The following is a 72,089-nucleotide window of genomic DNA, read 5'->3' on the forward strand; positions in this document are numbered from 1 at the left end:
AAAGTTAGGTTTTATCTGTTTTATTAATTAACTAACCAGTATCTCTTCTACCACAAACTCTCATAGAATTCCATGTAGTTTTTCAGATAATTCAGTCAACTTCTAGATAACTCTACAGAAAATTTTCCCAAGAGATATGATTGTTGTCATCAGTTGATGACAGTCACATGCACATCTACAAAGAGGTACATCTGTGTATCTGTGTGAAAAATGATCCAGGTGTCTCACATTTGCTGTTAAATGAGTTGGTATTTTCTTTCATGCTGTTTCCTTTCCTTTGGACTGTATATTAGTCCATAGGGAAAAGCTGCCAAGGCACCCCAAACCTCCTTTTTTACATTCTTCTGTTTTCCATATGGTGGCCTGCTCGTATTCCCTAATAGGATCTTGATGTTTTATTCGACTTGACATTTTGATTTGCCTGTCAGAATAGTGTAGAGGTTAGAAGAAATGACTGGCAAGACTGAGAGGAGTTTATGCTGGCTAATAACCTGCCCACTGAGCAGATATTGAGAAATTCAAGCAAAAGTTGTCAGGCCAGATCACACTTCTGACAAAAGGACCCACAAAGTGCCTTCAGGACTGCAACCCTGCTGAGCTTCATGTCATCCATTCAGGCAAGGAAAGGCACAAAGAAAAAGCTTAATGCCAGTACTTTGTATAGCACAGTCCCACAGTCCTCAAGGAAATGTGATCTGCTGTGATAACTGAGAGCAGATCAGGCACTGGCCTTGTGAGTCACCGGGTTGTTCCTGCTGGCATTACAAGTCCCCTCTGTTCAGAGAGTGCCACGCAAGGGCAGCTGTGGGGTCACCAGGGAATGGTGCTCAGCTCAGACTGTGTCTGTGCAAGGAATGGTGCTCAGCTCAGACTGTGCCTGCACAGGGTGCCCAATGGTCTGACCCGGGAATGATGCCCAGCTCAGGCTGTGCCTGTGCAAGGAATGATGCCCAGTTCAGGCTGGGTGCTGCCCCGGGTGCCCAACCTCCCGCTGGCATTCCCAGCAGGAGGAGCAGTGTGAGTGACACAAACCACAGAACACCTTTGCCTTTAGATGTGCATCACTCTGTCCTTGTACTGACTGGCCATGGGGTGGCAATGTCAATCTTCTAGAAAATACTTTCTTGCGCTTGCTTCCTGCTCCTCCCCCTTTGTTTTTTTCCCTTGTTCTCTTTTAATAGTGAAGGAAGCTGTACTTAAATTTTCATTTCCTTGCAGAAGCTGAATTCTGCTTTTTCTTCTAGCAATAGTTCATCACAAAGACTTTCTGATCCCACTAGGCTGGACATTCTCTTCTGCTCCTTCTTCATTCAGTTCCTTGCAGGTGCTCAAGTATATTTCTTAAGTTAATTTTATGTTAAATGCCAACTTTCCACATAATTTCCCTCTCATTCTTAAGGTGGCAAATGCCAGAGACTCTATCCTTTGGCTAAACCTTCTTTGAGCATTTCATTTAGTACTTTTCAAAAGGTACCAGCATTTCTCGACAGCAAAGTATGGCAAGAAAATCAGCAGCACTTAAACTTATGTAGAAGAGTGCAGCCACCACTGCTGCCCACACGTGTTCTAGTCCCGTGGTAGGTTGTTTCAGGAGTAAATTCCCTGTATTTGTTGCTGTGGTAGTTCCAGCACTTTGCTCCCTCTCCAAGAAGGAGGCAGAGGCAGGGAAGGGGCAGAATGCCACGGCACAAGTTCTGCCTCATGGGAAGATGCCTGCCCTTGCAGTCAGCTGGGAGCCAGGGGAGAAGAGATTTCTTCCAAGAGCTCTCAGCTTTATGTGTGTCTCATTTTGTGCAGTTTCTTCATTCATACAAAAGTGGCCCCAGAAACAGACAGAGAGGAAGTGACATTTTGAGCTGCTCTTAAAGCTTCTGGTTTCGCCTCCCATTCACCTCTTTTCCCACAGCTCAGTACAAAGTGTGCTTTGTATGACACGTTCCTCCTTTCGAGCATGAAACAGAACTGTCCCTCAGCCCCTGTGCTGTACACTGCCTACTCTTGTTGGAGTAGGAAGGAATAATTACAGGGATTATGAACGTGGTACTGAATGTCAAGGCATGTTAAAACTGTTCAGTATCTCAAGAGCAAATCAAGATTCCAAGGGGCTGCTTTTCTGCCTGAAATTGAATTACAGCATCGAGTACCTTATAAGTAGATCTACCTAGTAACTAATTTTGTTGGTGTATTTAAGAAGTTACTCATCTCACCATTACCAGAGTGCATCAAAACCCTTTGTGCTCCCCAACATCACCATTTCTCATCTAGTATGATTCCTCAGGTACACTAACACCCTGTCACTCATGGGGAATGGAGCACACATGTTGTGCTGCAGTCTGTATCACACGTGCCAGGCTTTATGAAAAAGGTGGCTCATGCAGCCTGGATCTTGGAGAAATCCATTGCTCAGCAATTCCTTATTCGTCCATAAGCACTTTTTATTTTGTGCAATGATGCCAAAGCAGGGAACTAGCAGGAATTGTTCAGTGTTTTTGTAGCATGATTTCCTATGCTGGCAGCAGGAAAAAGCAACTTCTCACAGATAACCAAGGAAGCTTAAAGATATGAATTTGATACACTGTGCAAGACAGTCAAGGAACTCTTTCCCAACTGAAAGAGTTTAGAATGAAGATTTGTCAGAGGACTCAGCTAGAGCTGAACATGTATCATCCACTTACAAGGAAGCTTTAACAGCCTTGCTGCTATTCCACCTTAAAATTCAAAAGCTGGTAAAGGTATTGCATACTTCTAAGTGAGATCATAAAGCAATAGCTTTATGAGAAATGAGAATGAAATAAAGAAATGAGAATGATAGAGATTTGTGCTCTATTTCTTTCCTCCTTCACTACTTTAGACATTTGAAAATGGTAGAAAATGCAACTGCTTCATGATTAGTCATATAATCTGAACAGATGCAGTTTGAATCTTAAATCCCAGCACCTGTCCACATTATTTCAAGCTGATCTTTACAGTGTGGCCAGAGAACCACCAAAGCAGATCTATTCTTCCTAGACATCTGCCTGCTTGTGAGGCCTTTAGCTAAGGGGACAGCTGCTGACATTCAGAGCTCTGCTGAAGCCACTGATCCTGTGCTAAAGCTTCTTTAGGCTTAATTCAGCAAGAAAGGGAATGTAGGGATTCAATTCAGTCAGAATCAGAAGGAAAGCAGCAATGCTAAGCCAGTTGTTCAGGGTGAAAAGGGGGGAAGATATGGGATAAACACCTTGTGGGTGTCAGAAAGGATTTTCCTAGCTCAGGATGTCCTGAATTGGTTTGACAGTGCCTGTATCTTTCTCAAGTCAATACAGGGAGAGATGAAATCAGTAGTTTTGCTAAAGAGCAGTTGGATTGGTATTTTCTAATGGCTGAAATGAGGAATATAAATCCCAATGAACTGACAAGTAAATGAGTAAACTAAATATCAATGTTACCTTGTGAAAGCTTACTGATTTATTGTAACACATTTCTTACACACCAGCATTAGAGGGGCAAGACAGTCTGCTGAAAGATGACATTTGGTATGACAGTTGGTTCACAAAATGTTACCATATATAATACTATCCTGATCCTCTCCCAATTATTAATGAAGTCTGAAATGCAGGTTGTTAACAATAATGAAAACACAATGCATTTTACCAACTAAAAAAGCAAAAGGAAAAAATAGGAGTATTGTGATTCTTAAAAAAAGAAAGCATCTTTAAGGAGTAACTTCAAGAGCCTTTACAATTTATACTCAAATCAATTTACAGCTGGCAGATAAAACCACAAGGAAAATAATTGAGTGACAATACAACCTTTCCCTACCTAGCTACATCTGCTTTAGGTGGTATCCTACATCACTGACATCAGTGCTGGTCCAAGGTTTTGCCACCTCCAGCAGTCTCCATGGCAGTACTACAATCTCCACACCTTGATAGCTGAAGAGGAAAACAATATGTGTAAAATACAGACACACACACACACACGTTTTATATGTAATTTTTAAATTAGTGATTCACTGGAATCAAAGATGATGTACAAGAGACTGTAGTGACATGACAAGGGGTAATGGAATCAAACTGAGAGTAAGTTTACATTAGGAAAAAATTCTCTACTGTGAGAGTGGTGAGGAACTGGAACAAGTTGCCCCAAGAAGCTGTGGATGCCTCATCCCTGGAAGTGTTCAAGGCCAGGTTAGATGGAGCTCTGAGCAACCTGGTCTCATGAGTGGCATCCCTGGCCATGGCAAGGGAACTGAAACCAGATGATCTTTAAGGTTCTTTCCAACCCAAACCAATTTGTGATTCCATTATTTCATGCACGAATAAAGTGTCTTTGCAGAGAAAGCACTGAACATTCATTATTGTGGTTGACAATTTGTATTGCAGAAGTGCTATCCACACCAAGGACTCCTTCCACCAATACGTGACACACCTTCATTTGCTTTGTTGTGTGCTGTGGAGGCAGAAGCTGACATTTCTTATCCCCTCTGAAACGTGCCCTCTCACAGCACAAAGCCTACCCTCAGACTCCAGACCAAGCAAGTCTGTGTGGGGGACTGCCAGGATTAGTCAGCACTAGTGATGAGAACAACAAGCAGGCAGCTTGTCAGAAGCGCTGTGTGACTCAGAGCGACTTCCAGAGTCCTTCCGCACCGCTACATTTCTGCATTGTCCCTGCACATGCAGAGTAACAGATGACTCAACACCACCTTATTTTGGGAATCGAGCTAACCAAGCGAGCACTCTGTGATGTGAGGGCTTGTTTCACAAAGGCTGCTGGAGTTTCACAGTGACATTCTTCCCACTACCTGGAATTAGCAGGTGTATTTATTACCTGGCAGCTGTGGGCTGGGAGAAAACCCCCATACCGAAGTCATCTTTCATACAGAGCCTGATTAACATAAAACATGAAAAACAACTATTACAAGCTCAGTGCAGGCAACCAGCTGTGAAGTCTGTAGGAACAAATATAATTTCTGTAACTTGTTACTAATTGCCTGTAATACCTTCATAAACCCCTTTCCCTGTGAATTGTCCAGCAGGCTCTCAGCTATGTTCTCATCATGCAAATTCAGGCAGTATTTTGGAGTATCACATTTTGGGAAGAGAAAAGGTGTTGAAATTCATATTGTTTTTCACTAATCAATAGCTATTCGACCCTGAAACAACATAAGAGCCCATTTTAAGCACTGCCTTTCACTCACTGTCACTGAAATTGCAAATCCTACGCACTTACAGGACAATCACAGCACCAAGTCTAATTTCTACCTTTTGCAAAGGAAAACTTTCACCTACTCCAATGCTTGGAATCAGATTTCCCTTCTCACCCATTTAAAGGATGGGAAATCGAGTTTTGTCCTTTCAAAAGACACGGTTAAACACTGACATCCAAAAAATAGGAAACCATGCGGTGAGATCTCCCACTGCTGCCCTCCACTACAGCTCTTTCCTTCATCCACATTTCTCTACAGCATTGCACTAGAGATTGCATTTGTAGGGGCAAAGGAAAAAAGCCTGAACTAAATGTAGAATCACAACCCTGGAGCTACAGAAAGGAGCTTGCCTTGCACAGGAATTTCTCTGCAGATGGCCATGGGAGACCATCCTGGAGAGAGAGGCCCAGGAGAGCTGGAGGATTTTCAAGAACCATCTCTTCCAGGTTAATGAATGGTCTATGGCTACACACAGAAAGCAAGCAGAGGTGGCAGAAGGCATGGAAGCATGAAGCAGGAGCACCTGACTAGACATGAAAAAGCAGCACACAAGAGATGGAAGCAAGAGCAGGCAACCTGGGGAGATGCACCATCCAAGCATGCACAGGTGGGGTCAGGAAAGACAAAGCCCAAATGAAGTGGAATATGGAAGGTGGAAGGCAAGGGAAAAAAAAGATTTAGCAGAGAGATCATCAGCAACAGAAAGACTAGGGGAAAAAAAGGCACTGCAGCTGAGTGGGGCAGAGGAGCTGCTGACAAAAAATGCCAAGGTACTGACTGCCACCTTTGCTTCTGCTGTTACCAGCAACAACAGCCCCCAGAGCTACCCTGGGCACAGTGCAGATATTGACTGTGTATCAAAGCACTGTTAATATTCACACTACCAAAAGCACCAATCTGCCCAGGTAATGCTGCTTCACTGACAGGATCACCATCTGCTTCTGCCAATTTGCAACTCTGCTTGGACTCGCCCTTCACCCATCAGCATTTCTCACCATGGTGTCCCTCCTGACAGGGCTGCATTTGCAGACCCTATGTTGTATAAAATAGGTATTCAGCATATTTAAAGTAATGCAGTCAACCTTACTATGACTTCTGGATGTGTAGAATGAAAACTGATCAAATATGTAGCTATGTAATGTGTATTTCAACAAAGTCTGTAAAGAGGCAAAATTTTCTACTGTACAAATACAAAAACATACAACTTCAAAAAAAACCAAATTTATTTTACTGCCAAAATTATTAAACACTAAAAAGACAATCTTGTAGCCTATACATTAGGAATGTAAGACTTCATGTACAATCAAGAGAACACTTCACTGCAAAAAAGGTGAAAAACTGTGTTTCTAAAACAGTGTCACATAATGAGCTGAAGAAAGTGAATAAAAGTGTGGCAGTTGCTTAAATTCAGGTTCTCATGTGAAAGACATACATCCATAGACTGATGCAGACGTTCCACAGACTTCAGGGAATACCAAATGTGCACATCTAGTCTTAGAAGTAGAATTATACAAATACAAAAGGCAATATATTATACATCTATATACAGCACAGTAAGTCTCAAAGACCAACAAAAAGGTACTGGACAATTACATTAGAAATTTCTAGAATTTCTCATAGGAAACCTTAGAGAGAAGTGTGGCTAAAATAGCTCTATTTATGTACCTTTCAAATTTGTTAGGTAATCAAGGCAATTCAAGACATTTAAATCCATTCAAAAAAGTCACTGCAGCTCTACAGCAAGTGGTTAGAGGCTATACACTTCTTGCACAAATGGTCCATATTCTCACAACAAAAATAATTCTTCTCAGCTTCAATGAGTTCTGCAAGTGTTGCTGTTCAAAGCCATCCTTGGAAACAGTGGCCTCTGATTTGGAACAGTAAGGTCAGTTATAAACGTCAGCAGTGAAACAACTTCTCTTTTACAATGTGAGATGATTCACTCCTACATAACATTTTCCCTGCAGAATGGTGCAGCTGTGCATGTTTGGAAGGTATTCATCAGAACTACCCACTCCTGGGCAGATTGTAATATGTGGTGTCTTAATGGGTTTCCTTTACACTGCTAGAAGACATCTACTTTAACAAAGATTTTCCATCTGACAGTCTGAAGTGACTGGATAATGCTCAAACCCCCAGAGTTTGACAATTTTAGAAATATCTGCTTCCTGCCCTACTTCCCTCATCACTCTTCCCACCCCTCTCCTAATCCGGCACCATGGATATTTGGTCAACAAATAATTCTGCCTCACTCTCCCTTGTGCTTTTTTTTTTTAACCTTTCAATTTTTAAGAAAATAAAGAAGCACAACTCAAAGGTTTGGTACTCAGGAAAGAAATTCTGTAGACTCAATCAGTACAAAGGTGAGATGTCAGCTTACAAAAACACACTCCTCACTGGGTGGGTGACTCCAGAGACCAATACAAACGTGTTTGTAAGAAGCTACATATCTATGGACAGAACAGTCTTTAGTACCAGAACCTTTCCTTTTATCATTGTCTCAAAAAAGTATGAAGATTCATGTTATTTCAGTTGTACCAATAAGAGCCTAGGCCTTGGGTTCAAGCCAGACCAGCTGGATAAAATAAAAGGAAAAACAAACTTTATTTCAACATCATTTGGCTTGTAGCCAAGAGTACAGGAAACATTTGGTTACATATCTACACTTTATGGCATTTTAGATCCTAATTTGAAATCCCAATTATTTAGAGCTAAATCTTCCCAGTATAAAAAATATCTTTTATACCAACACCCAGCTTGGAAGAGTGTCTACCATGGTGGTAACAAACTATTTTTAATTAAACGAAACAAAGCAAAACCAGCAGAATTCTCAAAAATTCTAGCCCCTCAACACTACCTCGCAACTAATACCATAACAGCAAATATTTTTCTACTGCAATTTTATCTATTCTAGTTTTATGTCAATTTAAATTACTGCACTACTGTGTTCTTTAGATCCTACACTGCAAAAGTGGATTAGGAAACTGCTGTAAGTTTTGCAGGTTATTTCTTTGCAATATCTAGATCAAATCTGAAGGGAAGGAAGAGCTTTGCATTCACTTTGTGTAGAGACAACCAATGCCAACTATCAGCTGCTAACACCCCTATCAGCTGCTGCAGGTGGTTATGCATGTCCAGCAGCCACATGCATTAGTTAGTGTGTAACAAATGTCCTAATATGTATTGCAGAAAAGCCTATAAAAAAGAGGCTAAATTTTCTGCTGTAGAAAGTATTTACAAAAACAACCTCAAAGAACCAGTTTTTCTCACTGGTCAGTATTAAAAAATAAACAGGGCAAATTTGTAGTTGATCCATTAGGAATGTAAGTTTTCATGTAAAATTAGGAAAACACTTCACTGTAAAAAGGTGAAGTACTGCATTACTAGAATAGAATGGTGTCACAAAACAAAATGCAGAATGAGAAATTGTGGCATACTCTTTTAAATTCAGGCTCTTGGGTAAATATGAACAGCTACAGACTGATGGGGCTATTCTGCATACTTTGGTGCATTCTCAGGAATGTACAAATCCAGTCTGTTATCTTATTAGTACAATTATAAAACTTACTCTTTTCATTAATTAATAAACTTATTAATTGCTATAAACCTGAATAACATTAGCTGTTTAAAAGTTACTTGTGCTTCAGTTTAAGTCAAGAACTATACTTATCTCCAAGCAAATGGGTAAGTCTACCAGAATTTTAGTGTTTGTTGTTTTACAATGGTCTTGACAATAATGGATTAAGAGCTGCAGAAATCTGGACAGTTGGGAGCAACTATGCCTTAGATCTTCATCCTACTTCTCCACTCATAATAATAAATTGTCTGTTCATCAGCTAATAACTGCTACTGGAGTGGCTTTGTCAGCAACTGCTTCTTCAGATTTCTGCATAAGAAGTTTTAATATCCATTTTAAATTAAAATCTTAACATTATAAAAGTTGTTGTCAAACTCACTGAAGGCTAAAGGTTAGGTAAAACCTTGAATAGGTTGCTGGTTTAGAATTTCGAACTAGAAAAATAATAGCTATAAAAAACCTTAGGAATTACAGTGCTACTAATATTTACATTATAGTTCCCATTTGTGCTTGCAAGTTACTGGAAGTACACATCCTTTGGTAGTATTCTCTTATTCTCAAGCACGAGATTCCTATTAAGCACATTCACACTCCTGATTTCCTTGCATCAGTGCAAAGGGCTCATATTTCTACATAACATTGGTACACAAGCACATCTCTTCCCCACAGACAATAAAAATACTGATGACTGGCTTTTCAGTGAGTAGTTTTGGAACTGATATTTAAGGATCCTAAAGAAAGAGTCTGTCACATAATTTTTAGGAGTGACTACTACAGCAATTGATAATAATTCCCAGCCACAAGCTCTGCTACTGTATTACTTTAGGCCCAGTTTCAAGACATACAGATAAACCAAAATGCATCTAAAATTGGACTTATACAGGCATAAAGAAGTATGAACATTGCTACATGTACTAACTACCAATACAAAAGCCACCAGAACACCAAACAATGAAGTGATGCTTCTAGTTTATATTTACATGTAAGCACAGCTCACATGTAAGACAATGTCTGTTCTTACAATGCTCTTCCAAAATTGCATGACAATACTGCAAGACTCCTTCTAAAAAAACCCTAAGTACTTGTAGTTTTGCCTATGCCAAGTGGAAGACAAAAAGCAGAATCTGGGAGAGACACTCTATTTGTTCCCACATTGTACATCTGTAAGAATCCACACACCTTGGCAAGTGACACCCAACCAATTAACACTTGTTCAGCTGGCAAAGGTATAAACTTTCCATGAAGCTGTAAAGATATCAGAGGCTGACTCAAAATAATTATAACTGTTTTCTATTCACTATTACTGTCAAACATGAGCCAAGTAAGAATTTACTTGGATTTGAGACTTAAGGAAGTAACGTATGGCATATTAAGAGCTTAATGTACCAATATCAGGATATAGTCTCAGTAATTTAATTTTTATACTGGCCAATTTAATGTCAATCTGTTGACAAAGTTATGCTAATACTGGGAGGTCGCTGCTGATTAGGTTGTTTGCTTAAAATAGGAAGATCTGTTCTTTCTGTTCCATATATCAATTTTTCCTCCTGAAGACTGCAAGCTGAATACCTGTTTGCCTCTGTACCAGAGACACCACCACGATTATTTGGAACTGGGACACCACTGACCTGTTCAAAGGATTTACTAAACACAGTGGTGGTCGTTCTGGCCAGGCTATGGCTGCCAGGCTTAGGCAGGGACTGACTGGTTGTCAGTGTCAGTCTCTTCAGAGAGACAAGCTCTAGATTCTCACTCATGGCTCTCTGAGTTTGTTTCCGTGACAAATGCTCTCTGCAGGTTTCTCCTTCTTTTTCTTTTCCTCCAGATTTGCTTCCTCCAGACCTTCGTAGGCTCTTCCCTAAGAGGCTCTTGCTGCTCATGGTGCTGCTGTTAGACAGGGCAGACTGACTTGTTCCAGAAGTAGCCCTAGAGTAAAACCCTTCATCGGTTTCAGATACTTCTATCAGTTCTTCTTCAATTGCTAAGTCAGAATTATCTGCATGATAGAAACAGAAATAAAAAATTAGCAATTGACTGTCTCACATTCATTGATTCTACATATTGTTTAATTTTGATATTTATAAGCATGAAGCCACAAAGCCGTAGAACAGAGAAGACAATGCTTACCTATTCCATGACATTTTGGAATTAAGGTTCATTAGGACATAGAGTTACAGCAAGTAATGTCACATTACATCAAAAGGCATGCCCCCAATCTCATTTTGTTGTGATTTTGAAGGAAAAAAAATGCAGTCTTGTTAATTCATGCAAGAAATTAGAAACTTAGAGATTAGAAAGTACCATACAGAACAAAACAGAAGTGTAAATCTTATTTTGAGCAAGTGATCCACTACAGGATTTGGCAAAGCTTGTCAATTACAGAGGTGTGTGATCAATGCCCCAGGACACCCTATGGCACCTGCATGTTTAGCAACCCAAGAATGCTTTAGGACTGAAAGGTCACGTTCTGCATCACAGGTCTGGTGGTAAGAGTTGGAAACTCAAGCACAACATGAGATATGCGATATACCGTGAAAGGCAGAATTTGGGACGTCTGAGTTCCAGAGCAAGATACTTTTAACATCCATTTTGATGGATTTTTCATACCATTGATCACTGGATTTTGTAAACTCTCATAAATATGCTTAATGAACTCAAAGGTATGTTGAGTCTGGGTGTATTTTCTCCAGATTAACTAGCAGATCTCCAGATCTACTTGTAAGTATGTCATCATTGTATGTGGGCACAGACAAAGCTGTGTGCAATACATGCAACTGTGTTATTACACATGCAAATATATTAACTGCATACTTTAATTCTTGAAACATGCAGCAGTGACCCTTTCAATCATCAGCGGTACCTTACAGTGCAGCTACAAGTGCTCTGCTAAAACTGCACTCTGCCAGATGAGTTTATTCCATCCTCCATCATTTTTCTTACAGATTTTTGCCTCCTGATTTCTGGCAGGCCTTTGCTGTCAGTTTTAGGTTCTGTAGCTGTTTCCTGTACACCCTGTAAATGCTGAACATCATTCTCTGCTAGAGCTCTGCTCTTTTCCCCATTCCCGGTCCTCTCTCCAGCCACACTTGTGACACTAATCTCAGGTATGATAAAGTTGCCCAATTCAGTAGCATCACTACCATTCTCTGGTTGTTCTAGAATTAAAGATGGATAAGAAAAAAAAAAAACAAAAACAAAAACAAAAAATGTCTGAAACAAAACATGAAACAAAAGCCAATAGATACAGATGACTTAAGCATTATAAATTAAAGCAGATGTACACATATTAACCTTTTGTTAATTAGCAACATTAGCAGGTATGGAATTTTGCTTTATTTCTAAAATGGCAATCTTCAATCTTCCAGTTATTGGCCTGAGTCACATACTGGAAAGGCCCATGCTTGATCTTTCAAAACTTAAATTTCTGAGGATCATGAAACACATTATCAGAAACAAAAGAACAGTTCATAATTCCCTTTTATGACTGTATTCTCTATATCACCATGCTACAGTCAAAGTTACTTTTACAATGAAATGGCATATCAACTTCATATATTATCATTCAAGACTAGGAAATCTTCACATGCAATGTCATGATGCTGCACCTTGGTCAGCCTGAAAGCTAAGAGTGAAACAACAAAGTCAACTCAAACACACTGATATCCATTCTCTTCCTTCATTTCAAAAAACTGTTTTCAACTGGAAAGGTATTTCTGGATACCCCAGAAAAACTAGTGGAGAAGAGCACTGTGGCACAGGAACTTGACAAGACTAAAAATGCACTAAAAGCACAGCTCAGAATGAATCTCAAGTGAGTCCCTATTTTATTTGTATTGCAGCTCTTCCAGACCAGAGGATTAAGTAAGGACCACTCAGACCATACTGCCAGTCTGCTGCTGCACATGACAGAGCTGGCAGCACTCTGAACTGACAGTATGAAGTCCAAAACCAGAGGAATTTACAATGAGATGATTTCTCACAGTGGCAGCTCTAATGCTCTTTAATTCAAGAGGATCCCCTCTTTCTCCTGTCCCCTCCATGAAGGCTCTCATGCAGGCACTGTGCACTTCTAGGTCAGGTGGCTCCAGCACTGAGCTTTTCACTACCATTTGTGCTGTCTGCACTGATCACAGCTGATCCAGATGGTTATTCTGGCAGGGATGGACATCAGTGTCTCCTGGTGTAAGAGCTATCCCTTATTTTACCTGAAAATTCTATCTAATCATCCTAAGTCTTTCTCACTAATCAACGATCAAACAAAGTATCTATTTAACAAGCTGCACCACACAAAGGAAATGGTATTAATAACTGATGCTATTCCTCACTGAATTCCTGATATTTGGACAAAACTAGAACCATTGACTTATAACAGCACTTTCTGCAAAAGTCTTCTACTTCCAGCAGCAAAAGTGGCAAAAAGCTCCATGAGCTGCAATAGTAATAACAACAAATAAACAATTGTGATAATGAAAGCACCACCAAGTATAGCCCTTTTTTTTTCCTAAAAACACAGAAACAGAAAGAAGACCAATGCTCTGACTGGCCTTAGTGCTGTAATTTCACTGGAGTGAGGAACTTGTGCCTCTCCAATGGCAATCTGAAAGTCCCTCCTGCTGCCCCAGAGAGAGAAAAGGACAGAACAGAGCTTAACTGTCAGAAAGCACTAAATATCCAGCTGCAAAGAAAGAAGACTCAAAGTACAGAGCAGGAATCAGAAAAACAGGGGAAGATTTTTTTTTTTTGGGGTAAAAGATTCTGTATAAAAGCATTACCCAGTTATGGTTATTTGGTGGTGTGCACTTCTAAATGTAACATCCAGCTGTGATATCAGCACTTCACCCAATAGTGCTGTATTCCCACAGCTGAGTAACCATTACTACAATGAACTGAGGGAAAAAAAACCCCAAAAAGTTAAGAGCTTTACTCATTATAATTATGTCTAAAGGAAATATACCTATCTCTGAATTTAACTGACTACAGGAGGAAACTAATGGAAAAAATGGGATATGGGGTCTCTCAACTCCCATTAGCACTGCCTACCATAGCAGCTACAGGCTTGGGGCAGGGATAAGAGTACACCATCCACACCCTCCATAGCAGCACACCCTCCTTATTTTACAGCTTTTAAGGACCCCCAAACCTTCAGCTTCATGGTGCTTGGTGGTGAAGATAATACTGCTTTCAAGCTGGACAGCTCTGGGGATCTAGCCTTTGAGAGAGAGCTATTAATGCCCAGTGCACCAGGTAATGTAACAAAAGAGAAAACCAAGGACACTGCTGAGCAGTGTAGAACTGATGAAAATGAATAATTACATCAGTTTGATTGTTAACATAGACATACCACAGCAGTTGAAGGAAAATGTATTTGGTGTCACATTTCTGAATGCTTTGAGTAGTACAACCAACTCTGATAAATGCATTTCATGTTTACTAATTGCTAAAACTTAATTCAAAACTATAATCTACCTTATTACAATTGCCTAGATAATTTACCTCAGACTGCACAGGCAAACTGACCATTCAAAATGCAATTCAATTTTAACCCCCACAAGCTCAAGCTGCATGTCCTGCACAACTGTGTTAGCATATTTAATTTGTCATAAAAGGACCAGGCTTATACTCTAAGATTAGCATTAACTTCAGATTCTTGTAAGTTACAATTATTTCAGGAATTAATACTGCTAAAAGAGTAAGAAAATTCAAAGACTAGTACTTCTAAACCTTGTGTACTACATAAAAGGCAATTTTTGCAGCAAAGAAAAAAGTAACACTCTGTCCCTCCTTGGTAGTTGATGTCTTTTTTCTTGTGTTACGTGTCTTACCAACATCTGGTCAGCTCTTCTCAGTCTGTTACATCAGAGTATTTCTGATTACACACACCTCTACATACATGAGCTAATGCTCCCCTCCAGGTGTGATAATATGCAGGCAATCTAATCCAACAGTACTAAATAATTTATTGCTAAGTAGTAGCTACTATCAGCTCACTCAATAAACAATACCAATTTGTGATTAGATGGATCTGTTTTGCAAACCAACCTCATATTTAGAACCTCTAAAGTACCTATCTGTGAAGTCCAAATTCACAGATTACTAATTTAATTTACTAACTGAATTACTAATTGAATTTTAAAAGTCCTTCTAAGTAACTGCTCCTAATGAACAAATTAGAAGAAGATTCAATGTTAAGTCAACCTTTATTCAAAACTGACTTCAATCTAGAGTTTGAGCAAAGGCTAGCAAGATCTAATGTCTGAAAACTTCTATGATAAAATGAATTGTTTCAAACATTGTTTCAAACATAAAGAAAATAAAGCCCATGCTTCTCAGCTGGATATGTGATTCACTGGGGTTCTTCTATTTTATTTTACACACATAAGTAGTGACTGAAAGTTGCTGCCCTTGCTTCCCCAAGAGATAATTTGCTTCATCAGTCTATGTAATGTGTAACATCAAATACCTCTCAGCTGTCTCCTCTGACTTCCACATCCATTTACACTAATTTTTATTATAATGAAAATAAAAATAACCCCCCAAATACTATTTTTCCTCTTACACTATGTGTGAGAGAGAGAGAGAGAATAATGGTCAAGACGTATGAGGTTTATCATCTAATTTCTACCAATTCCAATATTCATTTTAATTTGAACAAGCATGTCTAAGCACAAAACTTGTTATTCTTTCTGCATGCCAATTGTGAAGAGGTATTTCATATCTTTCTGTCCTCAGGAGCTGTGTGGCACTGAATTAGTTTAGTAAGAATTTTGAAAATGGGAGACCATCCACTCCTGCTTTAAAAAGGCTGTCCAAGTCACATACAAAAGGTTTGTTAAGGTTTTATAATGAGAATTTTGAGGAGATTAGCCAAAGTGATTTATGTATGGAATATTTGCCATTTAAAATAACACAACTGGCAGTCACTTAGCTAGATACCACAGGTTCAGCTTTGGACTCTTAATCAGCCTAGTCTTTGCATAGCCTTCAAATTTACAATTACTCCCACAACCTGCCATGTATTCCACTCCAACCCACCTTACACTGTGTGATTTTCTTCCTCTTCATTAAATCCTGTACTGTTGAGACAAATCCAACATTTTCACAGAAACCCAAACAAAATGTTGGCATGAGCTGTTTTGAAAAAGTCCTTAATTTTTCAGTCTTTATCTCTGAATACTGACTACTCACTCCTTGCTTGGATTGCACTCACTAGATTATTGCTGTTTCTCTCAATTTGTCCTACTTTATAAGACTCTCATAAAACATAGCATTCCACTCCACTTCTGAGTTCAACTGGTACTTTCATTTCCCTTTCACCTTACTGTTATCTGCTGCAGGGCACACCTGTCACACACTTTTTTCCTTGAACTTCACCAAGCCAGACTCCCTGCAAGGAGGCAATAACTGTAGAAACTTCTCTATTTCTGTATTTGCTGAAAACTTTGCATTCTTATACGGATATATCCAATACTCATTTTGGACGCTTGTAGTGTCCTGTAAACACAAAGGGAATGTTTATTTTAACACACTTTCAATTTCTCTAGATGACCTAGCACTAAGTATCCTTGATCTGTATTACTCTCCACCATCTCATTTGAACAAGCATCAAAACCACTCAAAAATAATAGCTAACAACATTGCCAGGCTTCAGAGGGTTTTTGTACACTTAAAAGCTAAGATATAATACAGTTTTCTTGCATCTGGTCAATAATCCATGCTTAATAACTTTAAGGCTGAAGAAAGAAAGCAGCCTTAAGATGTCAGTAATGACTTGCTACTCCATTTCACTAAAGACACTAATGTTTTGCTCCTCGGGTTTGTCTGATGGTTTTAAGTAGTTTTTAATCAACTGAAATGAAATTTGGTTGTTTCACCTTTCTTCTCTGTCCTTCACCCTCTCTGGCAGCTCACTATTGGTACTAGAACCACAAATGTGTTCTACCATTAAGTGTTTCTCAACACTTACCTGAATTACCTCTTGGCCAATTTATGACAAGTAACTTAGCAAAATTTTTCTAACTGTCCATGTACTACAAAAACTCACTTAGTAACATCCTACAGAAATTTTAATGGTACTACAAAATCTTCAGTGAACCTATTAGAAAAGCACTCTACCCTACACTCCTGCTCTTAGCCTGTTTACAGCCAAGATTACAATCCCAACAGAAAAACTGCCAATTCTGATTGCTGGTCCAGTGGCTCTTTCCTCATCTGAACATGGCAAAGGTGAAGGAATATAACATTTAGACTCACAGAATCTCTTGCTGGTACTGCTACTTCTGCAGTACATTTGGCATCAATTTTTCCTACTTTTTATCCCAGACTTGTGTTCTGCTTTGTGGAAACCCTTAAACTAGTCTGCCCAAATCTACAGGCTTTGGCTAGAACAGAGACAATTTTCTTCACAGCAGCTGGCACGGGGCTATGTTTTGGGTTTGGGGTGGAAATGATGTTGGTATTTTGTAGAGACAGGGGTATTTTTGTTACTGCTGAGCACTGCTTGCACAGAGCCAAGGCCTTTTCTGCTCCTCAGCCCACCCCACCAGTGAGCAGGCTGGGGGTGCACAAAGAGCTGGGAGGGGACACAGCTGGGACAGGGGCTATCCCAGACCATGTAACACCACACTCAGTACACACAGCTGGGACAAGAAGAAGGAACAGGGAGAGTTATTTGCTGTTTGCCCTCCCAAATAACTGTTACATATGACGGAGCTCTGCTTTCCTGGGCATGGCTGAACTCCTGCCTGCCCATGGGAAGTGCTGAATGAATTCCCTGCTTTGCTTTGCTTGCAGGCACAGCTTTTGCTGTATCTCATTAACTGGCTTTATTTCAACAAGATTTCTCACTTTTACTCTTCCAGTTCTCTCTTCCATCCCACTGTAGGGAGTGTGTAAGCAGCTGTATGGGGCTTACTTGTTGTGTGGGCTTAAACCAGAACACCAAAACATAGCAGTTTACCCCTCTATCCTTAAATCCAATTTTCATTTAAGTACTTTAGGACAGATGAGGTTCTGTGGTAAAGTCCTTAAATATTTCTTCTGCTTCAGGTACTAGAAATTAGTTTTCAGAAGAAAGCAGGAACATAATTTTCAGAGGAAGCACTAACTGTGTACACCTCCCTTTAAAAAAAAAAGGGTTTGTGTGTGGTGCGTTTTTTTAAAAACATGGTTAAGGAAATAAATAATATACTTCATCTGAACTGCGTTGAGATTCTCATTCACCACTCAAGAAAATAATAACCTCCAAATTGCTGCTTGCCTATAAGCAATAAATATATGAAATAATAAAATTCTCAATATTATTTTTAAAACATGGAAAAAGCTAAGAATTCATTGCAAAATGTGTTTCTTACCACGCCTTTTCCATCTATGCCCTCTTATAGACATGCTAGTCACAGCATTCCTTGATATTCTGGATGAAGTAGGTGTTATCTCAACCTGAATGCATCTTGTACCTTCTTTACTAGATTTCATGGCACCCTGAGGCAATGAAGCTTTTATTGCATTAGCAACCTAGAACAGAAGAGATGCACTTAAGTTCTTATCACAAAGATATAAAGTTTAGAAGAATTCTGTAGGGATTCTTCCTATTTCAAGAAGAATACTGTGTACAATTCCAATTTCTGGTCAAAAAGCACACCACCTCTTTGCACGGCCTACAAAGAATGCTGGCTGCAATTAGCTCTCAGAACTTCTACTTGCCACTTTCTTTAAGTTTCCAGTTTCAAGATGTGGCTATTCCTTCTGCTGCACCATTAGCTTAGTTCTGAAGTCTCAAAAGTGCTCTGCTGGAAACAGCTTGGCCACAAGGAAGCGTGACACCACGACTGAGGGCAGTGAAAGCCCTGTGTAGTGTGTGCACCTACAGACTGAGCTGTTTGCACAAGCACACACTCAGCTTCAGGTTCCTGCTATCATCTTGTATCATGCATGCTCACAGCAAGGATTTCCCAGGCTAAAAATTCTACTCCACAAAGTATTGAGTAGAAAATAAAATACCTACCAGCAGAGGTTCTGGATACAGCTCAAGCTGTGCTCTATACAAAACATCATCCATTGCTTTTCGAGCCAGATCCCATTCTCCATTATAACTGTAAAGGTAAAAGTATATGGAATAATAAGCATCATGTCAAAAGATGAACCTTCTTGGTCACCTAACCTTCACAGCTCTGGTGTTCCTTGAGATTCAGTTTAGAAAACTGGATCTACTTTTGTTTGTTAGCAGTAAGACTGCTAATTAGAGAACTTTGAAGTAGCATCTATAGAGACAAAGTTGTATTTTCATTGGCCACCCCAAGCAGTTTAAAAATTGTATCATTAGCTCTTGATCAGCTACTCACAAAACATTCTGAAATACAATCAAGATTTTTTAATATTACTCCATCTTTGGAGCATTCCTGTATTACTAGTCTCCAATTATTTCAGTTACTAAGCTTCACACATTAACATGACTTTCTAATGGTAGATGACACCAGCATTTCAGACAAAAAAATATAACCTCTTTTTCTTAACTAGACTGATGTCAAAACTAACCATGCAAAAATGTGAACAGCAGACAATGGCTGGAAAAGAGTTTTTACAGTATTTTCTTCCCATCAGCAGTTACACATATCAAGTCCTGCTCCAGTCCTCTTTCCCCACTATGGCACAGGTAACTTCATCAACTGCTTGGAGAACTGTCTCTTCCCAAGGACCCCTTATTGCTTCATACAACATGTGCTCATAGAAAATGAAATGCCTCCAAGGTAGTGTGTCTGAACAAGTACACAAATTAGGCTGGCATTTTGTTTGCATATTAGAAAAAAAACAACTTACAAGGCATAATAGATCCCTGTTAGCATTTGGACCATGAATTCAGATGAAACTGGAATCCTACTGTTGACTCCCTTGTACTTTCTCACTTGTTGGCGAGGATATCCACAGACACAAATTCTGAAGAAATCATACATTTGTCATTGGTAAATAATGGGGAACCACCCTTGTAGGTTATAGACTTGCAACACTTCACCAGTACTGATCAGTTTTTAGAAGCCTTGAGTTACTTCTTCTAAAAATGCAAGAATGACATCTGAGTAAGGTAACATGCTTATGAAGAGAGACTTAGTAACTGCCCAGATGCAAAAAATCTGGATTTACAACTTGAGATCAACACAAAATATTTTGTGCTGTAGTTTTCATATTTACAATTCATATTTTAATTTAAGAAAGTGATAAAAATTGAATTAGACTTACTAGAAGAAAACACATTAATTGTAGAGCCTAAAGAAAACCCCTAAATTCCCCATTGCTCAAACCAATTAAAGGAGTTATTCTATATATCCAAATAGCAGAATATAGATTCCACCACATCCAAACAGAACACTGAAAGATATTCAGGGCTTCTGACAAATATTCCCAGTACTCTAACATGCTGTCTATTCTAAATTGCTGTCAGGGTAAGATTTTCAGTAAGCAGATGAATGACAAAACCAGTCAGGAATGAAGAAAAATGAAGAAGTTAAATTGTATAGCATTAAATAATTCAGGATCCAGACACTGAACATTTTGAAGTAGAAAGACTTGTTTGTACCTACTGGTAACTTGCTTGGGGTTTTTTTGGATGCTTTAAAAATTATTTATTCCACATACAATCAGAACCCAATCAAGCAGAATAAGCAACATCAGTCTCCTTTCCACAATCCTTAGCTTTTAAGTATTTTTACCTCATACATTAAAGCAGTTTATCTAACACAGATCTTGTAATTACTCTGGTAAATATTGCCAAGTGCTTCAAACTCCGAAGTCTCCTGCCTCCTTTAAAGAGGAAATCTTACAGCATCCATTATCATGCTTTAGTTATGAGGGAAGCCTAGGAACTAGGCTACAAAAAAGCTGCTGAGGGTGACTTCTTGGTCTCTTGAGTTTCCTGGGTTAAGGAAAGCATTCTAATTTTTCCCTTAACATACAGTCCACTTGTGAAAATCCAGAGACAAACATGTTTACTATCCATTTCTCTTCTTTGAAAAATGATATTGATAAAAAAAATAGACACTCTAATTAAAGCTGAGGTAGGTTTTGTTTTGAGGTCAGGAGGGGCATGTTGGCATTGTTATTTTGGTTTTTTGAAGCAACAGCTGGTTTTGGAAATGCTCAATGTATCCATAAAAATGAATGTGTGCCTAGTTTCAACCTACTATAATTACAAGTTTAAACCTGCACAGCCCGAATTTATTTAAACCTGCAATGCAAAATACACCACACTTCTAAAAGACACTTCTTGTTTTTCTTTAGTTAACACAACTACAGTTACTGTTGTTAAAAACAAACAGTTGCCTTTTACTTCTCCTCTTAAAAGAGAAGCTTAACCTGCATATAAGCCAGGTTATTGTTTCCCATTTTGAGATCTCAACCCAAAGTTCTATAAAAGATAAATTAAAAGTAAATATTGCAGCTGTAAACAGCTACGAGAAGAAGTCAAGTTTAAAAGCGACCTTTGGGAACTCAAAGCTTGTTTTTGAGAAAAAAGTCCATACTGACTGCACTTCAATTTAGTAATGGCATTTCAACAGTAAACAACCTACAGAAATTACCTTGAGGAAATTTGACACAATGACTGAAGAGACATTGCAGGCATGTAGCTTAAGGCAGCATTGTAACAGAGCAGAAGGAAAGTCAGCACTTCAAACCTGGGATTTGAAAGAAACATTGCAATTCCATTACCAACTTTGTTTTTTAAAAGAAAACAAATGTACAGGGAAATTTTTAAGAATTATTTGAACAGATTTGGCATTGTATTTCAATTTAATCAACAGCTGAGTAAGCTTTTCCCCTCCATGAAGTAATATGCCCTGATGATCTTTCTGCATCTGCATTTACACGTGTTTAAAAGAAAAAACCACATGACAAAACACAACATACACCTATCCCCCTTCAGTCAGCAACTACACTAAAAATTAGAAGCTCAGATCTATTAGGGACTCTCAAGCAAAATCCCATGATACAATTTCACCTGTTCTGGGCTGTCAGCATCTCCCTCTGAGGATGAGGTCCACTGTACACAACCCTGGACAAACCGTGCTGTGACAGAGCTCCTTCAGTGAGAGCCATGGAGCCAATGCTGGAAGGCTGAAGGAAAAAAGGGTCATTCAGAACATGTCCACCTCAAATCCTTCTATAATGCAAGTGGAAATAGATAACAATAAGCATCACCATATTTATATATGAATTTTCAACAGGCTTAATGTTATCTGACTGTTTAGATGTTATCTGTTCATTTTACACCAAATAAGGCACATGGCTTCAGAAAAGAAAAAAAAATACATAGTTGCTGCATGGGTATTATGCAATTATGACTATTCCACCTTTTAAAGGCCTCAGATACCAGTTAGCAGCACTCAGAAATCTCAGAAGTATGTTCCTATGTCATCATACAACATGTTAAAACTGCTTTTCACTTTTGTTCTTAACAAACAGGCCCCCAAAGCATTTGGGCATTTGAAAGTCCCAGTCTGCATGCTCTCATTGGTTTGAACTCCATGCTCTCCAGGTTCTGGCCCCTGAGATGCCTGCAGCCTTGGGAGGTATTTGACTGGCAAAGACCCCTGACAATCATGGTAACACTGCCCTTATCCATCAGGAACTTCACTTTGTAGCTGTCACTTACTTCATGATAGACAGAAGGTTTGGACAAAGATGGAATTGTGAAACTCAGCACTTTGTTATGTCCCTCTTTGTCAACTATCTCCTGAAAAAGACAGAAGATACAAATGGTTACACTGTACTAAAGAAAACAGACATCCTAAAGTGTTAAAAACTATTTATTATAGGGACTGATAGGGATACTATAACAATCCAAGCTGCAAGCTAGAAATTATCTCTCTATTTGCTTTCTACCACAGCACATTTTGTTTGTTTATGAAAACTCTTCAAATAACTTAGCCGAGGGCACATCCATTTGCATACATAACCCACATTAAAAACACTAAGAGGAAACATCATGTTTAAAACAACATTATATTTTTTTAATTACACACTGTTTGCTAATTGTGAAGGTTAACAATCAATAATTCTGTTCTGAAAACTATTAACCATCAAGTAAGCACTCAACAAGTAATTTGTTTTGGAAACATTACAGCTCTGGAATGACTGCAGCCTCATAAGGTTTGACAGCAGCAGACCACAGCACTTGCAAAAGCCCAAGTCTGATAATTGACTCTAAGGAATTAAAAGAAGCATGGATGCAAAGCTTTAGAGAAGCTACCTTCCCAAAAGATACCACCACAGCAGTAGCTGGCAGACTTCTTGCTCCTGTAAGCTAACAGAAGACTAATGAGTAAGGCAAAACAAGATGTGGTTTTGTACCACAGAAGAGCACTGGAGTATTTCCAATAAAAAAAATGTTAAAAATCCAAAGCAGACTTGACCAAAACAAACACCATACACTAGATTTTATTTCCCTCTTTTCTAAATTTCAGCAGCTGATTTCATATACCCAGAAGTAATAATTAGAGACAAGTTTCAGTGTCTCCTAACACCCATGTGTTGGAAGGCTGAAGGTCTAACTTCACATAGTAATTATTAAAACTCCTGCCTTAAAATAAAAGACGAAGCAGTAAAGGAAGACTGAAAAGGATCAAAAGGGCACACAGAGCTGCTCCTTCTGAAAAGCTGCACAGATTCTCCACTCTCCACATAAACCACTGATACTTTAATTTTTAATATTGCTCCTGAATAAATGTGGAAAACATGTTCCTCAATATTTAGGAGAAAGGGAAAGAAAATGGCTACATCCAAACTTTTAAATTCTAAAAATATTAATATCTGTATTCTTCATTATAATCAGATTTTTAATTAAGTTTCAGGAGTAGATTTCAAGATGTATTTGTAGTGTATGATGTGTATTGAAGTATATGAAGTGTATTAAAAAACCACTCTGATAACTACAGCTAGGAAAGCAAAAGATGTCAACTGCATGCACTACCACTGTACATCCCTAAGCTGAATGTAGAACAATCCAGTTCATGATCTCATGTCTCAAGCCCTCAACAATAATTCCACACCCCTCATAATGCAGCCAATTTAAAATTATTCTGAGCAAAATTTTTCATTTTTCATTTTCCTTCAGTAAGAAACTGCAGGACTCCTACTGAACATGTTAAGTTTCCAAGAGTCCACTCTACCTATTTACGTTGGAATTACTTTTATATTAGGCTTCATATTTCCTCTTGGTTTTGAATACATAAAGTTGTTGGTTAAAGAGAAAGTAAGTATCTAAGCAGGTCACCTACTACCTTTTTAACCTGTACATTAAAGAACAATACCATCTTGATTGTTCCAGTTATAAATTTTATGCAACAGCAGGGAAGAAGTCAGCATGAGTACAAAGCGCTGCTTTACCATAAGCATTCCTTATGTCTTGAAGCAAAACAGGGAAAAAAGTTCCCCAAGTCATGCTGATCTACAGCTCCCTAGAGAAGCTTGCTGTGAAATTCTTATGACCCCAGGCAGCTGGAGATGGAAAGCCAAGTTACTAATTGAGAAAGAAACTCTTCACAGCTAAGAGAGGATGTTACCAGACTGGTTTCAAGCTTAACTTAAATGTAATCTCTTCTGGGAGAAAAACAAGTGATTACAGCCACATCCATGAACCACCCTAAATTACTTCTTCATGGATAGAAAGGAGTGAATTGCCTTAAGGCAGAAGATAAGAGCAAATGCTTTTCAGGAATGTTCTTCTTGTCAGATACAACTAAGCATACAGAAAAGGCAGGAAGCTTGTACTCTGCCTCGGGAGGAGTGGAACATAAGGGCTCGGGTCTCTTAAATTAGACTCCTGGGTGAAAAAGATATTTCCATTTGCTTGGTGAAGACACCTATGATTATTTCTAGGAGATGGATACCAGCTGCCTTCTCCAGATTTTCAGATGAAGAGACTTGACATCACTATTTTGCTTCATAAAAAGCCTTCCTAAAACAACCAGAACAAACTACACAGACAAGAATCCCAACAGATATTAAAAACCACTAAGTATTTCAAAATAGCCATGAAAAGACTAAAATACGGTGTTTTTAAGGGTTCCTTATTAATTCTGTTCTTCAAAGCACAGATAGAGGAACTGTCAAGTATTAGTTGAAAGTAATTTTTTTTTGTGGTTTTAGTCCAGATAGTCAAAATACAGGCAACAATTTCCAAAGCAGTGCCTCAAAGTCCTCAAGCAGAATGTGAGTTCAATCACAAGAAATAAGTAACAAAAAAATTCAAGAACCACAGAAAGAGCAGAGAAAATATTGACCAAAGAATGAAAGTTCATGTTGTAATTTCTGACAGACACCAATTTGAAGAGTTGGGACTGAAATAATCATTTTAATTCCAAAACAAAATGTTGAAATACAAACCAAGTTATAAACTCCTAGGAGAAGAGCCTCTATGCATCCACTGCTCTGCAAATCCCTGCTGGCTGAGACAGCAAGATAGCACCACATCAATTCTGGCAGGAACTGCAGCGTAAAGCGCAGCAATTGCTCCTCACCGCTGCGGTAGAACTCAAAGAGCTGGTGGCAAACTGGCTCCAGAAGCTGAAACACAAGGCACAATCATGAATGAATAAAACATTACAAAAATCTGCAACTTTGTCTGGAACAACCCTTTAGCCAAAACTGTAAACTGATAAAAATGGCATTTTAGTTATCAGGGCATGACTGATACAGTAACTGCTCAAGTCACCTTACGCACTTTCATGCCTATAACATACTTTTGTATGATGAAAGTAGCGTCATTCATCCTACATGAATAAAAAATTCCAATGGCTGCTTTGCCTTGGTTTTGGCTCATTTCCTCCAGCCTCAAAGGCAAAAAAATAGAGGATAGTTATCACATCCCTCATACTTCTCAGTATCTCTAATATACAGGCAAAGTACCTGAACAAAGGTCTTGTTATTCTACAACTCCAAAAGCATACACAAAATGAAGCTAGAAGCTTTACCCACCTAGTGAGAAGAGCTGTATGACACTTATATTCTAAGTATTACAAAAACTTAGTACACAATAGAATAAGTTTATTTCCTCACTCTCATAAGCTTCTAGAAGCTTCAATGTATTTATACACTTAAGACAGAAATTGGAAGCCTCAGGAGTAATTTTAGAATCAAATTTGTTAAGCTGATACAAATGGATGTAAAACACTGAACTGGAAGTAATACACTGAGCTAGATCAAGTTAAAAAAAGATTTTAAAACAATGAAGTTATCAGCCTGCCTGTGTTCCTGGATTTAATGTGCCTTCTTTTGCTACCACCTACCTCTGATATAAGGATGAAACACTGCTAAGCACCACTTGTCAATGTATGGAAATTAGGAGATTTCCTAATTTTCTCCAATTAGAAAATATTGTCAAAAACAGCAGGCACTTCCAAAGCAAGCTGAACTACTAAATTCAGTCCTGCTATTTGTCTAGATCACAACTTTAGTTTTAGTAGAGTGAATTTTCAGAAAAATAAGAAAGGCAATTCTATATTCTTCCCTTTACTGAAGCAAAGAAGGCAAAATCACCAGGGAGACCACGCTAGAAAAATACCTGCTTGCTTTCCTAAGCTTTTCCTCCTGAACATGGAAAAAAAGTCAAGTCAACATTTCTTACCTGCCAAAGCTACTTCTGAAACGGAAAGATTTTAGCAGATTTGAGTTCTTTTTTAAGAAGTAATCTGGGACAATCTGATCCATTCTAAAAAAGAGGAACTTTTAGCTTCTGAGAGATATAGCTTCACTCTGGAAATATCATCCCTGAAAATTCTACAGTAAAGGCAAAAAAGCCATGCCAAGCTAAACTAGTCATCAGTTTTAAGAGCAGTACCGCAAAGATCCTTCTAGAAAACCTTACCAGCAGAACTGTGCTCCATATTCAGCTTATATTTTTTACACAATTTGCATCCTTCCCATAATGAAGTACCAGTTCTGAATGATGTGTTTGAACTTTAAAAGGCCCATAAATAGCTGTGACAGGTATCCATGTTTACATCGTTATCTCACTTCAGACAGCTTTGTATCAGCACATTGAGATGCATAATCAGTACAAAACAGATTTTCTTCCTCAAAATGCCACCAGATGCTACAACCTAATATCAAAACGCACTAATGACTGTTGCTGTTTCAAGATATCATTTTGAACTAAGCAGTTCTAAAAGAACTAGACGGAGATGTTTCTTAATGCTGGAACAGAACAATGTCCAAGCAATTTCATCCCTGTTCCTTTTAAGCTGCACCAAGTGTGTTAGACACTCCAAACACTTGCTATTTCCTAATGCAAATGCCTGTTTGGCTCCTATCTAAAAAGACAGCAAGAGTGTTCTAAGTAAAAAGCATAGAACATCAATCTTTAAAAAAAAAACCATCACATATTCATTTAATTATTTTTGACCACTGAAAGTCTTTAGTGAATTTTAAGTCCTTTAAATCTACACATCTTCTGGACTCCTCTTTCATGGAACTACATTTTTCACCTAGCAAGTGGCTCACGAATCTCAAAAGTAACTAACAAAGTCTTTACTAACACAGCTACTATGAAGTGGATGTTAAACAAGTAGTCCCTTTATCTTACAAATGACTACTAAATTTTTTGGAAAAGAAAACCAAAACAACCCATATAAAAAGCAAACATGAACCAGCAGGAAAATGCAGTTACAGATGCCCATACCCATGATTACTTTTCAAATGCTCAAAAAAACCCCTCATCCATCCTGCAAAATAAGATTAATCACAATTTTATGGTACTCATAACTATTAGAAGTGCATACATTCAAAGGTGTACAGATGGGGTTGTTTGTCCATTTTCAAACTGCGCAGTATTTGTAGTGTTCATGCATTAATGCTTCCCCTTTGCATGACCCCCTTGAGATAAGAGAGGACAGCACATACCCTCCACAGTGCAGCAAGTGGCATTACACACTGCAGCCAACAGATCTCAAACAGCAGTTGGCAGATATTACTTTTCTTTCTAACTGCTGGCTTGTAACTATTTTCACAATGTGGAGAGCTCCAAGCGGCCTCTCCCACAAAGCAATGGCTACTTGGAGAACAGTCCAAAAGAGATTTTAGTACTTTTTGTCGAGGCAGCACAACACTCAGTGTCAGCACTAGCTTTTCATTTCAATTCAAAATCTCACTAACAGGGAAATCATCAATACCTTGCCCCTGGAATTATCCCAACAACCTTTTCAAGAAGAAGTTGCAGCAGCACCCTGCTACTAAGGCCCCTGAGAAACCTAGTGATTGTCAGAAGTAGTAAGAAATCAAAGAACTTATGAAAGTATTAATTAGGCTATCAACAGGGAGACTCATCAGATTAATTTACATTTTGATACAAATTCTGAAGACCAGACAGGCTTGACTCAGTAGCTGGAATGACTCACAATGCCTTTCTGAGCAGCAAATTAAAAGTACATTTGTTCTTTGCTGGACAACCTGGGAGCTTCACTACCAGCATTCTCTCTAAAAGCATATATATAAAAGCTTTTTATCTTCTGACCTTTAGTACTGCCATAATCTCAAACTTTGGGAAGCTGCCTTATTTCTGGGTCTTTTCAGAAAATTTAAGGATTTGGTGCAGTATTAAAATAATGCACAAAAGGATTTCCAGATGGTACAAGGCAATTAAGAACACACAATTAAACCCAGATCAGGGTGTTCTGAACACACCTGGACATTTTGAAAGAAGGGCAGTCATGGGATACAGAACCTTCTTAGTACAGCTACTGAGAAAACCTGCCCCTCCTTTCCTACATTTTTTTTTTCACATTTTCCCCTCATTTCAGTAAGGGTACACTCCATGTATAAATCCATGTCTTTATATCATATGCATTTCAAACAACAAAAAAACCTTAAAAACCTAAGCAACAATTTACAAAAGATGGCTAACCTAACTTGTTCTCTTGCATTATACAGACAAGCTTCTGACACCAAGAGATTCACATTCAAGTTTTAATTACAGAAAGAATTCTATCAGACACAAACATGTTCTCAATTTCTTAATGCATTTCTCAATTCTACATCCAAGTCCTGAAACCCATGAATGTGACCTACAAGCTTAACTATGATCAGTAGGTTACAAAACTTACAATTTTTTTTCCATGATAGTATGTCATGGCTAAGAACAACTTTTTGAAGGAGACTCTTCATCAATTACCTAGCATGCAAGGTCTTGGTTTCATTCTGCCAGTGTTATGTCAGACATTTTGGGTGAGAGATCCAAAATACTCACTTCACTCTGTGGCTCCTGAATTACTTTGTAAAGAGATGAAATCAAAGCAGTCTTGTCTTTCAAGCTGGTAGCATAGCTGGATATGGATGCTTCTGGCAGTGTCTGAAATAAAAAATATTATAAGCAATTTCTATCATTAAATATAACAGCTGTTTCAACAATTTTCCATTACAAGTCACTGTTTATCAGAGTTTACTATAAACTGTTTATCAGAGTTTAATATAAACTAAACGTTGTTTCACAAAGAAATCCTCACATTTTCAGAGTGCTGCCAGAAGATATACTGCACTCTGTCACTTTGCAATTTCATATGGAATGTAACAATAGCAGACAGGAAATTGATTTTTAAAAAGTTACAAAAATGCAACAGCCACTGAAATTTCACTGTGAGATGTCAGTCCTGTGAAACTTTTACAGTTTTCAGATCCCTACTTCAAGGAGTTTTCAAGACCAACTCTACACAGGTAGTAAACATTATTACCAGATACAGAATTACTGTGGACAAGCTCAAATTCCAGTAAATGCAAATTCCAACTCTTCTCTAACACTAAACATATTTTCTGCCAATATTTAAGAAGGTAAAAATCTAATGTTTTTAACAACTTTTCTAGAAGATGTATGTTTAAATGTGTGCAAGTCTTACAGTAATTCTTATCTCCAGTCCTTGAAAGGACTCCACTCCACAGACAGGAAAACATATTTCCAGTGTGTCTAAGCAGAGCAGGAGCAAAACCTACAGTCATGTCTGGTACTCAAACCAATACAATCATTCATCTATGATATACATTTTCACTGCTCTCTGCCAGGAAGTATGTAGCCCCAAAGAGGCAAGGGGCTACATAGAGACATTTCATGGAGACATTTGTATTTATCACATAATCTCAGCAAAACCCAAGGTTACTATCTTTCGTTTTCTAGAGGATGCAAGCACATCCTGCACACTTCACCAGCAGTGATTCAACACTTCTGGCTACATATTGGAGAGTGTATTACCTTGAACTCTGATAACCACTCCTCCACAACCCCAGTATCCACAGCTAACATCTTCCAACATCTGCTTCAAAACCTTCAGCCTGAAAGAATAAGCAAACACAGTTTGTGAATACTCCAGTCACTACATTAAGCAGATGATGAAAATTAGGTCTCTGTGAATATTTAAAGAATCTAATCATGCTTTTACTTGTTAACATTTTTACATGCTGACATTACTTTGAACTTTTATTGTACCTCACTTATGCATGCTGCTGGAAGCATTAAGCACAGGAGTCTTCACATACAGCAGTTTAATAAATTCCAACTATGTATTGCGTGGGAAGCAAGTCTAAGATTTTCAGAAATGGCATTCTGAAAACAGAAAATATTACCCTCCTCAATTTCAATTTATTTTTCAGCTTACAAGACTCGAGAGGAAACTGTATGGATTCACTGAAGAGAAATGACTGTTTAGGTTTTTCCAAGTCAACTGCAATTCCCAGCTTGGAAAAGGTCACTGAAATAAAGGTGGATGGAAATCCTTTCAGTCCTCCCCCACCATGGCTACTGCAGGACAATGAGCCTGCTGCCTCTGCATGGAGCCTCAGACAGACTTCCCAGCCCAACATTCTGCCCAGTCCCAGACAGAGAGAGGTCATCAGCAACAGGACTTGAACACAAGAGATGCAGAATGGCTACTAAATAAATTCCTGATTTCTCCTCAATTTTGAGAAACCACTTAAAAACAACTGTCCCTTGGAGCAGCTTATTCTGACACAAAAGACCAATATATCAAGATACAAAAGTACTAGAAGTTAAAAGACCATGCTCTTAGCTTATCCAAATTGTGCCCATGGATTTCAACCAGTGACAAAATTAAATACTCATCTGAGGAAAAAATTACTGAAATGTTCAGTCATGGGAGATATCCCACCAAGTTTTACTTTGCCAGTTTAAAATTAGTTTTGAAGTATTAATATCCAAGTATGGGCTTGTCCGGGAAAGACAAGGAAGGAAAAGATGGAGGTAAGAATTGCCTTTTATAACACAAATACAGGTATTTTATTCTGAAATCCAGACTGTACTAGAGCATATACAGACTATATATGGTATATTTTAAGAAGCCTCAAGGGAGAAGCACCAGACATGATAATAGCAAGATCTTACTATAACCCTCCAAAGCAGGGGGAATGGAGAAATCTAAAAGTTAAATAAGGCTTTAAGTAGTGACCAAGATCCAGACAGGGTTGTGAGGAAATCACTGTTCAGACATGAATGGCAAAAGGAATAAAATAAAACAGGCTGTCCAGCAATTTCATTTTCATTTCATTTCACTGTAATACACAATAATAACATAAGGTAACCAGGGACTTCTGTGCCCCCTCTCCTCACTTGCATGACCATTAAATAATGGACTGGGACAGGTGAAATCCCAGGGCAGCAGCTGTGGCAATGTCCTGTCCCAACCCTACAAAGGCACACAAGTCTGCACAAAGGAGGATGAAAGGACAACTGCCTTTGGAGGATGAAAGGACAACAGGGAAGGGCCAAGGAAGATTTAATTTAATGGCTGGATATGGGCTCCTCAAGGCCTGTGGGGGAAGAAAGCTGCCCTTTGTTGGGAGAGCAGCAGGGACACATGGAGCTAGGCCCTGCTGTGGACAATGGGACAGCTGGGAGCTGGGTCACATATGAGAGGGCAGAACAACATGGGTGACACTACTGTAGGTGTTCGCTACTCATCACCTGAGCAAGACAAAAGACAGGAATTCCTCTTTATACACAGCAGAAGAAGCCTCACATTACAGGCACCTGGTCCTCACTTGGAACATGAATTACCCTCTTATCTCTTGGAGGGGAAACAGAAGAGGGAACAAGTGCATTGATTATTACCTCCTGAAACAGGGGACTGAGGAGCCAAAGGCAGGCCCTCTGCTAAACATGGGAAACTACAAACATGGAAAAAGTGGCTGGTGGTGTCAAGGTCAGGGCAGACACAGCTGCAGAGACCGTGACAAAGTAGATCACAGGATCCCAGTAAGAAGGATCAAAGCAAGAAGGAGGATCAAGAATGTTCTAGAATGGTTCCTGGGCTTTTGCAAAAATAGCAACAGGAACGCTAGGGATCCATGACTGAATCAGCAGGGGATCTGCTGAGAGAAGATACAGGAAAGGCCAAGGTACTCACTGTCACCTTCACTTCTGCTGTTACCAGCAAGAGCATCCCCCAGGAACCCTGGATGTCAGAGCACAGAAAATTGCCTCAAGTGCCAGAGTGCTTGAAGAGTCTCCAATCAGAGACAGTGAAAACACAGTCTGATAAGACCTTGAGCAGCCAGACAGACACCTGTTCCAATTTTCACTACTTTGAGCAAAGGAGGCTGGACTTCATGATCACCAAAGATCCATTTAAACCTCATCCATTCTTTCATCCTGTATCAACAAAGAAATGGGAAGGACTGCAATGTATATTAATTTATAGCTAAATACCAAGTCTTTCTGATGAGCACTGACAGTCCCTGAAGATGTAACAATGAAAATACAGAGGAGCAGCCCCTGACTGCTCAGCATAGGTTGTGTGTGAGACCCTGCTGTGAAGTGAGGCTTTGAAGGGTAACACCATGTGCTAACAAAAACAAAGACTAGTTCCACTACAATTACTGAAGCAACCACCTTGCCAGTTCCTACAGAATCCCACAACCTCCCGGCCCTACTTTCATTCCTATGAAGGTGGACAAAGGCTTTTGCAGAGTCCAATGCTTCAGCACTGCTGACAACAGTAACCATCCCCTACTGAGCACCACTAATAGCACAAATACCTGTCCTAATATTGCTCAGAGCAAAAGTTCACTATTTAAGAGAGCCAAGGAGTCCTGCACACACCAAGTCCATAGCTGACACACATATCCAAAAGATTCAATTTTTTCTCACCCTTCTCTAGTGATCCATCAAGCATTATTTTCAGATTAAAGGTTCCCAGAGAACAGAGGTTTCATTTGACCAGTAAAAAAAAGTAAGAGCATCCTTGGCTGGCATTAGCCATTGGAAAAATACTTTAAGTTTTTATGACTAATTTTATGACTCAGTATTTAAAGATGACTTTTTTTTTTTTCGCAACAACATGAACTTTTGAAATTACATTTGTAGAAAAGAAATAGGACAAAGTTTTTGCTGATCAGATTATATTTATTTTTAAAGTAGCAGAGACATTCCACTCAGAGTTAAGGCAGTAGAAACAGGGGATAGAATGTCCTTATTTTACCTTATACTTTAAAAAATTCATATATATCTGCTTAAACCACAACAATACACATTTGAGTATCACAAATAAGAACTCTTAACTTTACAATTATTTTCCTTGAAGACATGGATTATGTGTTCAATTGATGTCCCCCAGAAGGAAAAAAAAAGCTTATATTCCATATATCAGCTGTGTGGGATCTATTTAAACAGGCAGACAACCTACTGCTTTACTGAGGATTGCCTCATTTTGTTCCAGTTACATAACTGATCAAGTTGGACTGGCACAATATTTGGACAGAGTTGGAAAACCCAAGACTGTTCCAAAAGAAGGATTAACAGGTTTCAGTTAACAACACAATTTTTTCCTGAAGCCCACATGAAGTTTTTAAAAGGTAACTCTAAAATGGGATTTTTAACACTAAGTGCACCAAAATAAGGCTTAATTTGTACCATCTGTTAAACTTTTACAGAAAAAAAAAGACCCAGAGGATTAAAAAAGCATGCCTTAATTACAGCTTTGTTTCAGAGGATACAACTGCAAGATAAAGGGCACTGGAAGCATGAGAAGTGCCAGCCACTACAGAATTAAAGCAACATAAAGTCATAAAGTAGATAAAGTAAATACCTGCTACTCTGAGAATTAAAAAAAAAGGAGGGGAAAAAAAGTGTAAAATTGCATTAAGAATGAACTTTATAAATACCAAAACTATAATGGAAGTTCAAATAATACAACAAACACTACAAAGCATTTTTCCCAAAAAAGTCTTGTTTTAAGGTACATCAGCCTGTAATTCTCTTTAAATTATTTTTCTTGGTCTCTTCCTACTAACTCCCTGCAAAGACTTCAAATGAGTGGAGTTTGAGAATTTCTTTGAAAACAACTTTTGTCACCACAAACCAAACAATACTTTGATTAAATGTGAAAAGCAGCTTCAAATGTCCCCATGGTCCTTGTTCATCCAGATGTCCTGATGAAGATTTTTATAGGAAAGGGAATTATTATTTAAATTATTATTTAAATAATACAAAGCTACTTGTGATGGAGCTCAGTAACAGCCAGGTGGCTCAGGACTGTTGAATTTTTATCAGACAATATATGTAATCTTTGTTTATCTGACACATGAAGTAAATCCACTTTAGGTAATACTCTTGCATTGCAGGTCTTATCTTCACATTTGCCACATGAAAGCAGGCATAGGTTATGCAGTCTAGCTAACACATGGCTAACTGTCTATATTGATATGGCTAATATAACCTGTATTCTCAGGCCTTGGGAGTTAAAAGCACTTTGGAGTATTTTCCACAAGACTCTCAATTTGGCTTAGCAGCCAAAGACAGGATTTATAATAAATAATAATTAACAAGTTCCCAAGTCCTAAGCAGCCTCTGACAGCTGTTAATTGGTCTTCCTCTATTCTAATGCAATAATGTAAGTCTCCTTCCTTTGGAGATACCAATTTTTATTTTGTTTCAGGTGAGTAGTGTAACTTGAATAAGATACCAAAGAAGTTTATCAGACAAAACCAAGTCTCATTTAGAATAGACTTCTACAAAGTCCCTAAATAGGTAATTTTCCCTTCCTCACCCTTTACAGCACAAATACATCAGGAACTTACTGAATTTCCTGTTTTTAATAGAGGAGGGAGAAAAAGTTACATGCACTGAGTTGGTAGAGGGCCAGCCAAGACAAATTAAGACATATTCTCTGGCAAACTTACTAATGCATCCATGTACTTAAATGGCTTTGGATTTCCATACTTGTCACACAAGACTTTAATATAATAATATCAAATTATGTTTTTGAATGAAATCACAGACAACACATGCACAGGTTTTTCTTTAAAAAGAAATTCTCCCAATAGGTGGCTTTCTTGCTCTTTACAGCTACCCAGCATTGGTGGAATTCATCCACAGAATGCACGTGTGTAAATGCAATTTGGATTAAGTACAAGGAGGCTGGACTTGGATAAAGAACGAATGCTTGAGTTCTGCAGAACTGACCTTCTGAAACCACAGTATTAGATATTTGCTAGGGAAAGTCAGAGCTGGAAAAAACAAAAACAGGAGCCAAAAACTGCTCAAGCCTCATCCTCTGGGAATTGCTGGAAGAGGAGAATAAGCATATACTTCATCTTTACCTAATCTGTAAAGTATCTGCTTGGAAGTCTGTATTGTTTGCTAAAAAAAAAAATAAAATAAAGCTTAAAAGGGAAACATGGAGCAGAAAGTTAAGCTGTTTATGAACCATCAGCGAATTCTGTCAACTCACCCCAGAATAGGAACAAAGTAAACTTGTGAGCATTCCATTAGGATGCATCAGGCCCATAAGAGATCAAGCCCCTAGGAAATGTTCATCTTCTGTTCCATAGTAGTTTGCACACACAAGTAGGGATGGGCCAATTAGGACTTTTCTTCCCTTTTGCATTTTGAAGAAATATTAAAAACCTCTTAGTCAGCTCTCACTTGATTCATCAAGCTCATTTAAAAGACTACAGTCTACATGTAAAATTCACATTGCTGAACCCTTTCTTCTCCCTCACTTCAGAGACAAAGACACAATCCTTGGTAAGCCACAGAACAGTAAGCAACACTCAGGCAAGTGTATTCTTGATTCAATTGCCAAAGAACAGAATGTACTTTCGTGATGCTAATGCACAACCCATTTTAGTGAAACAGTGATCTGTTCATCTCCTATACAATTTTGAATACGGCCAAGCTGTTCTGTTCAGATACTTGTAAGTGCAATAATGGGCAGCAAAACACTTGAAGTCTCTTGAGAAAAGAAACAGATGCCACTGTGGACTCCAAAAGCCACTCAAACAGGTTTCAGAAACCACAAAAGTCAGGTCTGACTTTTGATTTTTTCAAACTTTCACAAAGAAACACATACCCCATTGTGCTAAGTCTGAAATAGTCACATGTTCTATTCAAATATACAACTGCAAACAGTGCTCAAAGGCTCTGTATCAAATATTCTCTGATAATTGCCATCTTCAGCTTAAAACAGCTATGGTGCACCAAGCATCACTGACTTAGGCTCAGGCAAATTCCTAAAATGACAGATGGTTATTCAGCATCTTCTAACAAGAGAAATAACAAGTTGTAGGTGACACTAGAAGTGGAAGGCTCAAAACAAACAAGAATTACCAAAAACAACGTAGGAAGGAAGAATGCATTGAGGTCCAGGTACATGAATGTTACATAAATGCACAGAAAAAAAAAACCCCACTGGGACATATGCATGGAAAAATCTACCTAGAGCCACTAAATATATAAACACTTCTAGTTCAGAAAGCTGGAGTCAAAGATTGCTCCCCCAGCACACTCTTCTAGTTTTCTCTCAGTTCCTTTCATGGCCTCTATTAACAGCCACTGCTAGGCAATAAGGTTTCAGAAATTCTCATCTGGTTCACTATGGTCATTCTGTAGTCTTCTGCACAATAAAGTAGTGAACACACAAAAATAACTGTTCTGAACACTTGTTTCCAGTGGTTTGTAAAGATTACTGAACCTTAGGAAGTGAAACTGCAGTCAATTTTAATTTTATCTTGCCAAAGGCATTATTCAGTTTTCCTCTCTCCTCTGTCAACAATAGAAGCAACCATAGACAGACACTCTTATCCAGAGCTTACACTTTTATCACAATGTGGAACATCAGCCTTAAAGAGTCAGGAGTCAGTGGATTCTTCCATGACATGGATTTGAAAAAGACTTCCAGATCCTGTGCACATATGCTTCTCCAACAATTTAACACTTGGAATATGACAAAGTGATAGGTATTTGCCCACCAAATGGAAAAGTCCTCCTGAATGATACCCATTACAATTTTTAAAAATTTACATTCAGCCACAGATGACAGACCTCAATTCAGTTTTGGTGCCAGCAATTAAGGAAAAAACAGTCTACAGAAAGCAACCATACATCAGCTAGACCATACAGAAACAATAAGTAACTGTCTTAAATGCAGTTGTTTCTTGTGCAAAGTATTCAGTACCACAGAACACTGTTTGGAGGTTTCTGGGCTGTAAAGCATCAAATACTCGATGTATCAAACTGTACCTCAGTCTTTTACAACCTTTCAATTCTGTCAAGAGGGGAAAAAACCAAACAAAAACCAACAAACCTGTGGTTGAGGTCATGAAACCACAAGGCCATTTACATTGCTGGTAAACAGTCGCATAGGCACACATGACCCAAAACATTCGCAATTAAAGATTTCTAAAAAGTCTCAAGCAGAAGGTAAGACTCCTAATAGCACAGGCTTTTGAAGATTTTAATCCCTATCTTTGACTCCTGGCAAATTTATTTGCTCAATTTCAGATTAGCAATCAATTACAAACCACATTTGTACTCAACTAACCTTGTATTCACCCTTTACTACCAAGGGGAATTGTCTTCCAAAACAACCAAATTACTCATGCCAGTCAAACAAGTCACCAGGACAGAGATAAGAGACTACAAGCACTGATATATTCACTTCAATTTCTACAAGCCATAGTAAATCAGATCTATATTGTTTGAGCAGGACAAAAGCAGCCCTAATAGTACAGTGTCAAAATGAAGTAAGAGGAAATAACTTCCACAGCTTGAATTTTATTTTCTCATTGTCCTCTTCTACTTCTTCCTTGCTACGTTTTTAAATCCTGCTTTACTATTTCTTCCCTGTAGCCTACTGCACAAATGGACACTCTAAGTACATCTGCCATGCTGAAAACCACAGTCAGCCAAAACTGACCACCTGAAAGTCAACTTACTCCAGGTACACCCCATTCTCTGGCACGCAGAATCCCTACTCTTTCGAGCTATTTCATATGGAGTATATCCTCAAACATTAGCTTTGCTATCATCTGTAATTCATCAATAGTTTCATTATAGGGAAATAAAGTAAGATTTATTACTTTCAAAGCATTTTTTAGCAGCTAAAATATACGTGCTTCCATTTTTATTTCATGCAAACATTACTGTTTACATCTTATTGAGTCTTTAAGAAAGAACAGATATATAAACAGCATAATCTTAGACAGAATAAAACACACATAATTGAAAAATCTTGTCCTAATTGTCCTTACGTTTTCTGGATTAATATAGTCAACTGTTCCAACACATACAAAGAAAAATCAAGATAATAACTATATGCATCATACAGAAATAAATTCAAATTAAGTCACATTAAAATGAGTACAAGCATAAGCTTAACCAAATAAATGAATTAGAAAGCTTTAGAAATCTTGTCTGCTTTCTGTGTGTCAAGACTTCCATAACTCGTGTTGAGAACATCAGTGAGCTGGCAATTAATTCCACAGTACATGACACAGTGCTCTTATCACTTCTGCAAGAGAAAGCAGTGCTGCACAAGTTCACCCCATACAAGAAACACTCTGTACAGAACCCCAAACATACTGTTCTTTTACACCTTAGTTCCCTAAGCCCAAAGTACACTACATCCTTATGAAGTCACCCAAAGGCAAATTTAAAACAGTGAAATATAATAGACTATAGAGAGAATAACTGTGTTGCAGTTTTGATATTAGTATTGCATTTAAGCCTTGAACTTACCAGTGGTCTTCTCATAAGCATTATTTTGGTAGCAATGCTGTGACATGCAGTTCCTTGCCTCCTCAACCTTCAATGCTACCACAGTATTATCTTCACAGGCAGTTATACACTTAATCTATTTGTGAAGTCAACTTGCTGCAAGCTAATTTTAAAAACCAAGTTTTGTTTTCTAAGTGAAAATTGCAAGTCATCTCATGTTAGAGTTTGTTCAGTACATTGAGCCATATGAAAAGAAAGGTGTTGGGTAATCCAGCTGCTGAAAAGCTCTCAGTGTAAAGCATGCACAGGCAGATGCTGCACAATAGCTTGAGTATGACTAAAAAGCATGTGGAGAACTGAGCAGGGCCTGTGCCTCATCTCTGAGCATTGACTGTAAAAGACACAATTTTAACACCTTCTACCATTACAGCACATAGTTTCAGGCAGTACAAATCCAGAAGCATTCATCTGGCAAGTAGTTTAGCAGTGACCTACCAGAAGGAAAAAGATGCAGTTCACAAAGCAGGACAGAGGTTTGAGAGACTCTTCACCTACTTTTTAGCAGCAACATTTAGAATGCAAGACTTTTGGCCAAAACTTCTCAATTCTGCTGGCTAAGAATGAGATTTTAGGAGACTGCCTATTTCCAACCCTACTCTAGGTATCTTCACATCATTCAATTTGGAAAACAGAGATGTCTATCTCTAAAACCATGACAACCTGCAAGCCAGACACTAACTTAAGAACATACTTCACAAGCCACATGAGGAAGAAATTTTGTAGCAGCTCTTGGGACTTCATTTCAACTCCATCATCCTTCTGCCTCCATAAAATGTAAGGAGCCCACAAACTGAGAATTGGGCTGCAAAAGTCCCAGGTGCTTCAGAAGTGAATTATGATAGCATCAGGCCAGGACAGGGTTAATTTTTGCAGTAGCTAGGAAGGGCATAGTGAGAATCCAGATGCTATTCTCTCATCATTGCCAGGGGAAGCACTCTGGGTAGCCAGTTCTGCATGGTGAGCAATCATGTGTGAATTATTTGCCTATTTTGTACAGTTTGTTATTGATAGTGTAGCTGTTACTGTTCACTTTCTTATTCAATTTCTGTTTCCAGTAAATTGTTCTTACCTCAACCTGTAATCTTTACTTTTTGTGCCCCTAATTTTCTTCTCCATCCCTACTACAGGAGAGGGGGGAAAAGGAGACTGAGTGAGTAGTTGTGGTTTGGAAGGTTTCAGTGGGAACATTAAATTGGGGAACACTATTCCTGTGCCAGGACAGCCTTATCTGGTAAAGCACAGGCCTGCCTTTCAGGCCAAACCCATTCCAGGGCACCCAGCCCTTCACAAAGAAAAGGGAACTCTCCCCGGGGCTCCCACTGACTTCTCCACATCAGCTGTGTCACCACACTGGGCTACCCAGGGCAGATCTACAATACAGCATAATATCAGACATGATCAAATACAACTGCAATGGAAAGGCTTCATTTTCACTCCAGAACCTTTATCTGAAATAAGTGCTATGATACATGCCATCACCCTACCCCTACCAATGCAGCAGCATCAGCATTCCTGATGGCTTTCCATCTGCAAAATATTATCTCCAGTGTACCATTCTACCATATCCTAAAGATCATGAAAGAAAAGCAGGAACCTTGCTATCAGGAATACACCCCAGGTTTTATAGCAAAAAGAGATCTATGATAGTCTACTGACAGGTGTTTCAGTAGCTCATTTTCACAGGGGGAAAAACCCCAAAAAACTATACAAAGGTACATTTTCCAGAAGAGGGGTGCATCGATACTGCAGATAACCTTAGGACTTAGTTTCAGCGATCAATAACTGCTCCCTGTTAAATTACAGAATTAAAATTATCAATATATGTATGCAATGCATGTATTTAGCTGTGTTAAAAAGTTTCAGGAGAAACGTGCTTTATCTCTTCATGACAGTTCTCTCATTCTTCCTCATCCCTCCACATTCTCCCACCCCCACAACAGCCATCCACATACACTCACAAGACTAGACACATTCATCTGAAAAACATTTCAGAGCAACTAGGAACAATTTTGTGGGTTTTTACATACTTTACAAGCTACAGAAGAACATGACTTCTCCACTAAAATTTTTAGAGGCAGGACCCACGCTTCTGTCTCATTCAGAAGATACATCCAATACATTAAATGCTCTACTGTCACATATAAATGCTGTAGTACAGACAAAATATATGCAACTCAAAGTCTCAAGAGAATTTACTACCCTGTATGTCTTGCTCTGCATTGTAATTTTTTTTTTAAAGTCAAATCCCAAAAGCATAATACTGTCAAAGCAGAAAAGGATAATAATTCTCTTATGTTAGGAGATGTATTAATTTAGATTGAATTCAAGTGAGATGAAAAAGCTTTTAAAATAAAAGTTCCCATTTCATGAAAGCACCTAAAGGTCAGAATATTAATTACTCTAAGAAATAGAAAGCTAATAAAACTCAAATTATACAGGTTCTGGAAGGACTCTTTATTTGAGTTCAGATTTCCAATTTAATTGGTATTATCAAGTTATCTGCCATTATTCCAAAGTCACAACAATAGAAAGCTTCTACAGAATTTATTGTTACCACTTTAGTAGCAGAAAACAGTTTATGACTTAAAATAACATAGCATACATTAATTTTCTTTTTCTCTTTCTACTACTTGCATTCTCATTAAATCACACAATGTCTTCTGCTCAAGACAGGCCTGACTTTTAAGGGCATTATTACATATCCTACATATCTAGTAGTCCTAGAAGAAGTGAGTGGTGCTTCTATAATCAGTCATTAATTCAGAGTACTCGCTTAGAGCACAGATTTGATGATTTAGAGCCAGGCAAATATTTCTGTAGCTTAACTACAAAGTGGTCAAAATTTATTTCTATAATAATCTCAGGTCTGTGAACTTGAGAGCTTGTTTTAGTGTACTGTGCTTACAAGCATGTCTGAGAAGCCACTTGAATGGCAGGCACAGTTGTGACAATACATGGAAATTGGTCATTGATTGCACATGTACTTGGGGCGTAGTGGACTGGATGAACCAGAGCCAAAGGACATCAATACAGCCTAACAACCCTTGGACACAAAATGTTCTGCTTGTAAAAACTGTCATAAGCACATGAAAGAAGTGTTGCAGTGAACCCAGAGCAAAGCAACCTCCATCACACTGGATTAAAAAAACCCAAATATAATCGAAGTGAATGGGCACTTTTCAAATGATATGACATTTGAGAGTTAATCACACAAAACAAAAAGATCATACACCTCTGATTTAACATCTATAGACACATTTAAGGAACTTCTTCAAGGGTGTGGCATCGTTTGGTTCCTGTTTCATCACTCAGTTAACTTTCTAATTCCACTTTTGTCAGTTCCTCTATTTACTGTACAAGCAGGACCTTCATCTAGGTGCTCCTTCTCCCCTTGACACCCAATGTGTCCACATCCTGCTCCACCTACTGAATTTATACAGGACTTTTATTCTACCACACCAAGAAGCAGCTGTAAATGGTTAAGGCAATTCCTGCCACTGTTTCACAGGACTGGAGCAGCTTTGTGAGCACAGGTGAACTAGCATCCACTTCTTTACCAAAACAGGACAAAACCTAAGCTGCTTCTGAATACCACTAAAATAGCAATGAACCAAAGATTTCCATTACTTCCTTAAGGAATGAATGAATAAATGAATGTGTGCACTATGTGTACAAGGGAACGGCACAGTTTAGAGATCTCCTCTGATTATGTTGTTTTAGGTGGAAAATCATTATCATTCTTCCCTGTGCAGCTACAGTTTGCCAGTAACAGTCTGGGAGAAAATATCACTGCACAAATAACCATTCCATTCCAGTTAAAACCCTTGGTAACCAATGCAAATGCATATGCTTCAGATACTCTTAAATTTCAGTCTAAGAAGAAAGAGAATGATATTGAAAATACATATACCAAACTAAAGCAAGGCAGCAAAAGAATTAAAAGTGGCAGAGACTGCAAATTTACTCAGCCAATCCCCAGCATGGTGCAGAAGTGCTGGAAGAGTAGTTCTGCTATATTTGTACACATCACTGAAAAGTCAACAAAACTTCAACCAATTCCAGCTGAGACAACAGAATCCTGTTACTCCAAGCTGTATCATTACAGACTAAGCAAAACAGATGTTTCCTTTTTTGTGTTTCACTGAGTAACAGAACAAATTTGATTGTCTGAAGTGTCTCATCACAACAAGACTGTTGTGAAAATGCCCCTTATTTACAATGCCAACACATAATGCTGCTGAGAAAACAGGAAGAGGGGTAAAGAAACTCAAAAATTTCTGCTCAGCTTTACAATTAAATATAAATCACGCTCTCTTAAGACAGGCAGAAATTGGTAAATATTATACCAGCACTCACAAAGCAGCAGATGCACGTGTAAGCAGATGTGCAGAATTACTGTCACAAGCCTCTCAGCTGCTCCTCTGGCTGCTGCACTGGGAATTTAGTTCAAAGCAGGGAAAAAAATGCAGGAGCCTATTAGTCTTTCTACACCTGACATACGGAGTCAATACAATTAGGAACATAAGAGATGTGAGTGGAAAGACTGCAGCTTATTGAGCCTAAAAGCTGTAACTGAGTAAAAACAGTAGCACAGCTGCAGCATGTGACAGACATGAAGCAGGCAGGTATTTTGGCACAGCCTAAAGGAAGTCAATAAGAAATATATTCTTTTAACTGAGTGTATAGTAATTGGTTTAACCAGATGTGCTATTAACCACAAACTGTAGGATAATACTCAGCATTTCACTGGCAAAATGAGTCTAAATTAGCTGTAAGGAACATAAAATTGTTGCTTTAGCACTAAGTACCAAGAGTTAAGGAACTCCTCAACCCTGCTCCTTCCCCTACTTTGATCACACTGTCCTCCCCTTCATCAGCCTAACACCAAATACACGATGCTGCAGTCTACCTATTTCCAATCTGGAAGAAACACAATTTCCTTCAGCCAGCAAATACTGCAAAGGAGTAAAAAAACGGGAAAATAAAGAATCATTTTTATACCTGAAGATTCTTTAGTCTGCTTCCTCAGGTAGAGATGTGACTGTAGCACACCTGACATGGTTTACACAGTACACTGAAAATATTCACAGTATCCTGACAGAGAAGATAGCTGGTGTTAAAAACTTGTCAAATGTAATTTTTAGAAATTTACTAGGTCAACTTAATGCTTTTACATATTTTCCAGTTGTCTCCTTTAATACAGTAAATAGTATTAAAGGATTGAAAAAAAATTAATAGAAAACAATTACTTTTACAAATTACTACATAATACAGTCTTGTCCATTAACCAGGTGCTCATGGAGACCTTATATTATCCAGCACTAGCTATTGTACAATACTCAGACTACTAGATAGGTTAATTGTTGAGTATTAGATATAATTCTCTACCACATATTTGAAGTGTAATGGGATTTTTTCCTCCTTTCCTAAAAAAAAAAGAACCACAATAAAATATAGCAAAAGGAGTGAATCATGGTGTTTAGCATTAGCAAAATATTAAAGTTGTATGCACTGTTCGTCAGGTTGAAATTAATGCCTTGCTGAAGCATAAATATTTATCCAGTGCAAACAGCAGGAAACCTTAGGAGACAGCATGGCTTTAAGCACTGAAGTGTATTAATTAGTACCCAGTGCAGCTTCAGAGCATGCTATGCTATTTTTAAATAAAGGTTAGATTCCAAATAGACAAAAGTAAAGGTATGAGATAAGATAGCCTAAGAAAGCTGTCTTAAATAGCTATCAAAAGTGCCCCAAGTATACATTTTTTGTCACAAAGTTTAGAATGAGAGCTCTTGTGCCAATCAGGATGGAATACAGATACTTAGCAACTTTTGCATCAGCAATAAGCATGTTTTGCTAGTATTACTTTCACCTACATTTCTTTGCTATGCTTCAGTTGCTACACAGCATTTCATATCATCAGAGGCCAGAGATGGAAAAACAAAAACATACATCTGTTTTGAAGAGATAACCCATTTCTAAGTCTTAATCTCAACACTCAGATGATTCTTCAGCATTGCCAGTTATTTATAAATTAAGAAACATTTCATGCACACCCTCACTTTCCATGGCATTCTCCACATACAAGAGTGATGATAATTAAATATCTGTCCAAATTCCATGTCCTTTATTGATTCCAGTTCCAATAAATAATGCTACCAACAACCACAGTTGATTGAACCCATCTATTTTACATTTGCACACCATTTAGAAGTTAAACTGAAGCCTTAGAACCCTTAATTCATCACACAAACACCTACACCAACATCCTCCCCTTTCTGGCACTACAAGACAAAACAGGGTCACATTCAGACAATTTCAGGACTCACTTGGCTGTAAGTTAGACTGCTTGCACTCACTGTCTTTCCAGTTGTTAGCAAAGCATGCAAGTTCATGTGGGGATGTGACCAAAGAAATTGCCATAAATAACAGCTGCCCTCACAGACTCGGCCAAGATGCTATTTTTATTCTGCTCCTCTTGAACATGGTCCTGATTAGGGCAAAGGCTTCAAAACAGTTTCACCACAAGTAGAAGAAAATACTTCATATCCATTTAGAAATGCTATCAGCTGAAAACTATTACAGTTATTAGATCTTTCAGGTGTTTGTTTTGGTGTTTCGGATTTTTTTTCTTTCTATCTAATACAAGAGTATTTGAGTTTTCATGCTAGAAAAGTTCTAACCCAAATTCTGATAGAAATCTGATTTCCAGAAAGAACAAATGCAGAAGGATTTCACCTGTCAGCCTTGTGCAAAACTTTTTAAATGCTTTCAAATAACTTTAAGTAATTCAAGTGTCAGTTTAGAGAAAATCTCAGGTTCATGCAGAAGTACTTCATCTAAAAAGTGTGAGCATACACTTACACATTATAGAGGAAAGAGCCTGGCCATTGCAGGAATAAACATTTTAATGGCATGCAGAGCTGGAGCAGCAGCTTTAAACACAGCCTAGCAGTAATATGCAGTTGCTACACATTAGAAACATTTTCATACTTTAGTACTCCTTGTCTTCAACAACACTGACACAGATTTCTGTCCTTATTCTGACACCTTGTTGCTGCCTTCCAAGATTATCTCACAAAGCATTTCAAGTAAACTAATCCAATTTAAGTTTCTAAATAACTGATGCTAATAAAAAATACTTTAATTCCAACACATTCTCCATTTCCAAATGTGCATTTCATACGTCACCATTTCAATTCTAGCAACTGAGTACAGCAAATGCCAAAAGGGATTTTTTTCCTGGAACAGAAAGAAAACACAGATTTAAAGAAAAGATCTCAGGCCTAAAATTCTAATTTAAGAGGTCTTTTTTACATATATATACTTGCATAATTAAACAGAACAGCATTAACAAAACAAAAGCTATAATTCTCCTAAGCAGGGAAGATTCCAGTAAATCAACAACCTCTCTCAACTACATCCTACCAAGTACAAGCCAACACAGTGAAAGACACTGCATATAAACTGCAGGTTTTAAGCATGCTGTATTTCCATAATCCCATGGAAGTCTCAGAGATTAGACAGGGTCACTCCAGTCAAACTATTTAACCTCAGAATATAATTACAGATGGGCAGGCTTCAGTTTTTCTGAAGTGTACAAGAAAACAGAGTATGCAGGCAGGGAAGGTCAGACTGTCAGGCTTCTCATTTCCTACACAGCAAGATCAGATCTCCTGCCTGAATTTCATGCACCTTGCTCTGGGAAGACTGACTGCTTGGTAACACTGGACGTAACACACTGAGTGCGGTGATTCACAGGTGTAACTTCCACTTCTGCTAACAGAACTGCCCACACAGCCCTACGGGAGACCTAAGGACACATCAGCTCTGCACCCAGCCTTCCATTTGTGAGAGAGGAAGCGTGCTGGGTTATGCAGAGAGCAGATCTGTCAAAGGGAAGGGCTGGCAATGAAACCTGACCTGGCAATTCACCTAACGGATTTAAGCCTAAGCTCTTCCCCATGGAGGCTTTGTATGTTTGCTGAGTGCACAGGTGATCTTTGTTAAGAGCCCAAGAGCTACCACATTTTAACGTTCTCATCAACATAAACATTTATGCCTCATGAAAGTTTCATTCTAAAGCCTCAGATACTCTACAAGCTCTTAGTCCCAAAGGGAAACCTGGGAATTGGGAAACCTGGGACTTTTCTCTAAGAAATCATTCTGCAAACCATGCATTCTCCATACAACCTCAAAAAGACTCAGTGTCACATCAGACCATTTATTTTCTAATTAAAATAACCAGACATCAGCCAACACTTTATAACTAACAATTTAAACCTCCAGAATGAACAAGGTGATTTTCACATTGCATGCATTAAAGTCAGTGACAGGTTAAGACGCCAACCTAATATGTACCTTAAGGTAGGCTTCAATGAAAAATCAATTTCCTGACATGAACATGATGAAGGTTCAAGATATTAAGTTTAAGAGGAATGTGTACTATGAATGAGACTTTAACTCAGTGACTTACTATTAGGTTTGACCCAGTCACACGCATCAGGAAATGGGCTTGTCTCCCAGCCTAGAGCCAGCCCCACTGTGCTAAGTGAAACACAGATGACACACACCACTCGTAGTGCCCAGCCCTACAGTATCTCACACACATGCTTGTGATACAAGTCCTCACAAAATTAGAATCCAAGTGACTTAACTACCCAGCTATGCCTGGGAACATGTCTCCCATGGCCTCTCTCAAGTGAAAGCAAACCCACCCAGCAGAATTCCAACGTGATCCTGCCCCTGACAGCCTTTTTCCTTGGAAGAAGCTTTCTGAGTAAACATAACATGTCCCTTTAAAACAGCTCACTGCTGCAAGGAAGTGAATTGTTACAGTTAATAAATCATCCCAAGTAGTACCAAACTTCCTCAAAATTATCATCCCTCTGATAAAAGGCCTATTACAAGTGCCTTGCCTCACAAAGAGATTATCACAGAAGAGAAGCAGAACGGGTTTTGTATTTCAAAATTAGTGGGTTTATACTTTTTTCCAACTCTAGAGGAAAAAATAAATCCAAAAACACTGCCAGAAGGATCTAAAATTCAACTTCAAAGTATACTACTTTTACCAAAACTATTTCAGTGATGAAACTACAATAGATTGCAAATTAATTTGACCACATTATACAACATTACTTAGTTTTTATAACATAAAAGAACTTGTTGAAAGGTGGAGAGAACAAAAGCAAGACGCCATTAGAGGCATGAAACTATATGATCTTTAAGGTCCCTTCTAACCCCAACCTTTCAATGATATTGTGGAAAACACAAACTTCTGAAAAACCACTGTAGCCTGTAAGTCCGTCATTGGAGGGGAAAACTGCAGAAAAGCCTTTCAGATACCACAAAATGCAGTCACCAATGTCACTCTATGCTTTGCTTCATAATACTGCTTCTTGCCTCCTTGCAGCGCAATTTGCTCAGCTTGCCTTAAAAAATGCCACTAAATCTGAATTTGCAGCTAAGGACCCTAACACCAACCATGTAGTAGAAGTTTTAATATTTGGCTCATCTACAGTCATTTCCTCACACACTGGCAGTGTATGTTAAAACTCCTAAAAGGTCCATCCTAGCAGGACTTGATAATCTTCAAGTACACAAATCCGCTCCCTGCGAACCTAAGGCTGGGGAGCTTTTTCGGCAGAGAGCTAGAATTCAATTGGACGGGAAACAAACGTGATGGCTGTCGGGATTACATGGGACAAGACAAATCCAGGGGCACTATCTCTGCTTCCACCCCTACCTCTGACACACCAAGCACACGGAAGGCCACTTCAATCGAACGTGCTCCAATGGAAACACGAAGCCCGCGGAGGCACCAGCCCTGCATCCGCGGCGCTGCCCGCCCGGGTTCCAACTCCGCGGCTCGAACTGTTGCTGCCGCCTCCCGCATCCCCGCGGCGGGCACACCGCAAGCGGCGGCACCGCCGAACGCAGCCCGGGACGGCTCCGCAGCACGGAGCTGTTCCTCAGCACGCCGCCCAACTCTGCCCCAGCCTCCCCCCGAGGGTCCGCGGCGGCACCGAGCCCGCTGCCAGGCACCGCGCTGCCCGCCCCGCTCCGGGGACGCGGCGGGAGCAGCTCCTTTGTCTCTCCCGCAGCCCCCGCCGCCTTCTCCCGGCGGCACAAGGCGCCGCTGCCCCGCCGGCCCCCAGACGCCCCGGCGATGCCCGCCGTGCCCCGCCGCGGCCGGACCGGGTGCGGGCGGTGCGCGGCGAGCGGGCGGCCAGGCGCGGCCGGGATGCCGGCGGGGCGCCGGGAGGACCCGCGGGACCGGGGGAAGCCGCAGCCGGTGCCCGGAGCGCCGCCCCGCAGCCCGGCACCGGGGGCAGGGTGCCGCCCTGCCCCTCCATCGCCCCCGGGCACCGGCCCTGCCCCCGGCAACTCCGCCGCCCCCTCCCGGCCTCCTGCCCGCGCCCTGCACCCCCCGCCGCCCCGGCGAGCCACGGCCGCCCCAGCCGCGCGCCGCCGGCTGCCCCAGGGTGGGGCGCGGGACCCGCAGCCTGGGGGGGCTCCGCTCGGGCGGCCGCGAGTTGCCCGACGGCCGCGGCCGCCCCATCGGGATGCGCCAGCCCCGCGCGGGAAAAAAAGTTGTCCCCGCGGGAGCGACCGGGAAGCGGACTCACCCTCCCGCCCGGCGGCTCCGCCGCGGCCGCGACTCAAACTCACCCTCCCGCCGGGAGCGGCAGCGGCGGGCGGACCCCGCCCGGCCCCGCCGCTGCCTGGCGGCGGCCGCAGCCAACCGGAGCGCGCAGCGCGGTCACGCCAGCCAATGGCGCGGCAGAGCGGGCCGTGCGCGCGCCCCGCTCCCCGAGGGGCGGGGCCGGCCCGCTCCGAGGCCGGGCGGGAGCGGGGGGCGCGCCGTGAGGGCGTCCCGGGGCGGGCACGGAAACCGGACCGGTCGCGGGCTCCGTGCCGCGGCCGGGGCGGGAGTCTGGCCCTGGGGGAAGCTCAGGCGGAGTCCGGAGCGCCGGGCAGGGTCGTGCCCCGCGGGGAGATGCGCCCTTCGGGGCAGCGCCCGCTCCCGAAACTGCCCTGCGAGCGTGGGTGGCAGCGGGGCTCGGGACAAGACGGGCGGCAGCGCTTGGGACGGGCTCGAGAGAGCAGCACCGGAGCTGCGAGTGCTCTGCCGCTGTCCCGAGTCACACGTCCCCCGGCCTGTCACTTGGAAATAAAGACAGACCCGGAGGCAGGCAGGTCTGGCAGTGCCCCAGCCCAACAAAGGTACCTCGGCCGGAGATGCCTACAGGCACCCCCATGGGAATGACGCGGAACTGAATGCCTCTTAATTTTCCTCAGGCGTGTCTTAATCATTATTTAGATACTGGATTCTTACCAGCCTTCCTCAAGTGAAGCAATTGTGGGCAATTCTCATTCCACAGCACTCCAAGGCCTTTCCAAATACAAGTACTTTTTTTCCCTCCCTTTTTTTTTCTACTGACATGCTTGGACTGTTCTGAAGAACAATCTTGAAATAAAACTGCATGTCCCACAAATAGCTAATTTTTATTTTTACATTTTTTGTTACCACCAGAGTTTCTTTTTAAGTATGCTTTCAGGATGTAAGTTTTATTCCTCAGAAGCACGCACTTCTGGTAAACCACTGGATTAATAAAGATTAAGTTAATCAGTAGTCTAATTGCTGTGTGGTGAAATCAAGGCAAGGAGGCTGTGATTTGATCTGTGTCAAATATCATATAATGGCAGAGCCTGAATTAACGCCACCAACACTGTCACAAAGTGCTGTCCCATATGAATACTCATTTAAAAGCCATGGTCCTCTATGCCTGGCACATGTTAATTTCCTCGGTTACTCTGTAGAGGTAGATAATGTGTTCACACACAAGTTTATTGACTTCTCTGGAGCCTTGAACCTGAGAAAATACCAGGTTCAATGCACTTCTTCTTTCTTGGCCATCCTGCATAGGGACATACATCAGTACCATTCTGTCTGAGCTGTTTCTAGACTTGTGCTATTGTACCATTCATTTCCATAGGTATACACTACACTAATTTGTTGACAATAAAATATGTGTTATTTTCAAGGACCTTGAATAATATAAACCATAATACATACAAATTGCTTTTAGAATATAAATGTCTTACTAAGGCATTTGTCTTTAGAATACTCCCACTGTGTTATGGTCTAAATTCATTCTGTCATCAGTTTCTATGACACTGGATAAAATAGGTCTGTTTTCCTGACAAGATAGATATTAATTCCAACAAAGGTTTATAAAAGCTTTATTATTTCACTAGGATGAAGAGAGACAGTTAAATGCCATGATCTTAGGAACACCTAAATAGAACTTTTAAAGGGAGATAATAAACTTCTACCTTTGAAATAATACACATCTGTGTCACAGTCAGAATACTTAACAGTTTGGGGGTTTTGGTTTTTAAAAGCTCTTTACCTGACTGACTTTCTCTGCACTCCCATCACTCTTTCTGCCAACAGCACTGCAGGCATACACAGCCTCCATCACAGTGCCTTTCCCACCTGCTGCCTGTAGCTATTCCTGAGACCCTCCTGGATTTTGGGACCCAGTAGCTACAAAAAAAGGCCAAGAGAAGAGAACCAAGTAGAAAAATCCAAGTATTTTCAAACACAATTCTGTCTCCTGATCAGTTTACTGCTGGTCCTGCAGTTCTGAGAGGACCAAAGAACAAGCAGTGGAAGCAGAGATGCAGCAGTGCAGGAGGAGTTTGTCAGCCTGCATGCCCAGACCCAGTGTCAGGAGGGAGACTGCCTACTGATGTGGCTTGTGACATACCAAGTGACCCTGATAATTGCAAACAGAAGAACTGAGATCACACTATCATTAGTTATTAATTTTACTGTTATTAATGTGTTATACCACTAAAGATTATCAAAACTAATGAATCATCTGCAAACAAAAGGCAGGCAAATTATTTTCATGCAGCAGATAACTAGATAACTGTCTTTCAAGGTTAGGTCACATTAGCAAAAGAAAATAGTTCAGCTTACATTGCTTCCACAGTTTTTTTTTTTTTAACTCCTAAATTATTTTAGTGTTTTAGTCATTCTTAGCACATTAGCCTTAAATATTCTGGATGCACAAAAATTATGCAATAAATTTTGGTTTTAATGTGTTTAGATTTTTGTGCAGAGATGTACATGTCACTTACTGCAGTTTGGTCTGATATTTAGGGCAGAGTTTTTGCCATTAGCAATCCATTTCCAACTGCCCTCTCAGAGGAAGGCCACGTAGAATCAGAAGTTTTGTTCCACTTTCACAGAAGTCAGGACTGCTCCGTGCTCTTTCACAAACAGTATTTCCAGGAAAAAGATGTCTTCAGATTTCATAAAACATTCTCATTTCTCAGAAATATAATTTGGAACCTAGAGCTTCTGCCTGCTTCATAATTTTCAATCTCTGCCTATTCATTACAAGTTCTTATATTTAGATATATAATGGAGTTGTAAGCTTCTTTAAAAATAGAAATCCTTGATAAATAAATACTTAACAACCTTAATCTCTGTCATATGACCATGTTCTTAAAGCTCAATTCAACACAGAGACCATTTTTAAAGCATAATGCATCTGGACCCTGGGAATAAAATATCAGGGATTTCCAGTCATCTGATCTCAGATCAGATCTGTAGCCTATGGGACACCAAGAAGGGCATGTTTAGGGAGAGAAGCAGAATTCCAGAAGGGACAATTGCTTGGTCCTGTGTCCCAGTGGCAGCCTAGGCCAGGCTGGCTGTGACCACAGTAACAGCACAGGCTGCTCCATGGATGGGAGCACCACTGTGGAGCAGCCCTTCCGTTGTGGTTAGGATGGAGCAACACTCGCTGCAGAATTAAGAGCAGTCAGCGCTCCTGATTAGAAATTCAGCTAAGATTTTCAAAGATGCCCAGAACTCACACTGCATTCCTACCGAGCCTTTGATTAAATCCCCTAATTGGGTTCTACAAGGAAGCATCAAGTCATTCTTCACATCAGCAGAGGTCCAAGAGCTTTGTATCAAATGCAGAAGGCTCTGGAGATTCCTGGTCTGGCATTCTTCATGAAAACAGTTTCAGTAACCAAAGCATGTAAAAAGTCAGGGAGAAAAAAAGTCAGAAAATCATGCTGAACTAGGAAGCAAAAACAGATACTCTGAATTTCCCCTTCTAATAGAAATAGGATAGCAGCACTTTTTGTAAAAAATCCCCACAAATTCTGAAATTTTTATTTTAGGGCCTCTGAAACCACTGGCTATGATATTTTCACAAAGTCAGATGTTCAGTTTTGACTTATGGTTTTCTTCTTTATACTCTTGTTTCAACCATAAATAAAATGTTTCTATAGCTTTCTCTTGAAAGCATAAAAGAAATCAATATCTTCCTACAAAATGTTACATTTTATCAAATCCATGTTTTGACAGAAAATTGCTCTAGCAGAAAGCTCTTTACCAGATCTTTCCAGAAAGTGAAAAATCACTAGCTAACATCTGTTTGATTCTGAAACACTGAATATCTCACAGTCGCAGATTTCTCATATTATCACAAAACATTTTAAAGGAAACTGTTTGAGAAGGAAGGATTCTATAACCTTTTTGCTGGTCAATTTTTTGAATAAAGTCCTTTTTTTAGAACTTCAAATTAAAAATAAAAATCACACAGTAGCATAGAACTATAAGGAAGTATCCTGAACTTATAATTTATGGTAAGTTTTATGCATTCTAAATAAAGATAGCTTTTATCTGACACTTCTTACTAGCTTGGAGCTCTCCTTACTTCGCTTTTCGTGACAAAGCTTACGCACAGCCACAACGCTACTATGGCTTGATTTGCTAATATTGCAAATAAATATTTATCACAAAACCACTACAGTAGAATCAAAACCAAAAGAGGTAATTTATTGTACTAGGCAAAGGCTTTCCAAAAGTTTAAATTCACGTAACTCAAATTTAAAACTGCGTCTGTCTTGCTGTTGAAGGTCAGTTATCTAAACAGTATGTTCCATACCAATATTTTGCACTAAGAGAATATACTTTCAATACCTGAAAATGCAACATAATAGATTCTGATTTTTATTAAATTTTGAGAAGAAAATACTAAAAGGATTTGATAACAGAAAAAGCTTTTTCTTACTATACCACTAACATAAGGCAACATTTAAAAACATAGCAACCAAATCAACATAAACATAAACAATATATAGACTATCCTCACTACACCAGAGCTAGGATATCCATTACTTTTTCTTCCTCACACTTAAAATGCAGAGGTTAAAAGCATGTATGTAGGTTTTTAAGCACAGCAGTTCACAAGACTAATTGTTTGAGTGGAAAGGCACAAGGATTGCATCAAAACCTGCGAGGTCCAAACTTTTAGAAATGAGCCCTCAAGGTAAGGGAGGGGAAGAGAGGAGCAATGTGGAGATTGCTGTTATGAGAAGTACAGTCAAACACAGAGAGAACTGACAGCAGGAGAGGCTGTCTTTGGGAGGGGGAAGCTAGAAGGAAGAGATAAGAGGACTCACCTCCTGTGAGTCCTGTGGCACACTGCCCACGCACTCAGCACCGCAGTCCTTCCTGCTCAGCGAAGGACTGAGAGAAAAGCTGCTACCCATAGGTCTTCTCTGCAACACCTCTGCCTTGGTATTAGCAGCTCAATTAAAGTATCACAGTTATCCTAATTATCACGGCTGAGCTGGCTTTCCTCTCCCAAACCACAACTGTTTGTAGAGCCTGACTGGGGTCTGCTCCTCGCTGTACACACAAGGAGGAACAGGGAGGGCTGGTGAGGATGCTGTGAGACACAAGAGGAAAAATGCTGCAAAGCAACTCAGGGATGTTTGAGTTCTCATGGTACTTCAGGTGCTTGCTAATTGTTACTCCTACAGAAAATTCCTCTCCCGCCCCGTGTGCCTGGGCACGTTGGCAGTACTCTGAATGCGTGTATTTATTATCTTGCTGCTGGACTACAGAAAATTAGCAGCTCGGTTTACAGGGGCGGTCAGACACAGGGGCAGGCCAGGAGCGGCATGTTCCTTTCGAGAGAGCCTTGCAGCCGTGGGGTGTGGGCAGGGAGCGGCCCAGCCGGGCCCCGGGCCTTGCCGGCGGTGTGCGAGGCTGCCCGGCCGCGCTCGCCACTTCCTCCCGGCCTGCTGAGCTCATGCAGGGGCTGCGGCTGTGCTCCGAGCTACCAGCTGACATTTCACTGCTTCCTCTTGGGGCTCTTGGGTCACGCTTGTCAGCTGTGCCTTTGAATCTCAAGAGTTGGAAATACACGCACACGTTTTTATGTAGGAAGCTCTCCCTTCTGATGTAAGCCCGTTAGCCCCAAAGTTAGGGTGCTAGAGCCAAGCCTGCAGAGTTCATGGGTCCTCTGCTAACCCAGAGGAGCAGCCTGGACACCCTGGCACCCAGCCAGTGTTAGGAAGTCCTCAGGCCATGTACTGTGTTTGGCTCCACACAGAACTGTGAAAGCAGCCCTGAAAAGCAGCATCAGTGTGTCTGCACAGAAGCATCTTTTTGGTCTGACCCGTGGCCACGGCCATGGCCACATCCTGCTCTCAGCTGTAGCTCTCCCAGTGTACAAGAACCAGCCCTGGCTTAGAGACTCGCATTTCAAGCAATTCCCCCCGGAAAAGTTAAGGCTTCAATTACATTACTAAGTTTCATAATCCTGAGAGAGATTAATGTTTATTTTAAAGCAGATAGGATGACAAATTGCAAGCTAAGCTGCGAGGGAGACAGAAGGTTGGAATTAGGAAATCATAGAATCATAGAACAGTTTGGATTGGAAGGGACCTTTAAAGGTCATCTTGTCCAACAGCCCTGCAGCCAGCAGGGACATCTGCATCTAGATCAGGGTGCTCATAGTTCCATCCAACCTGACCCTGAATGTCTCCAGGGATGGGATGTCCACCACCTCTCTGGGCAATCAGTTCCAGGGCTTAACCACCCTCATTGTAAGTAATTTCTTCCTTACATCTAGTCTCAATCACACTCTTTTACTGTAAACCCTAATGCTTTGCCCTATCGCTACAGGCCTTAGTAAAAAGTTTGTCTCCATATTTCCTGTACTCCTGATCTAACTGTACTGATAGCACTGCAGCTACTCATCCCGGGAGAAAAACGTGGAATTACCATCAGCTCAGATTTTTAAGAAGAGTTTGGGCATATTTGACCCTGCTCAGAGAGAGATACAGAGAATTGAGTGATGTCTCTTTATTATTACCTTCCAGAGCTTCCAGGCTTTTATCTGTGATGCTTATTCTCTCCTCTCAAAGCAGTGAGTTAGAGACTGAATATTTTAAGATTTAAGTGAAATTAAATTACAGTGCTATAAAATGCTTTTAGAAAAAATATGAGAACACTGCTAATGGGAACATAAATATTCTTAAATAGGACAATATATCTAAAAAATATCTCAAATATTTGAAGCAAAATCCAAGGTGAACATGAGCTAGGTCATTATTTTTGTTGCCTTTTCTGACAGATTATAGCTAAATTTGTCTCCTGTTTTTATAGTTAATAGCTATATCTTCACAGTTCTTAAAATGTTACTGTAGGGGTTTTTTACAGTTTGCTTTCACTGTTAACTTTTATAATACAACATCCTACATTTCCTGAGGATTAAAGAGATACTTTTTTTCCCATGTTCTTTGACAGTGCCCAGATGAGGTGATAACTTATAAACAAGTGCATTCTTTGCTACCCTTTCATTACCCCATTTATTTTAATAGACCCTTATGAGGCTTTTCTGCTATTTTTGCTTACTCAGAACAGCCAGACAGATGTCTGTTCTTGTTCTGTCAAAAGCATCAGTTGCTTTGTTTTTATTAAATACATTGTTCTCCTGCCAGCAGAGAGCCTTTCCACTTGGTCAAGGACAAAATTCCAGCCAACATTTTTTTTAAGAATGTGAACAATGACAAAAATCTTGCCAATAAGAATTGCTTTCCTCTTAGTGTTGAGAGGTCACAAATTTGTTTTAGCTATCTGGCCATTTCCCCTAGAACTTATGTTAGTCACAGAGACTTGCTTCAGTCTCAAAGACTGGAGTAAGGAGGAGAAGCAGACTCTTAAGTTATTCAGGCCTTTAGTGCTCTGCTTTCTTGCTTTCTGCTTCCCCAAAGCCTGCCATTTTACGAACTAAAACCTCATTATTCAGAGGGCTATTATCTAGACAAAAGAGACCATTCAAATTATGTACTTATTATTTGATATAGCTGCACCCTGTTGATTTTTAGAAAGTCACATTTCAGCTCAGCAGCTTGTTTCACTCAGCTCAGCTTGTGCTCTATTTTATCTGATGACATCTTACATATTGTCAGTCTGTCATGAAGAACACAGACATAGCAGTGGCTAAAATTAGAAAGGGACAACATCACTAAATACATATCACACGTTCAAACAAAACTGTTGGGACTTCCAAGGTGGAGAAAGGGGTCTAATCCTGAACTTCATGACCTTTGTGAGAAAATCAGATCAGCTATTGAACAATAGTTAACATATTTTCAGTAATTCCATATGTGTTCAATATGTTTTTCAAATTATATAGATGTGTACATTGGAGCCTTGCAGCCCTTGTGCAGGTAAGCCCACCAGTGACTGACTTGTCTCTTGGCTTTTCTGGGGATTTGCTCTCTGTTGGAGACATTAAAATTATACCTGGTAGTAATACAGGGTTGTGGATTTACTCCCTGCTCAACAACCCACTGAGGCAGCTACAAACCTTACAGCTGGCTGGGCACCCAGCAGCTCAGGTGGTGACGGGTGTGGAAAGATTCAACTGGGGTAAAAATGAAATAGGAGGGTCTGGGTTTTCCTTTGGAGAAATTATTTCTAGAGGATTAGGGCAGGGAGGGAGGAAGTAGAACAGAAAGGATATGATGGCTTTGAGCAGGACAGGTCACTGTATGCACACAAGAAAACTGTATAGTTGTGGGGAAAAAAAACCCCAAAAATCAAAGAATCTACAAACTGAGTATTGCAGATGCATTTCTTTCCAAATACATCTGTACCTACAACCATCTTCAGAGCATATAGACACCACTGCCATGGACCACGGCCTGGTGTTTTACTACTCAACGTGTTTTTCTTTATAGAAAAGAAAAGCTCTCCATAAATGCAAAGCTTTGAGAGAATTACCTTGTTTTGACAGAAACAAAGTCTATTACTGCAAAGCTTTCTTGCTGCCTTGGCAAAGCAGATCTCGTTCCCAGTATCCCCGGCATTATTCTCCATTGCCACGATGACATCTACTGGAGGCGATCGGGCTGAACAAGGATTTTGCTGTCCCCGTGTGAAGGCTTCTAACATCAGCAGGGTTGGTGTAATTTCACTCACTGGGAACTGCTGCAGTAATGAAACGTGTGAAGAGCAACATGACAATGTTTGTGTTCCAGGTATTTTAAATTGCAACTCCCTCCAGGGACACATGAGGAAAAAGGATTAGAAGAAACAATTCAAACCTCATCTAATACGAGTAAATAAAACTGGCTCATCCAGATAATTTTAAATTATTATATGAAAAGAAACTCCTTAAATATCTCTTGAAAGATTAAAATATGCATTAACTGTAAAATAATATGTATTATTGTGCACTCCAAAGATATGCTAACCTAAAGCACAGGTTTGTTAAAACAAAAGAGATATTAAAAAGCAGTTATGCAAAACAGTATAAATTAAAAAGAAAATATATGCAATGCTTTGCATATGAGGTTTTTTGTTTTCTCCACAATAAAAATACCAGATGTTGGCTAGAAGAAATAGTGTATATTCTTGCTACATTTTCACTTCATATTTGCAAATGCAAATAGATCTTCACAATAACTGAAAAGGAGTTATCAGGAGAATAACTGAAAAGGAGTTACTCAGGAGAATAACTGAAAAGGAGAATGAATATGTTTTCTGAAGCATCATGTCTAAGTTCTTTTGTTGGAAATGAGTTTCTGCAATTTGTTTGAATGAAACTGAAGTCACTACTCATTGTAGACATTTTCTCAAAATAAAATTTTGCAGGGAAGCACACTTATTTTCCTTTAAGCCCATTCCACTGCCAGACTATGGCTGCACCTTGGCTGCCTGCTTCCAGCCTCCAGAGGTCCACCACCTGCAAGAGGGGTGGCCTGTGCCAAGTCATTCTGTTGTCCTTTTGTTCACTCTGTTCTGTTCCTTTTCCATGGACAGGAGCAGAGAATAATGATGTGGGGCAAATGCTGTGTGAGAGCAGGTGGTGTCTGCAGGCTCAGCCTGTCTGGAATGGAGAGGCTGTGTGTGGATTCTGGCTCTTGCTTCTGAGTAGGTTTATGGAGGAATTTCCCAGGAAAGGAGTGCACACAACAGGCCAGATTTTGCCGTGAAACCAAAGCAAACAAAACTATTCCTGATCAAATAAATTTGCAAATAAATAACCCAAGTCTTCCTGATTAAATAAACTTGCAAATCAGTCTGCACAAACACAGATTCACTGTAAAAGACATCTTTAATTAACAAAAGAGTTTGCCTCCTGGAGCTCCCATTGCTTTTCTTGTGCAGGAAGAGAAACAGTAATGGGTGCCTGCAGATGAGGGGGTAGTCTGAAATTAATGATTTTTCTTTAGAAAAATCGCTATATACAAAATGAGAACATTTTTTCCACATGAAGAAAAATCACTGAAATAATGGTGAGAGGTGAGGACAGAAGAATAACATTAAGCAATCAGAGGTGAGGACAGAAGAATTACACAAAGGAATTGTTTTTCTGGAAGCAAGAAGAGAAAAAATGAGACGAGAGTATCACAAGAGTCTTTGACAGTAAGGCCCTGATTCTTAAACTTGGCAATACTTAAAGAGACACTGAAAGCTTCAAATGGCAAAATTAGATCTTGGTAGTGACAGCAGTGTGAGATAATGCAGGATAAACTGGGATGAAGCAGTGTCTGTGACCAGCAGGCCAGCAAGGGACAGCACCATGTATGATATGTGCTGAGCAGTTGCTTGGTCTACAAATGGGTAGGAATCCTGATGTGCCCACTATCAAACTTCCTGAGCACGCCTGTCCTGCACTTCAACTTGTCTGGAAATCAGAAACACATTGGCAAAGTAATTTGGCAGCAGACGACTGCTGCTAAAAGCAGCCATCTACTGCCAAAGGTATTGGGGTTGGCAGGCTGGGAATGTGCTGTCAGTGCCTGGCAGCTTAGGAACCTGTCACAAGCTGAAAAAAACCCCAGTAAATACTATACCTCTACCAAAAATATAAGATACTTCTAAAGATTTTACAAAAGGCTTTTCCAAACTACTCCACTTAACAGGCAATAATGTTAAATCACACTTCTAGGAAACACTAGTGCATTTTCTTAGAAGGATATCACCCACACAGCTGGAGGAATAGTTACAAGAACTACTAGTACATGCAACCATCTAACAGGCTCATTCATAAAATGCTACCCTTAGGAGGATTATACATATCAAAAAGGAGAAGACGGCAAAAGGTAAAATCACAAATATGGAGTAGGAAAAAGACATAAAGGGAGGAATGTAGATTTCTTTCTTTCTTTCTTTCTTTCTTTCTTTCTTTCTTTCTTTCTTTCTTTCTTTCTTTCTTTCTTTCTTTCTTTCTTTCTTTCTTTCTTTCTTTCTTTCTTTCTTTCTTTCTTTCTTTCTTTCTTTCTTTCTTTCTTTCTTTCTTTCTTTCTTTCTTTCTTTCTTTCTTTCTTTCTTTCTTTCTTTCTTTCTTTCTTTCTTTCTTTCTTTCTTTCTTTCTTTCTTTCTTTCTTCTTATTATCATTGCTATAAATACCTCTGACCCCAGTCTGAGCAGGCTTCTTCCCACATCCCAAGCCTTTAGTTATCGTCTTTTTTTGTGTGTGTGATGCATTATCATGATGCTTCTTCTTCCTGCTGGGCTCCTGTCTGCACTTCCAGACTATCAGTTTCAACTATCTTAGTCCTTCACACATGACTGTGCTTCTGTTTTCTCCAGTGCCAATGACAGAGGCAATGAATGCCCAGATTAAATCCAGGTCTATTACTGACATATGAAAGATAAAAATATCTCTAAAACTGTGAAACTGTCCACATGTACAACTGGCAGGTGTCACCATCATATTTTCTGAAAAATCCCTTCGCCAGGATTTCTCTCCTGGGAAGCTGAGAAGACTCAGAGAAAAAGGAAAATAATACAATCTCATTTGCATCTCCTGTGTTTTGCTGCTTTGGAATATGGTTGGAGATTGTTTATCCAACATATGAATTGTTTTTACACAATGACCAGTCATGGTCCAGCTGTGTCAGGACTCTGGAGAGAGTCACAGGTTTTTCGTTAGTGTCTTGTTAAGCCTTCTGTAAATATCCTTTCTCTATTCTTTAGTATAGTTTTAGTATAGCATTCTTTTATTAAATATAATATAATAAAATAATAAATTAGCCTTCTAAGAACATGGAGTCAGATTCATCATTGCCTTCCTGCCACGGGGGACCCTGAAAATAACACAGGCAGGCTGGCTGTTCTCCTGGCCAGGGAGGCTGTGTTGAGGGACAATGCCTGAGCACTCTCACACCATTCAAGGAGCTGCACACACAGGACCCAACACTTCAACTGACAGGACTGGAGCTCCTTTACAGAGGGCAGATCCAGTGAGCCATGGATGGTCCCTTTTGACTCCTTGTGCACACACACACTCATTCTTGGGTTGTGTTTCCTTCTCCTTCACTCTCAACCCTAGGTTTCCTGCAGCAGAGTTTTGGCTTTGGACTTTTTAAGAATAAAAAATTTATTAGAGTGATACAGCAGCAGAGTCAGCTCAATCTGGGTGTCTCCAGAGAGGGACTGCAAACAAAGGCATCCCTGGGTAATTACACCCTTATGATTTATGCACCCATGCCTCATGTGCCCTGCACAGGACTTTTCAGTTCAATAGTGATTTGTGGGCTGGGGTGTTCTAACACCATATGGGATTCTTTCTTCATCTCCACACAGGCAGGCCATTAACTCTTCTTACTTCCTCCAGCTGCATCTTCTGCTGCCAACTGTATCCTCTTTCTCCTCTGGTTTGTGCCTTTTGTGCACCTGCTCACCAAAAATGAAATCACCAGTGTGATATCAATATTATTCTCATACTGAATCCCAAACACAGCACTGTACAAACTACTATGAAAATTAGTAAGAAAACAATTTTTTTTGTTGTTTTCCTAAAGAATAGATGTCAGTCAAAGTTCACAGCTTGTGGCCTAAGGCTTCAGCAAATCCAGTTACTCATGTTAAGAAAGTAAAACTAAGCAAATGGCACACTAAATCATACAACATTGTAACTCTAATTGACTCATTCTATTTAAAAATTACTTATTTAATCTAAACAACTAACATCTCTCAACAGTTGGGTATTTTTAAATTCTCTTTGCAATCTCTCTCCTTCAGTTTGTTTCCACAGGGAATTTCTGAAAGGTTATCTTCCCCTCCTGTGTCTTCTCAAAGGGTTTATAAGTCTTTCAACTCCTTTTGATATTCAAGGTCTCAGACTGAAGTTTGTTTCTCCTTGGAGATTGCGTGCCATGTCCCTGAATCCTGCTAGTTTTATCATTATCTTTTCAATGTAGGCTTGTCTGTTCTTGTGTGGGAACAATTACATGTTCTTTGTTTGCTCTTCCCACAGCCTCAGGGTAAGTAAGATGAAGATGGGACGCTCAGAATCCATCCTGTACATGCAGTGTTTTCCCTCAGTGATTCAGATCTGGATCTTCCACCACATCACTGCATGTCAGTGCTAATAATTTTATTACATACCCTCATTTTTTTTCAGTAACCCATTGTAAGCATCCCAAACTGCTGTCATTCACACTGCTTGGATCAAAGGTCAGCCTAAATGTGACTCTGCAAAAAGAGTATCATCAATGGACCCTCGTTGCTGATGTTGTGTTATGCACATGTCAGCAGAAGAAAGTCCTCCTGAGTAATCTAGAAATACTTCACTTAAATGAAGGTTAGAACTGTGAGCATTCTTGCTCTGCCAGGGTTTCTTACTTGTACAAATGTCCGTACAAAAACTCATTTTGACGAAATTATAAGCAGCCATATTTTCATTTCCCCTGAAAAATCCTGTTTACTTATCTGTCATTTCAACACTGAGAATACAGATTCCTGAGAAAGATAAAAGTTCAGTGGGAAGAACTGGAGTGCAACTCCCAAGCAGCTGCCCTGATTAGGGAATGGGATCAGCACAATCTAATCTAACCTAATGTAGACACAGCCTATTGGAAGTAATTTCTTGTCCCAAAGGTCAAACCACTTGCTCCACTGTGATTCAAACACAGCAGTGTTGTTCTGGAGGTTGGTGCAGAAACCAGTGGAGATCATTATGCCCTTCCAGCACTTTCTCCATTCCCATTTGGAGTTTCCCTTCTTCTGAAGAAAACAGAAAAAATTAGTCCTTGCAATCAGCAGTGACTGCTCTGAAGCTCCACCTCCTGCAGTGTTGGTTCCCTGCTTCACTCTAGATTAGTGCAGCTCAGGGTCAGTGGGGCTAATGTTTTAGACACTTGGCAAGATCAAGCCACTGTGACTGCCACTTGTAAAATTAAGACCATTTTGAGCAGCCCTTTGAACATTACAGTCATGCTTCTTGCTGGCCATGCAGTGCCTGCCCTTGTGTGCTATGCTCCATAGATCCTGCATTGGGATATCATGTTTATTGGGCTATTGAGATCAGAAGTGTTATTTCTTCTCTAAAAATCTCATGCTTGTCCATGATGTAGCCAGCTCATCCAGCCAGACTCCAATCTGCCTTGTAGAGAAATGCAAGAATCGCTTATAAGAGCAGCTGCTTGACAGCACAATCCTGCACTACACAGAACAGGAAAAAACATATCCATCTAAAGAAAAACTGAGGAGAATTTTTGATAGGTAGAAATTAAATTGAAATTCATCCAAAGACCCACCATGAGCTGGACTCTGTTTTGCTAAGTGGATACAGCTCTGCTGACGTCAGTGGATTTGCAGCTGTTCACAACAACATGAATTTGGCCTTGGATCTAACAATCTTATTGTTTTCAGGGAGGAGAGAGAAGGATTGTTTGTTTCAGATAAAACTGGGTCAGTGATTGTGTCACAGCCCTGCTCACTGCCTGCTGGAAACCAGTAAAGCCTCTATTATATCCCAGTAGCACCGGGGAGACACTAACACACTGCCACAACAGAGTAAGGGAGATATCGTAGGTCAGTGTGTATCAGGCACTGACTTTTACGTACTTATAAAGACTTTTATTAATTTCCTTGAATTTTAGATGATTTTATAAAGGGATAACACACTACTGAAAGCTGCCATACCATTGCCATCATCCGTGCAGCACGTACTCAGCACCATCTGGGCTTGGATACAGACAGATTACTGCATCCTATAACCTCCTGTCTAGTGAGTCTTTCAGCCCTCTCTTGGTCACCTCCTGTGTCAGCCCCCAGCTATCTGTGCCAAGGATCAGGTCCAGCATGTCCAAGCTGCATAATCTTGGTTTGTACTTTTGAGAGAATTGTGAGAGAGTTGTGAACAAAAGCTGTAAGACAGTTCAGGCAAAAGGAAAGGAAAGTTACAGGTAGAGGTGCTGAATAGGGGTAATTAAGAAGTCCAAGAAAATCCAAGAGGAAGAAGACTAAAAAGGAAAGGCATAAAATATTACAGGCAGGGGAATATAGAGGTACCACTGTCACTGGAGAACTCAGAGAGATGTGGCAATCCTGCCACCCTCGTGATTGCTCCAGAAAGCAACTGACTGCAGAGCAGCTTCTCTTAATCACCATTAATTGTTTCTTTCAAAACCAGCTTCTTCCTACCCACAAAACAAATGTGCAGTCAAATGAGCATGACAAATAGATCAGTGTTGTTATGATTTCTCAAAGCTAGTTTCTCCCACTAGCACATGCATTATCAACACCAATGATCCCTACTCCTCCAGCAGTCATTCAGCGTCCAGGCTACTCCCAGGCTCTCAAGGTCCCTCACCTCTGTCCTATGGAAAACCTCCAAAAACCTCAGCCTGATGAGTGACTGGAGAGAGAAGAGTTGGAGGGGCTAGGTATTTCATTTTCTTCAGGTAAATGCTGAAATGACAGAACTGTCATTGCCTGTGTAGTGCCTTCACTTTGCTAACTAACCAGTGTTTTCTGGGTTTCCTTCTAGAGCCCTTATGCACCCTGGGAACTGTCAATTCCCAGGAGAGTGGATGAAGTTCAGCTCACTCTTGTGCTAGCCCCATGTGGCACAGGCCTGTTAGCCCAGGAATGTGAGACCAACAAGGCCTACTCCAGCAGTAGGATGGAACAACAGGAATAACAATAAAGCTTTAACCACTGTGCAGGGTCCTGCTGACTGCAGGATGGGTTCCACACCCCTTCAGCTGATGCATCAGGTCACACAAAAGGTTCTTTCTCCTTGTGAGCAAGGTGTACCCTTGTTTCTATTTTGTAAGACCCTCTATCCCTCACCTGCAACTAACAGGCTCTAGCATATACTTACCTCTTCTCAAAGCTTTCTTTTCTTGCTTTACTTCTCCCATACCATTCAGAGTGGGAGAACTCAAAACTAGAGCCAAGGGTTTGAGACAGACAGCAAGCATTAAGCCCACGTATCACTGGGAATTTGTGAAAATCTATTTTATAATAGTATTTGCATAATACAGAAATGTACACAGAAAAAAAAAGAACAATCTGCACAACTTTGTGAGTGTTATCTTACCTGCCAAGTCCACAGATGAGTTCTTCATCTGCCCTAAGGTTCCCACAATAACCCTCAAAAAGTATTTTTTACATCCAGACATTCAAATAAGTTTTTAACAAGGAGTAAAAAATTTATGAGTCTTAAATGATCACAGGCTAACACTTTTTAACATAATCCAGAATAAACTATCACTGAAATGGCATTTTAATCTTCGTGTGATGTTATTCTAGCTTTTAACATCAACAACTCAACATTAATTCTTACTGTCATAAAAAAACCAGATTGTTTCTAAGGCCGTTGGGCAATTATGTGAGTAACATAATACTGTTTATAATTGGATATTTTAGATGGATGTACATGGCCTTGTTCCAAAGGAGGTGCCTCAGTTGTAGGTCTCCTGAGGATGACTCACACATTGTTTCCTTGAAGGCATCCTCTTCCAGACAGCATTTGGAGTGGAAAAATACGATTTGTTTAAAAATATATATACACAACTATCATTTATATCATATATATTTATATCATTATATTTGTGTTTATAATATGTACAACTATTGTTGGGGCATAGAGGCTGTGAGGTCGTTTAAACAATGGTAGAATTCAGCAGGACTATGAAGGCAGTTTTGTCATTTCCTCTTTTGTTGCTATTAAAAAATTTACATTTGTGCCCTGCTAAGAGCTTTTCTTAATGAGATCAATCTTTTCTTCTCGTTTTTTTTTTTGGTCTGTGAACAAGAAGTAGTTAATTGACTTATTCAAGTAGAAGGGCCTGAGGAATACCCCGTGTTCACCCTGGGAAATCTGTAAAAAGTTGTGAATTGGAACTGCTAACACCAGCTTTTCTGTTTTGCAGCCATTCTTTGGTAGGTGAGATAGCATAAACTTTGCTCAATTGTTAGTGTTACACTCCTTTTCTGTACGTCAGTTTAGCTGTGGGTAAAGCTCACAGAGACAATCTCAGATAAAACCAGTCCTTGGTGTCACTCTTCCTACATTGCCCTATATGTTCCTATAGAAAAAAAAAAAAAAGATACTAAGTTATAAATTTATGTTGCAAATAGACACACTCAAAGAGTTCATTTACAGATTTTTACTGGAAGGTCAGATAATGTTTATTATTTGGCTGAAAATAGATCTGTGAACTGATGGAACCCTTGTTGTGGAGGACTGATGTTCTCTGTGACACAAGACAGCAGTTTCACCCATGGCTTTGGACTTTTGCACAAACAGTTCCACCACTGTCTGATCCAGCTTCCAGCATGGAGGTTAACCTACTGAGAGCTCAGGCAAGTTCAGACACTTAAGCACATACTGCCTGAATTCCCCTACTTAGCAAGAGGATTATTAACACTGAGAGCCATCCCCAAGAGCACCTATTTAGGTGTAAATAATCTTTCCTGCTCGGTTTCTCTGAAGAAAAGACTAACTCTCAAAAGGAAGCACAGCTCTTGGTAGAGACTGGGGTTGTTGGAACATGCTGAAGGGCAGAACATGCTGGAAGAAGACAAGGCAATAGCCTATTTTATGTTGTTTCTTTAAGGTTATGGTATTTCAAACTCACTAAAAAGAATTTATGTTTCAGTGTTCATCAAACTGATGCCCAAGAACTTAAAGCAATAAAATCAAGAAGGTTACTTTTTTCAATTTATTTTCCTGTACACTTAATTTTTTTTCCAATCCTATGCTTTTTATGACCTTGCTACAAAAATCTCCCTTGCTAGGGTTGCTTGCTTTTCCCGCTCATGGGCAAGGAAGCCTAGGCCATTTTGCAGTATCCAGAAACGTGTCAGCAGGTTCAGGCTCTGCAGTCCCAGCCCCTGGCAAGCTCCCATGCATCACAGAGAGCAGGAGTCTGTGCTGCAAAGAGACAGAAAAACCAGCCCCAAATCCTCAGACTTCACAAGAGGGCTTGCTATGTTCAGCTGCTCTACTGCTGTGTTGGTAGAACCCGTGCTACAGTAGTTACTGAACTGGCTTTAGGACACATCAAATATTGTTTTTTCCCTTGACAAAGGGACAAAGAAGTGGGCTAGCTTAGAAGCATTGCAAACAGCCTAAGTATTTATTGTTCTTCAGAGCAGAAAATCTATATGAAGGAAAAGGTCTGGAATTTGGTTCCAAGTGACACCAAAGCCCAGGAAATACATTTATTAATGACTTTGTGTAACACCTCTTGTGGCAGAATTACCCACTGGCTGGGGTCAGACAAACAGCAATTCAGGGAATCCTCTGCTTTCTGTGCCTTGTTTACTTTATCTCTTCCTGAAAGGAGATTGTTTCCAGAGTTTTCATTTGTCACAGTTACTGCCTTTGGCTGGCTCTGGCGATAAATCATCCCACAAATGATCTAAAATGGAAATGCTGGCATGGAAAAGGACAGCTGCCTGACAGCAGGCACGTCCCCTCCTGGCTGCCAGGCCAAAGCAGCCCAGCACGTCCCCAGCCCGACCAGTGAAGTGCAGAGCAGCTCTATCACAACAACAGTACAATTAAACAGCGTTCAATTCAGCTGGGAGAATGCAGGAGGCATGCTTTCAAAACCAAAGTGGTCTCACTGGAAGAACTTCCCTCATCCAAGCTGTTGGAGCTGTGAGGACCCAGGCAGTCTCCAGAGGCCTGACCACCCTGGCCCAGGACTGCTGCGGCTGCCCAGGCAATGCAGCTCTTTGTCACCTCAGCTCCTTGTCACCTCAGCTCCTTGTCACCCTGGAGCCAAGAATGACACCAGAACAGACAAGAGACCATTCCACTTGATCACTTGATTAGCTAGTTAATAAAAAACATTTTTCTCACCATGTCCTTGAGAAGAACAGGAAAACAAGGTGGGGAAAAGCCACCTGCAGATTGTTTGTGCTAAAAAGTTATCACATTCCTCAACTCCCTAAAATTCTCACAAGCCACAGTGAGAAACAATTGCCATTTCTCTCTCCCTGAGCAGACTGGCATCCACAGCTCCTCTGATGGCCTCAGCATCATCGGCTGCTCCTGTCACAGCCCTGGCTCTGTTGGATGTGGGGGAAGGCACCCTGCCCAGGCAGGGATGTCAGGATGGGGTCTCCTCCACTGCTGCCTCCCTCCTGGGGCAGCCCTGCTCCTCCTGCTCCCTGGCACAAATGTGCTGCTTTCAGATAAGCATTACTTGCTTGGGTGAACAAGCAGCAAAAATTACACAGAACACACAGCAGCTACACGGAGTGAAAAGTGCCAGTTGTGGCTTCAATTGTAAATTATTTCATGGTCCAAGTTTTCAAATTAATCTTAATTTTAAGACTTAATCTTTAATGCAAAAAGGAAAAAAAAAACCTCACACCTACCTTACATCATGAATGAACAAATAAACTATAAATCCATTTTAGTCTCTCTTGTCTTTGCCTGTAAAGTTTAATGCAACTGATGCATCTGTCAGAACAGCAAATTTGGGATGCCAGGCATTATTGTAAGCCACAGTTCACATCATGGTAAGAAAACAAGAGTTTTCCATTCATTAGCACTGAAGGCACAAGTTTAAAACTTGAGAGAAAGAAAAAGGGGAAGAATTTTATTTAAAAAAAAAAGAGAAATAAAGCCATGTGAAAAGGGTACTTGGGTTCTAGAAACAAGCAGTGAGAAAGCCTCCATTCAAAACATTAAAACAACTCTCCAAGGAAAGAAATCATGACCTCTTGTAAACTGTAGATGAAAGAGTATCCTGGAAATACTTCAAACATGAAGAAACTGTTCAGACCAAATTCCCCTCATGCTCTGGCACAGCTTGGTGGGACAAGACATCCTTGCTCAATAGAGGCCACTGGCACCCAGTAAGACCAAGCTCCTGGAAAGACTAGCAGTTAAGAATGAGCTGGTCAGAACTGGAATATTGATTTCAGGCAGTCTAAAGTCTCCCATTGCTCATGGGAGTACAAGGAAATAAACCTTTGATCTTCTTAATGTACACAGTGAGGCACCCTGGCTAATGTGGTGATAAGCTCATTTTCTCCTTGAAGTTTATGTCTCTTGTAAGCATCAATGCTAAGACTTGTCCTGGCACTCCTTCTGGCATAACACAGTTTAAATTCCTTTATGTAGCTGGATGGAAAAAAAAAAAAACAAACCTGCTCTGGAATAAAAAGAACAGCCCTGAGTTTGCTTTTGTAAAAAAAATTAAGTATCTGGGATGGGCTAAGATTAAAAGAATAAGAAACATTGCAATTTGGGAAGTACCTTGCCACTGTGTTAGAAATATACCTGAGACCCTAATGCAGCTCACTTCAAAAAGTTAAACCTTCTGACAATCCCTAATTTAATACTGTCTCTATCAAGTGTCTATTTTCTTCTTTGATGTCCTATTTCTACTAATCCAGTAAAGTCTCATCTGAGCATTTGTCGTTGATAATTTTGCTCTCTGCTGTGACAAGTTAGTTTGTATTTCTCTAATCCACTGAATACAAATTGATGCCAAACTGAAAAGAACTGGTTTTAAAAGCAGTGTCTGCTAAATGCATAATTCAGGCCTCATCTGGGCAATCCTTCTTTCATGCCACATATGCCAGCTGCTCTTCATGCACTGAATGAAGCCTGTTTCCCATCCCAAGTCCCAGGTTTCAGTTTGATCTCACCGGGGCTGCTGGCTGTGCCAGTGAGAGCAGCACTGCCTGTACCTGTCAGTACCAAGCCATGGCAGGGGAGCAGAGGGCACCCGACCTGCCACCAGAGCTGGCCAAAGGCATCTGAGTCTGTCACTACTGCCACAAATAAGATCACAGCACTGCTAAGTGTCACACTAGAATGAAATATTTCATAGAGCATCACTGTGCTTCTTAAGCAAGGTGACTTGGTATGGGAAGAGGGAGTCCTCCTGATCTCCATGAGAAGAGTGCGGGGTTCTCTTGGCAGCTTTCCTTCCAGGGCAAAAGTGGCACTGCAGCTTGGTATGAGATGTTCTCTCTATGCAGCACAACCCTCCCATCCTCACTCACATTCCTACTAGGACCCACAAATTTCCTCATCTTCCCCATCTTCTCAAACACATACTCTTTGCCCACGAAAGGCAGAGGCACTACCAGCAAGACAATGGGAAAGGAAATGAGAGGCCTTGCAAGCAGTGCTGCTTCATCTGAATGAAGAAAAGGCATGTGGATATGGATTACTTGCCACAGGCCCAAGGGAGAAGACACAAAACTGCAACAATGACAGATGAATTCATAGTGTGCCTGCAGATTCCATACAAAGTCCGTATCATTGTGACATAATTGATGTCCAGGTGTCAGAAAGATAAATTACTTGTGGGTAGAATTACCTTGTTAAAGTTTAGAGCTTGAGATGCTTTAATGATCTCAGACCTAGGGGGAGGTTAAAAAAGCCTGAGGGAGAAGAATGTACCACTGATAATGGGCACAAAGAATGCAGAATTTACAGGCCACTAGGACATTTGTCAGAGCCCCCAAGATAAGGGAGAAACTAACAAAACCAACTCAGCAACTGTGCTGAAATCAGCTCTGACTGGGTGAAAGGTCATTTCAGCAGGAGGAGATCTGCCACCACTGACCCAAGATACCCACAAACCAAAAGAAAAGGGAAACTGGGCATGCAGACTAATTAGCATGAGAAGTGAGAGAATTCTTAACCATAAAAGAAGGAATACAAATTAATAAAAGAATGAGATAACTTGTAGCCAATGAATGCTAATTCCTTCATTTGCTAAAATGTATAAATAGTGAAAAGTTTTCCTAGTCCTAGCGCTGGCTTTGGGGATTTCCCACCCAGCATCCCTTTCTGCACAGAACTGTCAATAAATTGTCTCTCTGTATGGACTGGCCTCTTGCACAATGGGTGAAAGAACTTATTTTGGTGACATTATAAGATATCTCATATACTCACATTCAGAACTTCTACATCTTGTCTTTGTGAATCTGATAAAACCAAGGCACAGGTGAACTGTTACTATTTATAACTAGTATATAACAGATTATTAATGCCAAAGTAACTGAGTAGCCTTCCTCCTGCCCAAAGAAGCGCATGCACCCCTGAGAGAAAAGGATGCTGTAAATATCCTAACTTTCACTCCCAGGCTACCCTGTGTCATTCTGGGCCTGTACTGCAAAGTCAGGACTTGCTAATCTTCTCCTTTCAGTACAATATGTTTATTACTTCAGCTTCTGGATGGAAAGATCTCTACCACAAGCATGTATTAGAGACTATTAGATTAAACAAGCAATGTTTACTAAACATTTCAGGATATCTATCTTGCACCAGTCTGTTTAGCAGCATTAGCTGATGGCTTAAAATGTAATTTGATATGTTTTTGAAACCACAATGGATATGTTATTGTTTGTGTCAGGCCAATGGTTTTCCTATCATGAGCATTAGAGTATAATCCTTTTCTGGTTTTGATTTTAACTTCAGTTTGTGAATTGAGGGATAAAATACCATTAAACTATTAGTGTTTGCAGAGTACATTGAGAATACCAATGTGCTTAGAAGAGACACAGTACATTACAACATTTACATTTGTATTAAATCTGTTACAAACATTCTAATAATTTGGATTATTTCAATTTAATTTCTCAGCATTCACAAGAAGCTAGCTCTTCTTTCCAGTCCTTAACTCAAAATTTTGAGTAAGAGATTTCTGTCCCTGAGATTACTGT

At 40.0% G+C, this 72,089-nt stretch overlaps 1 protein-coding gene across 1 annotated transcript; it reads right to left on the reverse strand.

Moving 5' to 3' along the window:
- Window positions 1–5,179: 5,179 nt before the first annotated feature.
- On the reverse strand, window positions 5,180–49,463 carry HYCC1 (hyccin PI4KA lipid kinase complex subunit 1). The gene is made up of 11 exons (XM_058036482.1): window positions 49,434–49,463; window positions 29,989–30,068; window positions 28,996–29,097; window positions 25,140–25,319; window positions 22,408–22,488; window positions 21,754–21,869; window positions 21,335–21,430; window positions 19,581–19,697; window positions 18,769–18,856; window positions 18,119–18,278; window positions 5,180–10,764 (listed from the first exon to the last, which is right to left on the reverse strand). The coding sequence occupies exons 2-11, from the start codon at window positions 30,037–30,039 to the stop codon at window positions 10,208–10,210; spliced, it is 1,548 nt and encodes a 515-aa protein (XP_057892465.1). The 5' UTR covers window positions 30,040–30,068; window positions 49,434–49,463; the 3' UTR covers window positions 5,180–10,207.
- Between the last annotated feature and the right edge of the window lie 22,626 nt (window positions 49,464–72,089).

This window comes from Melospiza georgiana, chromosome 1 (genome assembly GCF_028018845.1).
Source record: "Melospiza georgiana isolate bMelGeo1 chromosome 1, bMelGeo1.pri, whole genome shotgun sequence".
Lineage (NCBI taxonomy): Eukaryota > Metazoa > Chordata > Aves > Passeriformes > Passerellidae > Melospiza > Melospiza georgiana.

Excerpts from the sequence above, each read along its gene's own strand:
- HYCC1 (XM_058036482.1), bottom strand. The coding sequence starts at position 30,039 with ATGTTAGCTGTGGATACTGGGGTTGTGGAGGAGTGGTTATCAGAGTTC. Across the intron at positions 22,489-25,139 it reads TCCTAGGAGTTTATAACTTG|GAGATAGTTGACAAAGAGGG; the intron begins GTTTGTATTTCA and ends TGTCTTTTTCAG. Across the intron at positions 19,698-21,334 it reads TTGTGTCAAATTTCCTCAAG|AATTTGTGTCTGTGGATATC; the intron begins GTAATTTCTGTA and ends TGATTTCTTCAG.